Source organism: Hibiscus syriacus, unplaced genomic scaffold, assembly GCF_006381635.1.
Source record: "Hibiscus syriacus cultivar Baekdansim isolate YM2019G1 unplaced genomic scaffold, ASM638163v2 tig00110246_pilon, whole genome shotgun sequence".
Taxonomy (NCBI): Eukaryota; Viridiplantae; Streptophyta; class Magnoliopsida; order Malvales; family Malvaceae; genus Hibiscus; species Hibiscus syriacus.
This window is the reverse complement of record NW_024062644.1, coordinates 1-52,351: the sequence shown is the minus strand read 5'-3', so window position 1 is coordinate 52,351 and position 52,351 is coordinate 1. Positions and strand designations below refer to the sequence as shown.

The following is a 52,351-nucleotide window of genomic DNA, read 5'->3' as shown; positions in this document are numbered from 1 at the left end:
GACTAAATTGCAATATTTGAAAATTTCATGGAAAAAGTGGAAATTCAAATTTATGTTGGTTCATATTTGACTATGGGATATTTTAATGGAAGATATTTCAATGAAAAATGGTAATTATCATGATTCATTAATGGCAATTTTGGGATTTCTCATTAATTGAATTTTAAATTCAATTAAATTAGTTTAAAGCCATGTGTAATATGTGATAAGTACTAGAAAAATCGTCAAAAATTCTGCTCTTCTCCCTCAAGCTGGCCGAAACTCCATAATAGGTAAGGGGAAGTTTTTCATTTTGATTTTTAAAGCTACATGATTGATTTTTGGATTAAGGTATTAGATAGAGAATTAATCCTCTTGAAATTCTCTATCATTTGGTATAAAATTTACTTGGAAATTATTCTTAGATGTTGATATTGATGAATTGGGTGGTTGAAGAACATGTTTGATTTTGAAGATTTGATGGAATATTTTTATGTTATTGAAGTTGTTGAATAATTCTAAAGCATTAGTGATGATTAAAATCAAGTGTATAAGTCTATATGAAATTCGACCATACTAGGGTTTATAGTGGTTGATTGAGTTTTGATTTAATTTGATGTTGTGATGATTGGAATAGCATGAATTTGATGTTAAGAGGTTGAATTCATGCTTGAAATTGAAAGAAAAGTTTACCCTAATTGCTTTAGATAATTCGACCATGGAGAAATAATTAAGGAAAAATGTTGAAAATTTTCCTATGATCTAGAATTGATATTAGATGTGTTCTATCTATTTTGGAGATTTAATTGGATCAATGTGGAAGCTTGAGATAGTTAAAGGACCATTTTGAAAGTTTTGAAAATTATGAGACATTGATGAGAAATTGTGCAATTATGAGTATTCAATGTTAATATTTAATTATTAGATGCTGAATTTTGAGTCAGAATGTTGATTTGGGATTAAAGTGAAAATTTGGTAAAATTCCAAGATGGAATTCAAAAGGTCATGGAAGTTAGGGACTTAGTTGCAAGTTTTTTAAATGTGAAGGTACCATTTGATATGATACTACAATGCTGGAATTTATTATTTAAGTGGTGAATTTCAAGTACAAGTATTTATTTGGGATCAAATTTGCAAGTTTGCTAAAGGTAAGGCTTGAATTCGAAAAGGTCGGGAAAATGTTGGATTAAATTACAAGTTTCCAAATATTTAAGTATTGGATTGAGTGTATTAATTATATACCAGAAATTTTATTAATTAATTTGAAGTGAGCATATTAGTGAAGGACCATTATGAATTAAATGGTAAAGTTAATATGAATTCTAAAAAGAATTCATAAATAGTGTTTTTAATGCAAAGGTTGTGAAAATTGAAGGATTTATGATGGAAATGAACGTTTATGAAATCAAATAGCTATTTTGGAAAGTTTGATGTTATGATGGAATCATGATTTAGTTTTATATTGATTTAGCATCGATTATGTTTTATAGAAATTATTTTATAGAAATCAGATTATGTTAGTATAATACTAAAATATAGTTGAAAATAGTGTTATGTATGTGATGTCGTATAAATTACCATTTAGATCTTGTGGTCCCAGTGACTCGAAAGTTTAAGGCAAAGCATCTGAGTAAAAGAATATCGTATTAAAGGTTTAATAGTGAGGCAAATGTGAGTGTAATTATTTATTTAATTATACTGATTGAGGAAGATTTGCGATAAGTCAACTTCAGATAATATGTTTTAAAAGGAAACGTTTGAATCAGATTATAGAATATTTTCATAATGGTTACCCAAATAATTTATGAATTATTTTGGGTATAAATTACCCAATATATTTTATGTGATATTTTCGGAAAATATATTCGAATGATTTTATAAAATGATTCTAAAGAATGATATTTTAATGATAGAATATTTCTTAAATGCTTATTTGAGGGTTTTATTATTAGTATTTGGGAACTGGACCAGCTTGTTGTACGTGTAGAATTGTAGATGAACGTTGTTGAACTTGAGGATAAAAGTTGCTTTGGTTATTTATATATTTGGTCTATGTTATTTATATATTCTCTCAATTTAGTCTTACTTTTAATAAATTAAAATAAAGTTAGTCATCCAACCGAATGGTGACACGCGTTACTTAATTTATTAAAGGTATGACTAAATTAAGAGAATATGTAAATAACATGGACCAAATGTGTGATTATACCAAAATAATTAACTGCCATGTCACATAATTTGTTAACCGTTAACGGCAAGTGATTTGATTGAGAATAATTAAATAGTTTAGTGGTCTTATTGATAAAATTTAAAGATCGGCGGTAAAAGTAAAATGGCTAAATAATTGAGTTGTCAATAGTATATTTTACCCTTATGTTTAACAGTTGGGGTCTTCAATGTAATTTAGAATAGGGAGGTTGGACGAGATGGATATTGTTGCATAAGGTGCTTAATGCTACTGCTGGGAAACTTAGGCTAAGCAAGAAAAAAAATGCAATTAAATCATTCAACAAAGAGACCAAAGCTCTATCAATCCTCCTAGCTTCGCCGAGCAAGAAGAAAAACAATAATAAAGAATAAAGAGTACGGGTGTTTACTATTTGATTTTAATCGAATTAACCGACGAACTAAATTAGTTCTGTTAATTTGGTCAGCCATCGAATTAGTTCAGTCGGGAACGATTAATACTTTTTTCAATATTCGGTTATCGATTAATTTGGTTCGAAATCGATAATTAACCGAAATTATTAAATATTATATATATATATAAAAATATTTTAAGCTCAAACTCATTAAAAATTAATACTCATTACTTTTTTAATCATACTAAACTCATTAAATTATCAATACCTAATTAATATTTAACTCAAATATAAGATATACATCTATTATATTTAAATTAAACTAATATAAAAATTATAAAAAATCGGTTAATTCAGTTAACCGACCGAAATAAACAAACTTCGTTCGGTTTGATTAATATTTTTAAAAAATCGGTTCAGATAATAGTTAAAGAATTTTTTTTTGATTAATTATAATTGGGTTCGGTCGGTGACCAAACTAATCGTTTACATCCATTACAAACAGAGAATATTATATTGTTTCCTTGATATACATTATATGTAATGTTTTCACCAAATTTTCTATTATAGACAAAAGAGTATATATCCTATAAAATTTTAATGATAAAGTATATCAAAGTCCAAATAATAAATTACATCACTAATAAAATTCTTTAAATATTAAAATATACAATACATGATAAATAGAATTCGTAATATAAAAAAATCAAAATTTTATGAAATTAATAACATTTATTTTATTGTTTTATTTTTAAGGAAATTTTTAAACTAACTTCAAAACTGAAAAGTTGCATTTATCGATAAACTACACGGGTGGACAGTAAACTATTACCCTTTTTATTTTGACCACAAATGTTTTGATTTAATCAATCAAACCACTCAACTATTTAAATATATTAATAAAGCCATTGACCGTTAACTTTTAACGGATGAGGTGATGTGACAGTTAGAAATTTGGTATGATTGCATATTTGGTTCTCAATATTTATACATTCTATCATTTTAGTCATAATTTAATTCAATTAAAATAAATTTAATCTCCAAAACGTGACACAAGTCAATTTAATATAATTACATATTTGGTCTTCAATATTTATACATTTAATCATTTTAGACATAATTTAGTTCAATTAAAATAAATTCAATTTATATTTCTTCCAATAAGATAGTGACACATGTCACACCTTATTAAGTGAGAAAATGAAAGGTTGAATAAAGCAATTAATAGAATTGAACTTTATTCAAGGGGGTGGATAATGCAAACTTGCTGAAACCTAATCCTTTGGAGTAGGCCTTGTTATTGTATATATATATATATATTGGTAGAATATAATTAACTAGATTTTCACACGATTTTAATAACATGATTTAATAAAACTAAAAGAAAATGTTCACATCGTCAACTTAATTAAAGCAACTAACTATATCATCAACTTAGACCTATAATTATTAGCATTATAAAATAGAGATAAAATTATGTCATATTAAAGTAAATAGATCCAATCTCCAATTTAAGATGATAGAGGGACTAAAACAACAATTAGACATTTTAAGATCGTGATTTACTATGCAATCAACGTGTTCGTTTGTTTTTTAATGCAATCAACGATTTTATGATCGCGATTTACTAGTAATAGTAGTCTGTGCAACTGCAGGCTCTGGGATTGCAAAGTTAACTAAACCAATATTAAAATGAAACTAAAGAAATTTAGGTGGTTCTCGTGACCGCTTAGAACTTTGCAATATGGAGGCCTTGGGACATCACAACTAAGGATATCTTCAAGGGACGTGGGAGGCGAAGTCAAGAGTTGGGTCTGGTATGTTAAGTGTGGCTTGTATATTTACAAGCTACAAGTTGGATAAAGTCTAAGTGGTAATTAAAACTGGTATGAATTTAAGTTCAACTTTACAACCATCAAAGAATTTGAATTCGAGTTTACTATCATTAAAGAATTCAAGTTTGATTTTGCTACACAAGTTGACAAGTTGATATAAGTTGACAAGAGGCTTTGATGGATACCAAGTATTTGCAAGTTGCCAACTTGTGTACATGGGAAAATTATCTTGTGGTCTTTAAACTATTACTTTATTTGCAAGGTTGGTCCTTGAAACTTAACTATAACTAGGCCTAAACACTTTCACTTGAAATCATCTCATAAGTTCTCTCTCTCATTACTTTGCAATACTTTGGCAATTCTATGGAATTCCATTTATTGTAATATTTTGTCGATTGTGAAGTTATCGTATGTTGGTGGTGCACGAGGAGTAGATAATATTTTCGTTGAACATCGTAAATTTGGTGTGTTCTCTCCATTATTGTTCTTTATTGGGTTTTTCCATTGTGTTTCAATATTCAATAGTTTGACAGGTTTGTCCGCTGTGCAATTTTGGTAGTTTTGATCTTGACGTTTTAGGTCAATTTTGCAACTACATTCGTGTGAGAAATAACTAGATTTCCCCAACAATTGGTATCAGAGACAAGTTAGCGTTATCTCGGTGGTCTCGTTGCTGAAAATATCAAGTTCATGCTATTGAATATTGTCTGATGGCATTAAAATGACAAAATACGAATCAATAGAGACATCAAGCTCTTCATCCAGACAGATGAGGAGGGTGATGTCAAATGCAAACTTCTCAGTGAAGTTGTTTGATGGATTCGGCATGTGGCAAGGCAAGGTGTTAAACGATTTATTCCAACAAGGTATAGACATTGCCATTGAGGAAGAAAAGCCCACAAATATGGAGGAGAAAGAATGAGGAACAATCAATCATTTGGCATGCAGAACGATTCGATCTTGTCTTTCTAGGAGAAGAAGTAAGGCTACAAAAACGAGACTTATGCAAGTAAATTGTGGAAAGTATTGGAGGAAAAATTCCTCAAGAAAAGCTCTCAGAATCGTCTCCACATGAAGAAAATATTGTTCATATTTGATTATCAAACTGACACCATTATGAATGAACACATCACTGCCTTCAATGAACTAGTGGCAAATTTGTTGGGCATGGATGAAAACTTCAAAGATAAAGATTTGACTTTAATATTGTTGTCATCTTTTCCATATGAATTTGAGCACCTTGAGACAATGTTACTTAATGGTAAAGATCAAGCTACCCTTAAAGATGTAACTGATACATTGTATAGTTATGAGCTCAGTAAAAAAACCAAGAAGGAGAACAAGTACAAAGTAACAGAAGCCATGGTGGCAAGAGGTCGCTAAAAAAATCAAAAGCCAAAGAGGAGAGGGAGATCAAAGTTAAAGTCCAGACTGGGAAAAGATGAATGTGCCTTTTTTCATGAGAAATGTCATTGGAAGAAAGATTGTCCGAAGCTGAATAAGAAAGGAAAAGCTGTTTCAGATGCATATGTTACAGAGCATGATGCCAATGAATCTGACTTATCATTGGTTGCTTCACCATCAGCATTTCATTCAGATAAGTGGATATTATATTCGGATTGCACCTATCATATATCCCATAATCGAGTCGTTCTCCAATTTAGTATAACTAAATATAGGAGTTGTTTATATGGGCAATGACAATGCCTGTAAAACTGTTGGAATAGGTTCAATTCAATTGAAGAATCAACTAGAGTTCTAACTGATGTCCGATACGTGCCCGATTTGAAGAAAAATCTTATCTCATTGGGAGTCTTGGAATCCAAAGGCTCAGTTGTCACTATGAAATATGGAGTTTTGAAAGTCACATGTTGAGCACTTGTGATGTTGAAGGGCACCAAGAAAAATAATTTGTATTACTACCAAGGTAGTACAATTATTGGAGCATTTGCAGCAGCTTCTGGTGGTGACAATTTGGTCAACCCAGTTGTGGCACATGCGATTGGGACATCCTGGGGAGATCCTTGCAAATTCTGGAAAAGCAAGGGTTGTTGAAAGGTGCAAAGGCTTGCAAATTAAATTTTTGTTAGCATTGTGTTATGGGAAAGAAGAAAGAGCAAGTTTAGCACTACAATCTATAATACGAAAGATATTTTAGATTATATTCACTCAGATGTGTGAACATCTTCCAAAACATCATCCTTGGGAGGAAAACATTATTTTGTAACTTTTGTAGATGACTTTTCCATAAGAGCTTAGGTGTATCCGATGAAGTCTAAAGATGAAGTGATCCAAATTTTCCTTAAATGAAAAAATATGATCGAAAACCAGACTAGTAGAAAGATTAAACGACTTTGGACGAACAATGGAGGGGAATATAGAAGTGATCCATTCTTTGGCATTTGCTAGTAGCATGGTATTTTTTGACACTTTACTTTTAAAAATATACCATATCATAATGGGGTGGAAGAGCGTATGAATCAAACATTATTAGAAATAGTTTCATGTATGTTATCTAATGTTGGGTTAGGCAAGCATTTGGGCTGAGGCTGTGACATATGCTGGCCATATCATCAATCGTCTACCGTCATCAGTGATACGAGGAAAAACACTGTTGGAGGTATGGTTTGGAAAACCTGCTACAAATTATGATTCCTTACATGTGTTTGGATTGACAGCTTATTATCATGTGAAGGAATCAAAGCTTGATCCAAGAGCAAACAAAGCTCTGTTTATGGGAATCATCCATGGAGTGAATGGATTCTACCATTGGTATGTAGAAACCAATAAGGTAATTTGTAACAAAGATACCTTTGATGAATCTACCATAGTAAATAAGGTAACAAATAGAGTTGTTCAAATAAATAGTACTCCACAACAGGTGGAGTTTCAGCAGACGATGATCTCAAAAGTTGATGCAACTGATTCTTTAACTCCAATAAAAGAATTAGAAGATGAAGATGTTCAAACCCAAGAACCATTGGAGACACCAGAACCACTTACAGTTACAATTCCAATAAGAGAAATTTTAGACCTGCTCGATTTGCTAATATGGTGGCATAAGCTCTTCTAGTTGTCGATGATGATATTTCTATCACTTATCAAGAAACAATACAAAGATTGAAAAGTGACAAGTTGAAAAGTGTCATGAATGAAGAAATGTAATCTCTCCAAAAAAAACAACACCTGGAATCTAGCACAATTACCGTGTAACACCTACGACCCATATATTTATGCCAATACAGGCTATAGATGTCACATGATTTACTTAAAACATTTCCTAACTCAGAAGTGATTTAAAATTTTTTTCTCCAAATTATAATTAATAATATAAATATTAAATCACATAAAACTATCATATGATATTTAAAACATATGTTAATATCAAATACATCCATTATAAAAGTAATATTGGTTAATACTAACAATGATTAAATAGAGTAAAACAATTTAGTTTAGCCATTACAAACCAGTTCCAAAATAGTTCAACAGAGTAACTAGAACATTCATAAGTACATGCCACTAACTAAATCAAAATAATATCAAAAGATATCTTACTGATATTGTAATATACTCCTCGATGCTTGGTGTTGCTCAGTACTCCTTACTTCTATTCCTGATCTTTACCTACGTGTGAAAATCATCACACGCTAAGTATATACTTAGTGATGCAAGTAAAATAATAAACAGTGCAATACCACTCATGCATGAAATTAAATATCATTTTTTCAATGCACTAAGATCATCTTACCTGTATGTTCAATAATTCACCATAATCAACATGAGAATGATATAAGTATAATCATTTTCACCAATAACTATAGCCCAAATTATTAATCTATGAGAAACCTGGTATATGAGTAAAATATTGCACAATAGTGTTGAGGTCGAGCCTTGCTCACCTAATAATGCACTGTAATGCTAAGGTCGGGTCTTGCCCACCTGACTTGTACTATGCGTCTTCACTAGACACTCTAGTACTACTTAAATTTGCAGCTTCTAGACTATATGGCATGCTATTAATACCATTGAACATCAATAACATATTTGGACATCTAGTCATAAATTAAGTCATCCATGGCAATGTATATCGATATGGTTTTAGCCATGGGCAATTCATACCCGAATTATCATCCATGGCATATCATTACAATATGAGTAACCAATGCTAATAAAAAAAATAAGGTAGACTCATCGCAAGTTTTTCCACTAATGTATAAAACATCCATGTATAATATCATGAATGCATTTGAAACTGTCATTTTCAATGTCAAAATAATTCCTTTTTCTCAATTAATCAATAAGTAAATGTGTAGTATAGAGAAATAAGGGTCGAATCCTTAGGGACTTAGAAAATCACAAATTTATGTTTGATTGGTTTTAAACCAGGCGAAAGATAGTAAAATGGGGGGTTTGGTGAAATGAGATTTAAATAGTAATAAAAACGATTAAATAAATAAAAGCTATTAAAATAAAAATAAGAGAATAAAGGTTGTGAATTAATACTGTAAAAATAGCCTCAAGTCTTGCTTTGACTCAATTTCATTTATATCATCGAATAAGATTTTCCCTCCGGGATTCACGTCGGTTACTTTGTCTACAAGGGAAATCCCCGTGACTCTATCTTGTATACCGAATACCCAAGGCAATCTTTGATTCCAACTTCGGTAATTGATTTTAACAACATCAATTGTCGTAGATCAATTACCGTTTAAGTTTTTGGCGACCGACTCGGATTGTTGCTTCAATAACCGTCAATTCCGATCTCAATTCCCTCTTGGCGAAGCCATCTCACCAAGTGTGTTCCCAGAGAGTCGAATTGCTTTCTATAAGTCGAATCTTCCTACCAAACCTCTTGACCAAAGTCAATCTTTGATTTTAAAAACTCTTTTGATTTTGAAAAATAAGCGCAGAGATTGAGAGAGATATTCCGAATATATTAAGGGCATGTTTCAATTCTCCCGTTGGAATTGAGTCATCGCGTCAGCTCTCGGCTTATGAAAAAATTAGCTAAGCATGACAAAAGTTATACTTAGCATATTGAAAACAAAGCTTGAAAAATAAAACAAAAATGAAAAAGAACTTGAAAAATAAAAAAGGGAAAGCTTTTATAAAAACTAGAAAGAAAAAAAGATTTTAATATGAGTGATGATTTTAGGCTTACCTCAAGTGGGTATTTATAGCCTCTCAAAGCCTAAGGATAAACAAAAAATAAAATAAAATAATCCTAAGATAATTATTTTTTTAATTTAAATTCAAATTTAAACTAGTGTCCTAATGCAACTCTGCTCATCAATCTTCCAGAAGGCGTGCGGAGGAAGTCTTCTAGAAACCGTCGCTGACTGGACCTTCTAGAAACTGCCACGTCACACCGCGTCATTCCCAGAGTCGTGCCCATGTCTCCAGCCATGACCAAATAATAAAAAAATACAGAATACGCCCGTTTTGTCACTAATTCTGGAAAGTAAGGACCTGTACAAAAACAAGTATAACACGACCAATTCAATAGCGATAATTCCATAAAATCGAAGAAATAACGAGCAAAGATTAACGATTCTGAACACTCATCAAATTCCCCCTCACTTATCTCATGCTTTTCCTCAAGTATGATACAATCAAATTTGTCAAAAACACCATTTATCGTTCTTTGTCAAGTCTCAAATTCAAGGAAAGCAAGGTAGAGACCACAATAACTATTCAAGTCAAGAAATCAATCAATTGAACATCATCAATTGGAACAAGTCAAGTGCAATTGTAATATCCATTCATTCATTAATCTCAATGCTCATAACTCAACTCCTTATCAAGATTCACTCAAATCACTCAATGTGTTTGGGGTAAAGAAACGCTCAATGTCAGAATCGACACAATATTACCATAGGCCTGCAAGTAAATCAAATCTCCGCTATTAATGAGAACACGATGCATAAATCAAAGGATCTTTTATTGGTTATAACGGGGCTTAGGTAAAGGTGGGGAAAAGGCTAAATATATGGCTAAATGTTCAAGGCAAGGAACTAACAAATAATAATTTCAACTCCATCAAAACAAGCATTAAGCGCAACAAGATAAAAAAAACAACCTATCAAATAACAAACTTCTTTTCGAAATGCATTGAATTTTTTCTTTGTTGTTGTTTTGTTCTCAATTCTTTTTCACGTCTTTCTTTTCTTCTTTCTTTTTTTTCTTTTTCGAACAACATTTTTTTCGAACTGCTTTTTTCTTTTCTTTTTTTCTCTCTTTTTTTTCTTTTTCGATGGAGCATATAATGGATAATTATTCACTTGCCCTGAAAATGGTAGAAAAGAGTGATAAAATAAAAGGCTCGGGTTTGTAAACATGGTGAAAACAAAGAAGCGGGAATAGGCTCAAAAGTGGTTAATTAAGGGAAAAATGTATAGTTATGCAATTTAGTGGGGAAACGGAATGGTTAATCCTAAGGTTCCCAAATCATTTTTAAGCATCATGTTCATGTGTAATCTCGACAGTATTTAACATACAGGTTCTAGAATATCAATGTCAAATTCGATACACTAAATCCAACAAAATGAGAGAAAAAATGATATGCTCGTAAAGGCTCAAATCTCACCAAATTGTTTTCATGCATTGAGCTAATCACATTGCAACCAACAAAGTCATGGAATATCACAAAAATACCAACTTATCACAATTCATGCTATCCATTATCAAGAACATCCTAACATAAACAATCATGTGTTCCCAAACAAGCATAGCATTCCAAAAATTTTCAACAAGAAAAGACAATCAATGAAATTTCCGACAAATCCAACCAACACATACTAGCATCGAAACATAAAGATAAGCAAAGGGAAATTCAATCCTACACTCTACTCCCCCTCACTTAAAGCGCTTTGCCTCAAAACATAAAACTAAAGTGCAAGAGAAGGGATAGAGTACTCCCCGGATTTCATATCGGTTTTGCTAACGTGTGCCGGTCTCCATAGGAGTGTGCTAACGTACGCCATTCAATGAAACGGTGTGCACGGCTGGGGCATTATTTTTTTCTGCTTTGTTTGACTGTTCACTGCTTAGTAGTCTCCAAAATTAGCACTGTTCGAATCATAATTTCGTAAATCTTCGTCGTTCAAGTTTGAATAAAAAAATCCGTTCCTACAAAATAAAAATAAAAATAAAATAAAATATGCTCGATTGAAATAAAAATAAAAAAATAAAAATGTAATGGAATTAAAAACAATGGGTTGCCTCTCATGAAACGCTTTTGTTTAACGTTGTTAGCTCGATGACCTGATTCAGACTACAGGTTCCGTGACTAACGCTTCCACTTCATTCGCTTTCTCTAACTAAGAAATTTCTTATGAGAAATTCGAAAATTCTCATAAAGATTTCTTCGAATATTTCCCAAATTAAAAATCTTGTCAAAAAGAATGGCCGTCAAAACATCTTTTTTACCAAAAAATTATTTTTTCAAACGATTCCTCAATGGTTTCGACTTAATTTTTGGTGCCTGCAAAAGGGAAGGTAAATCTTTAGTTTTTAAAGGATTTAAGATCAAATATGAATCAACAACTGAAATATTTTTCAACTCCCTTATGTCGTTTTTTTTATCATCCGATTCATTGCATAAATCATCAGCAAAGTTAAATTCATCATCAACAGGTTTAATAACACCAACAAAATTAATACTATTCACATTATCCGGATATCTCATTGCTTTATAAACATCAAATTTTACAATCTCACCGTCGAACTCCATAGTAAGAATACCGCTTCGAACGTCAATTTTTGCATTTGCCGTGCTCAGAAAGGGACGACCGAGGAAGATTTCAGAACCATTGTTGCTACGATCTTTTCTATATCAATCACATAAAAATAAGCTGGGAAAATTAAGTCTTTAACCTCTACTAGAACATTTTCTATGAGTCCTTCAGGATAAATAATTGATTTGTCGGCTAGCTGAAGTGTAACTCTAGTCTCCTTCAAAGGCTTGATGGAAATTAAATTATAGATAGAGAGAGGCATTACATTGATAGAGGCACCTAGATCGCACATAGCTTGCTTGATTTTAACCTCACCAATTTTACAAGGTATTGAAAACATACCTTGGTCTTTATTCATCGGTGGAAGCGGTCGTTGGAAAACTGCTGAGACGTTCGTACCTAAATCCACTTTCTCGACCCCCGTAAGCTTCATTTTAATCATACAAAGATCCTTCAAAAACCTGAAATACCTTGGAACTTTCCGGATAACCTCAAGGAGAGGTATGTTAACTTCCACCTTCCGAAGTACATCTAATATTTCCTTTTCCTCAGTTTTTTATCCTTTTTAACTAACCTCGATAGAAAAGGCAGTGGCACGTCATAGGGAGATGGTGTCGGGTCGTCTATTTGTTCTTCATTATTCTCTCTCTAGGATCTTGAATCATTAGTCTTCTTCTCTTTTTGGGTTGCTTCGTTTGATGAAACAGTGGCGACACTATTGTATCGCTCCGAAGAGTGATGGCGCTGACATTCTCCCTCGTGTTTACTTCAGTTTGAGATGGAAACTTACCTTGTGATTCCAAGTGGCCTACGATTTGAGCTAGCTGACTCATCTGCTTGTCTGTCTCTTGTAAGTGGGCTCCAATACGATTCTGAATTTTTCCTGGGAAAGTGCTAACCTCTCGATAATTGACTCTAATGATGTATTCTGCAGCTGATGTGGTTATGGAGGTGGTCTCATTTGATAGCCTTGATTTGGTTTTGAGTTCTCAGCATAGCTGAAATTCGGATGATCCCCCCATCCTGGGTTGTATGTATTTCCGTAGAGATTATAAGCTCTTTGAAGAGGACCCAAAAAATTCCCGATCGCGTTGACTTGAGTTGTTGTGTCATCTTGAATCAGTGGACAACCGTATGTCGGATGACCAGGTAATGCACATATTCCACATACTCGGTTTTTCCCGTCTTTCCTGTAACAAGAGAGTTTACGACTTCAGTTAGCTTATCTATTTTATTTTCTACGGAAGATGAACTTATCTCATGAACCCTTCGAGAAGGTTCATTATTTGTGCAAAATTGTTGGGAATTTGCAGCCATCGTCGATATTAAGTCCCTAGTCTGAGTAGGATTCATATTCACCAAGGGTCCATCGCTAGCAGCATCGATCATATTCATTTCCAGGGGAGATAATCCTTCATAAAAGTATTAAAGGAGTGTTTGTTCGGTTAACCCATGTTGTGGGCAACTAGAACATAACTTATTAAACCACTCCCAGTAGTCGTAAAGTGACTCTCCATCAAGCTGCTTGATTCCAAGTATTCTCCTTCGTAGTTCACTTACTTTCGCCGCAGGGAAAAACCTGTCAAGAAAAAAACGAGTCATTAGAGCCCATGTAGTTATAAAATTAGGGGAAGATAAAATAACCACTCCTTAGCCGAATCAACTAAGGAAAAAGGAAAAGCTCTAAGTTTGATTTGGTCCTCGGTTACTCCCTGTGGTCTCATGTTGGAGCAGACCATATGAAATTCCTTGAGATGTTTGTGTGGATCTTCGTTTGGCAATGCATGAAATGTAGGGAGGAGATGAATAAGGCCAGTTTTCAACTGGTACGGAGTTTCGCCTTGGGGAAAATCAATGCACAAAGGCACTTGTTCAGTAGGTGCCGCGGCTAACTCCTAGATAGTAGGATCGACCATTGGAATTGGTTATGTATCAATGGATTCTCCTAAATTTGATTCTTCTTCTGGATTTGTTTGTTTTCTCATTCTTTCCCGAAGCGTCTGTGCGTGGAGTCTCCTGGCTTTGGCTTCGATCTCCTGGTCATACTCCACTAATGCGCCCGGATTAGTCCTATCATAAATCAAAAGCAAATAAAAATTAGTAACTTTGGCGAAGTCCCCTGCAACGATGCCAATTTACAAATTTCGTTTTCGATGTCAAAATAATTCTTTTTCTCAATTAATCAATAAGGAAATGCGTAGTATAAAGAAATAAGGGTCGAATCCTCAAAGACTTAGAAAATCAAAATTTATGTTTGATTGGTTTTAAACCAGGCGAAAGACAGTAAAATTGTGGGGTTTGGTGAAATGAGATTTAAATAGTAATAAAAACGATTAAATAAATAAAAGCTATTAAAGTAAAAAATAATAGAATAAAGGTTGTGAATGAATACAATAAAAATAGCCTCAAGCCTTGCTTTGACTCAATTTCCTTTAGATCATCGAATAAGATTTTCCCTCTGGGATTCACGTCGGTTAATTTGTCTACAAGGGCAATCCTCGTGACTCTATCTTGTACACCGAATACCTAAGACAATCTTTGATTCCGGCTTCAGTAATTGATTCTAACAACATCAATTGTCGTAGATCAATTACTATTTAAGTTCGTGGTGACCAACTCGGATTGTTGCTTTAATAACCGTCAATTCCAATCTCAATTCCCTATTGGCGAAGCCATCTCGCCAAGTGTGTTCCCAGGAAGTTGAATTGCTTTCTATAAGCCGATTCTTCCTCCCATACGCTTAATCGCAACAATCTCTTGACCAAAGTCAATCTTTGATTTTGAAAACTCTTTTGATTTTGAAAAATAAGCACAGAGATTGAGAGAGATATTCCGAAGATATTAAGGCATGTTTCAATTCTCCCATTGGAATTGAGTCATCGCGTCAGCTCTCGACTTATGAAAAATTTTGCTAAGCATGACAAAAGTCATACTTACATATTGAAAACAAAGCTTGAAAAATAAAAGAAAAATGAAAAGAACTTGAAAAGTAAAAAGAGAAAGCTTTTATAAAAACTAGAGAGAAAAGAATATTGTAATCTGAGTGATGATTTTAGGCTTACGCCAAGTGGGTATTTATAGCCTCTCAAAGCCTAAGGATAAACAAGAAAATAAAATAATCCTAAGATAATTGTTTTTTTAATTTAAATTCAAACTTAAACTAGTATCCTAATGCAACTATGCTCGTCAATCTTCCAGAAGGCATGCGGAGGAAGTCTTTTAAAAACCATCGCTAACTGGACCTTCTAAAACTACCACGTCACACCGCGTCGTGCCCAGAGTCGTGCCCATGTCTCCAGCCATGGCCAAATAATAAAAAAATACAGAATGTACCGTTTTGTCACTAATTCTGGAAAGTAAGGACTTGCACAAAAACAAGTATAACACGACCAATTCAACATCAATAATTCCACAAAATCGAAAAAATAACGATCAAAGATTAACGATTCTGAACACTCATCAGCATTGTACTCACCTTGACACTTTATAAATATATAGCAAAATATTAGCCCCACTAAGCTTCCAACTTGTTCCTTTTTATAAATGATTAGTTCTGAACACGAAATCAGTCAAGATCCGTACAAAGTCATAAATTATATCGATACATATGTTAGTATTGTACTAACATAAATACATTTCAATAACAAACTCCATAATCATACTTGAAACTTATTCACAGTCAAAATATTTCAACACTTATTAATTCTTTTAGTTTTGTCACCAACTTTTCCAACTTATATAAAATGATCCTTCACCATTTTACCACTTAAAGTTTCAATACCAAAATTTCAGAATTGAAATAATTACCACCCATGTACATTGACAAAGGCATAATTACATTTAAACACTCCAAACTATTCAAATATTGCATATAAATCACTGAACTTTACAAAGTTCCATAATGATCCAATTTTACATCCTAATTCTCATTTCAATTCTGAAACAACAATTTCCAGTATAGTATATAAACTATAGAACAATTACACAACAATCCATGTTTTTTCCAAAATTTTTATTTTGGTCCCCTAACTTTTCAAAAATTACAAATGTTCCCTAATTGTTTTCTAAGACTTGTAGAATACTTCCTACATAATTTCTAGCCCTTACATAATTTTTCCATAATTTTTGTCATCCATTTAAGCCATGGCCGAAAGTTACAAAGTTCCTAACCTAGTTTTTTTTCTCATGATTTTGGTCAATTTTGATTCTATTCAAGCATGAAATCAACCTCCATCCAAACCTTACATCTCTACAATAAAATCCCTAATCAAATTTCATCAAAAAATAAACTTCCCCAACTTAATAGTTTGGATGAATCTTAAGGAAACATTTCTAGGAAGATTGAACATGGTTTAATCATCAAACAAACTTAAAAATGAATCTACAACCTCTAAAACATCAAGATTAATCATCAATTCCATAAACCCTAATATGAACATAAACCTTAGAATTTGGAATCTTTGAAATAAAGCAAGATTAGAAAGCATAAATGGTATCAAAAGATAGCGTTTTTCGCGTAGAACAATTTTCTTTTTCACGACATAACCCAAAATCCAAATGAAATTGCTCAAAAATTGAAAAGAAATTTTCTCTCAGCTTTGGAGGAGTTCATGGCTTGAAGGAGAAAAGATGAACAAGGTTTCATGAAATTTTAGATAAATTTCATGTCAATTTAACTTTAATTTAAGCTTAAATGAATATTTTATTCATTTAATTGGGAAAAGACTAATTGACCCTTAATAAAACTTCATATTTACCATCAAACCAAGACACATCAACCTTATCATCTTTCAAAAGTCAAAGATGAACAAACTATTTCCTACTTTACTATTTTGCCCATGCAACTTTCCAAAAAGTATAATCTTGCCACTTTATTCCAACGATCCAGATTTAACATGGAATTAAATCTTTAAATCCAATGGTTTATATTATTTTCCTTTATTTTAAAATGTTGAAATAATATTTTTAAACCTAATTTATCATCCTTCATTTTTCCCAAAATTTCTATTCGATCTGATTTACCAAATTTTTACCGGACTTTAACACTTTCTAGTTTTTAACACAATTTCCAGATTAAGAATATGATTTCAATAAAACCCCACTTTCAAAAGTAAACTATCCATTTATGGAATAAAAATTCTTTTTGGGAAAATTATTGTTTAGGTCCCTAAACTTTTCTAAATTTTCTACTTTAGCCACTAAACTTTCAAAATTTATATTTTGGTTACTAACCAAAATTTTGGGGTATTACATACTGAAAGGTAAAAGAGAAATTAGATGAAAATAGGTATTTGTAAAGAAAGATGGATCTCTTAGCAAAAAAAAATGTTCACTACAAGGTAAGGTTGGTAGCTAAAGGTTGCGCTCAAAAGGAAGGATTCGACTACAATGAAGTATTTTACCTGTTGTGGAGAATTCCTCCATTAGAATATTGTTTTCCTTGGTAGCACAGTTGAATTTGGAGCTAACTCAACTTAATGTGAAGACGGCTTTCTTGCATAGTGATTTGAAATATGAAACTATATGACTCAACCATAAGATACGTAGATGGTGGTTGTAAGTAAGCTGAACAAATCGCTATATAGATTGAAGCAATCTTCGAGGCAGTGGTACAAGCAATTTGATAGCTTTATGAGGAGGCAAAAGTATAGAAAAAGAAAATACGATCATTGTGTGTATTTGCAAAAGCTACAAGATGGGTCTTTCATTTATCTCCTCTTGTATGTTGATGATATGTTGATCGCTTCGAAAAGTTAAAATGAGATAGAAAAATTAAAGGCTAAGTTGAATCAAGAGTTTGGGATGAAATATTTAGGTGAGGCCAAAAATATTCTCAATATGGAGATAAGAAGAGATAGAGATGGGCAAGCTTTGTTTGACTCAAAAACAGTATCTGAGAAAACTATTATAATGTTTTGGCATGAATGAAAAGGTCAAACATGCAAGTATCCCACTTGCTTATCATTTTAAACTTAGTTCTCAGTTATCTCCTAAAATTAATAAAGAACAAGAATATATGGCTAAAGTTCCATATGCTAATGAGTTGGGAGTTTGATGTATACGATGGTGTGTACGCGTCCTGACATTCACATGTAGTTGGAGTTGAAGGCAGGTACACACATGATCCTAAAAAGGACATTGGCAAGTTATGAAATGGATTCTAAATTATCACCAACAAACTATAGATGTTGGTTAGTTTTTACACAGATGAAGAACTTGGTTAGTTTGTGGTTGGATTTGTTGATTCCAACTATGCTGGTGATTTGGATAAGCGTCGATCAACTAATGGGTATTTTTTTACTCTTTCTAAATCCCTAGTAAGTTGGAAATATATTTTACAATCTACAGTGGCTTTGTCTACTACAAAGGTAGAGTATATGGCAATTTCAAATGTTGTGAAAGAAGCATTTGGCTTAATAGGTTGATGGATGACTTGGGAGTTGTTCAAAGTCACATTAGTCTCTATTGTGACAATCAAAGCGCTATTCACTTAGCAAAAAATCAAGTCTACCATTCAAGGACTAAGCTTATCGATGTGAGGTATCAATTTGTGCATAAGATCTTTGAAGAAGGAAAGATTCTATTTCAGAAGATTGCGACAACGGAAACTCCTACAGATATGATGCCAAGGTGGTAGTAGTAATCAAGTTCAATCATTATTTGAACTTGATTAACAACCTGAGAGATTGAGAACCTTCGGGTGTAAGATGCTTTTGAGAACAATTAGAGGCACTACATAAGGATAGCTTTATCAAATTTTGAGGAGTTGAAGAAGTTGAGTAGGCTTGGAAATATCAAGCCAAGGTAGAGATTTGTTATGTGTGACTTGTATATTTAGAAGCTTCAAGTTGGGTAAAGTTCAAGTGGTAGTCAAAATTGGCATGAATTTAAGTTCAATAACCATCAAAGAATTTGAATTTGAATTTATTACCACTAAAGAATTAAAGTTTGATTTTGCTACACAAATTGACAAGTGGCTTTGATGGACACCAAGTATTTGCAATTTGACCAGTTGGAAAGTTGCCAACTTGTGTACATGGGAAAATTATCTTTTGATCCCTAAACTATTAGATTAATTCAAGGTTGGTCCTTGAAGCTCAACTATAAATAGGCCTAAGCCCTTTTATTTGAAATCATCCCAATAAGTTCTCTCCCATTTGTTGTCTTCATTCTCCCACTTTGTAATACTTTGTAAATTCTATGGAATTCCATTTGTTGTAATATTTTTCGATAGTGAAGTTTCATCTGTTGGTGGTGCTCGAGAATTAGACAATATTTTCGTTAAACCTCGTAAATTTGTTGTGTTCTCTTCATTATTGTTCTTTATTGGGTTTTTCTATTGTGTTTCAATATTCAATAGTTTGAGGGGTTTGTCCGCTGTGCAATTTTGGTAGTTTTGATCATGAAGTTTTAGGTTAATTTTGAAACTACGTTTGTATGAGAAATAACCCGATTTCCCTAACATGGTATGAATCCGAAGAAGGTAATTTGGCAATGCCATCAGCAAGCATATTACTTTGACGTGGGATCCAAGTGATATCAATCAGCCATGCACGTAATCTCAGGTGGTTGATAGCTTGAACGAGGAAGAAAAGTTTTGGATAAGATTTTGCTTTGACAATAAGCTTTATCGCCATCGAACTGTCCGTTTGAATTTGGATCTTTTCAAAGCCATAAGATCAAGTAATGTGAAGGACAATAAACAAATCTCAATGTGTAATGCCAACTGATTTGTGATATCCAACAAGCCATCCACATTCATGGTCACAAATGACACCATTAATGGTGCCAGAGTAGAATAAGGTAGACACTACAACATCAGAGTTAAGGCAAATCCAGCCATGGGGTGGCTTGTTCCAAGTAATTAACAATGTAGAATAAGTTGGTGGGTCTTTAAGTGTAGTTTTACAGGCAGAGAAGTGGCGAGCCCAATTGTTACTGCGAGTAAGAGTAGCTTCAAATGAGTGAGGAATGCTGTTGAAGACCTGGTCGTTGCGACCCTTTCAGATATGCCATACAAGGGATGAGAAAAGGATGCTCCATGGGATATTAATCAGTCCAATAAGTCTAGGGGAAGTAATGGTGTTTTTAATCCAATTCTGGAGGTTTGTGAAGAAGAAAGTCGAGGCAAAAGAAGGCGGGATGAAATTCAAACAGACTTCACTTGCTGAAGGGACAATTCGTAGAGTGTAGAGCGTGGATTCTAGCATGGCAATGCAGTTCGGACAAGAGGGGTCAACGATGAAAAACCTTTTGGATCGCTCAAGGTTTTTCATGAGCTTGCTCCGAATAACAGTCTAAGATGCTCATTTGTTATGTAACACCCATTCCCCGTATCCGTTACCAAATACTATTTGGAGATGTCATATGATACTTATAAAATATTCCTTATTTAAAATCAGTAAAATTTTGTTTCTTAAAAATTCATTCAATTTAACATTAATCACCAAAACTATCTAATCACGTAAAGCCAAAAAGTAATATTTAAAAATATTTTTCGCATTCGATTTCAGGAATCAACATGGCAATTTAATATTGTTTCATGTAAGGAAAACTGCCTAAATAAAAATTCATCTCTATTGTAATAAAATATAACTTCATCAACTATAAAACTAAAATCCATGTTCATAACCATATATTACTTACTAAATTCTATATATATAAACTATTACAAACCCTTTAAATACCATAGAAATATCATAGCATTTTTAATCCATTATATAATATAACCATATTATAATATTACGGATACTTATTATACGTATACATGTCAACTAGAAAATAAAAAACAACAGTAGGATATCATTATTGATGCCGGTAAGTAGTCCGATCAGTGATTCCAAGCTAAGCTCCGTATTCCACTTGATCAATCGAAAGGTTTTATAGTGGATCTTAGTAATGTTGTCATGTATAGGGTCATGATGTCTACTTCTAGGTCAACATGCTAAGTCGTACTGATTGATGTGGTCAGTTGTTGATTAATTTTGATAAATCACGTGGGCTTTGCTAGAGGTCGTCTGTAGGTCGACATGTTAGAATCGATATTTGTTACCATAATAGTCTTTAGTCTGATTCACTTTCAAAAAACATCAATCCTTTTTTAGGAAAGCTTAAAAGAATCGATCTTTTGGCTTACACCGATTAAATAATGATCGATTCCTTTCACAAAATGATAGATCTCTTTCACAAAAGATTGATCTCTTATGTCAAATGTTATATTTGTTTTTTTGTAGATAACAACCTATTGCGTCCTCAACCGCTACTAACGATAGAAAATTATGGAGAATATAAAAATAAACTCAAAGCATCTAAAGAAGAACAAGAAACATCATTGAAAACAAATAACAATATCAAGGAGTCACAGTGTGCATAATTGTTATATTTTTTTCATCATAAAACACTTGTACGCTTAATTATTTATATTGCTCAAGTATTATTTGGGTGAATACTTATTTGTATAAACATATTTGTCTTGTGAGATTTTACTTTTGTTTTCTAATTTTGTAACTCCTCTTTTGGATAATGTGTAATAAAATTATATGTTGTCCTTAAAGGTAAATAAATCTAGTGAATATGAGAAATTTCTAGTGGGGATGTTAAGGTAGTGAATATAAATTTGATTTATAATTCAAATTAATCTAAATCGTTGTGTAAATTTTCTATCTTTTGATTTGATTGCTTACGCCATAAAATTTTTAAAAGTCAATTTATCTTCCTCTTGACATATTTAAATTGATCACTAGAGCTAATATTATCAAATTACATAATTTTTATTTTATTGATTCTTTGAACTTCAAATTTAACAATTTTAGATCTAAAATTTAAGTGTTTAGCATTATTGTAAAAAAATTAAGGGTAAATTACGCATTTAGTATATAAACTATGCATTTCGTATCTAAACTATCAGTTTTAATCCGTTTAGTACATAAACTTTCAATTTTTTCAAAACCATACCTAATGTTTAGTTTTTGTTTCATTTTAGTACCTCACCGTTAAAAACTTAATGCGTTTAGTGCCTAAACTATCGGTTTTAGTCCGTTTTAGTGCCTAAACTTTCAATCTTTTCAAAATTTAATGTTAAATTTTGAACGAGGTACGGTTGTTTGGTCGATAGCATTATTTGATGTGGGATGCATAGTACATGTTGTCATAGTAGGGTCCCTAAGGTGGGAATTGTCCTAAAGTAGCCATAGCGTTGATTGCTCTCCTTGTTCTATTGTATGTTTGAATTATCTTAACGAAAGCCTTCTTTTTTTACTCTTGTGTGAGGGTTGTCATAACTTGTGTCTATCTGCTGTTAAATGACTTAACTTAATAGAGTCCTAAGGGTAGTCTAAAAAATAAGGGGTTCAAGCCGTATTATTTTTTACTAGTTGTCCCAGGGAAAAGAGTAAGTATTGGCTGTTCTGTTGGCATGTCTGAGCTAAGATCGGTTGAGGCGTGTAAAGACGGTTGCGTAGCTTACTTGGTAAAGGACTCCCTATAGTTGTGGAATATGCTTTTTGCCGCTAGTAATTAAGCGTCTTTCCCTGCGCTCAGCTTCCTCTCGTTGTCTAGAGCTTCCCTTCTTTCGCTAATTCTTTATTCACCTCTGAAAGTTGGGCAAGACGTTGTGACTTCACTATGCGACTACTCTTATAAAGCTATAAGAAAAGACAAGATTCATTTCTTAAGTTTTTAACGATGACCACTAAAGTGAAACAAAAACTAAACTTTAAGCATGGTTTTAAAAAAAATTAAAAGTTTAGGTTCTAAAATGGATACTGATAGTTTAAGTATTGAACTTGTAATTTACCTAAAATTTAAGATTTTAATGTAGTTCTATAATGATATCTATCTAATTTCAGTCTGGATAAACTTAGACGCATGTCTTACAAATAATGTTGCTCAAATTCAAGCCACTTAAAGAGAATATGTCACTTTTGTCACTAAGATCGTTTCTTTTAATTTTGTAAAATATGATTTTAACTTGATACTATAAATTTCAAATTTTAAAAAACACGGAAAAATACTTTTAATTAGAAAATCACTCCCTCTATCGCGGTTAAATTTTCATACGTGACTTTCAATGTAGTTTAGAAAAGAAAAAATAATTATAAAACATGCAATGTAAAATGACAATCTAGCCATTGAGGATTTAAATTTTATTTTTGATTAGAAACTAAGGGGTAAAAAAGAGTGATATTTTAACAAATTGAAAAAGGAAACGATAATTTTACTGATAGGGGATTCATGTTTTTATATCGATCATAGTTGAATTTAGTACATCGCCCAAGACAAATTAGTTTCGTTTGCGATGTAGATTGATGAAACTGTGTGGAGATAGCAGGCCCCAAAGGATGTTTCATGCATTGTTTGCCTACTGAAACAGTACAAGTGAAAACCACATGCACCCTCACGATGCAATTATGCTTCATTTACTGTGTTCATGATCGCATGGGGATACTTTAACTTAGAATGCACGCTCCAAGCTCCATCTTCGATATTTAAATAAGCGAGTTATTTCTTGGCCCAGTTTTTATCTTCAATATTAGTATGTCATGGAAGACATTGTAGGATCATCAATATTCTGTTACCAACATTTTCTTTTTCTCGAGGGCTCTTAAATTTTAGCATTATAGTTCAATACGAGTATGGAAGTAAAGCATGGATTAACCCAGGCATATGAGTAAAATGAATGCCTATGACTTGCTTTCTTGTGCATTTGGGAAGAGGATGCAATGGCAGTACACCCTCCATGGAAGCAAATTTCTACCGTTCTTCGGCACTAAATCGGTTCCAAGCCTCCTGGAGATTTCAGATAAAACAAGATCTCACAATTAAGACTTTCTACGAATAAATGAAAGCTACGCAAAGAGAAACAACAAACCTTGAGAAGATCGAAAACTTTCTCGCAAATATACTTTTGCTGTATGGTAGCTCCTCGTTGCTGCAACTTATCAGGATGAACACACAGCGTGGCTTTTCTATATGCTTTCTTTACAGCTGCGGTGGCTATGATATCTGTAAGTGGTATTGGCTGCCAACCACTATCGGGGCCAAGTATCTGCCAGCAATGCGAATATTCGGTTAAACCAATACCTCATAGTTAAAAAACCAAGAACTCCATGACCCCAATATACATGTCAAATATTTAATCCTACAATTCTATGATAACTATGTATTTATGAACACATAGATAACTGTTACTTACATATTGTAACGTTGATAGTAATGCACGTAAATTTCCCTGCTTCCCGCTAGACCACCTTTTGACTTCAGCATCCAGAGTTTCTGCTAACCTCTTCCATATAAATTCCGATCCAAAACTGTTAGACAAGAACTAAAGCTGACCACATTGCAAAAGGGTTTCATACTACATTTGAATGAAACATTACATTTCTTTCAGCTTGTTCTTTCTGAGCAAGAAGATCACGCTCGTTCTTCTCCACAAGTGCTTTGGCCTGAAAACAACCAACCAGAAAAACAAAGGGTGGGATTTTCAATACTTGTCCTAAAATTTAAACAGGTTTTGGGTCCGGATTGAAGAAATAGGGACATTTTCCCGGGGGGGGGGGGAATTGTAGAGGGCATACTGCTCGTTCTGCAGTCCTTTGTTGTCTTTCCATCCTAGCTTTACATCTTTGAGCTGACTCACCAGCAGCAACATCCAGCCCCTCGGAATATTTTGAAGCTTCATGAAGCAAAATAAAGATGATACAATATTTAAGGGATTTTTTTGCCAAAATAAGTAATTACTCAAAAATGTCATTTTTTCTGTACCACATTACCACTATGATTTGAAGAACCAGAATATGCGGAAGATGAAGGACACGGAACTTTGTATCGTGAATCCTGCATGAGATTGTATTAATTATTTCTTTGCAGTTTGGTCATCAGTGCCATTCATAAAATAATAATAATAATAATAATAATAATAATACGTTCCAGAATTAACAGAGAGGAGAAATGCATCACAAATGAAGACACTCACATAAGATCGGAAGCTCTGCTTTGAATGAGAGAACTTTTCTGCCTGGTTTCTGGCTCCAAGGGAAGCCTTTTCGGACAAAGCTTTCTCCAGGGCACGCTTCCGGGCCTCTGCAGTTGCTCTCTCTACTGCAGCACGCTCAGCTTTAAGTTTGGCTTCCATAAATGCCTTATCGTTGACCTCAGCAGAAGGCTTGGCTGCCTCTCCTTGGGTTTCAGCTTTTACCTTACGCTGCGCTTCTATATTTGTTCTTCCAGCGGCAGCCCTCTCACGGACTTCAGCGAAGGCCCTTTCACGAGCTTCACGAATTGCTCTTTCAACAGCTATTCTCTCCTTTTCTTTTTCCCTTTCCCTCTCTTTTGCTTCATCCACTCTTCTTTGTTTTTCCTTCACTAGCTTAACTTCTTCCCAGGAAGCATTTTTGGTTTCACTCTCTTCCTTCATCAGGGTTTCAGGGCAATTCTCCTGTTTGCATTCTGAACTTTGGCCTGCTTCAATCACATGTGCTATTTCTGTGAATTCATGTTTCTCCCCAAACTCACAATGTAACTGGGCATCAACCAATCTTACCTGCCTCAATGTAACTTCTTCTCGGCAAGCATTTTTGGTTTCCCTCTCTTCTTTCACAAGGGTTTCAGGACAATTTTCTTTTTTGCATTCTGTACTAAGGTCTGCTGCAATCTCATGAGCTATTTCTCTGGCTAAATGTTCCTCGCCAAAATTGCAATGTGACTGGGAGTCATCAAATCTTACCTCATCAGAGTGTTCAAGGTTATACTTGTTCTCCTCCTGTTCCAAACAAATTTTACACTCCCCGAGATCTACTGGTTCACAAGCCAGATCAACAAGCTTCTCCATGGTTAAGCTTTTTTCAGATGTCTCGGAATATTGCTCATATTGGTCTTTCTCAAACAATATGTCTGTTGTATCAACATCCATACAGCTTCTGTCAAAATTAAATGCATCTGTTGTATTCTCTGCTTGCTGCTTAATCTCTTCTGGTTTCAAGTTGCTTTCAGCCAAGTCAGACTTATCAAATACCAGATTTTCTTCCAAGTCACTAGCCACTTCATCTGCTTCTAAATCTCTTATAGTTTCTTCACTCTCACTAAAAGCTTTACATCCTTCTGCAGTCCCTCCATTGTCTTCATTAAGAGATAACTCTGGAGTCATTTCACAGCTGTCTACATTAGTAGAGGGTTCTAATGTGTCACCTACGTTGTTAAATTCATTGTCATTGTATGCATTATCAGCTACTTCAACTTCTTCCCAAATGCAGTCTTCAGCATCTTCCCTTGCTTCCGTCATCTCATAGGCTTCTTGATCGGTCTGTGTTAGCATCTCTTCAGTTCCCCTACCCTCATCTGCTACTTCCATTTGATCAGTATCTTCAAGAAAATCTCCGTTCTTTTCAGCCTCCATAAATTCATCATTCCCCAACAAATCACCATTTTCTTCAAGTTTCATCTTTTCTTCCTCGTGATCAGAAGTGTTATCTCTAAGATCATCAAGCATTTCTGATTTCTCCATTTTGTCTGACATCTGCTCATTGTCTTCACTATCGTAAGCATCTTCCTCTTCATTGTTTTCTTCTGGTCCACAAGACACTTTACGTTCCGCAGGCAGTTCAGATATCTCAAAAGCTTCTTCAGATTTCTTTGTGAATTCTTTTTGCACAGAAAATTCTTGTATTAGCATCTCATTGTCTTCCTTCTCGGAAGCATCTTTTAAAGCATAACCATTTTCTTCTGATTCAATCAAACAATTATGTTTCTCCTCCGCATCTACCCTTCCATGAGCAATTGTTAATCTCTCCAAATTGTCAGTATCCTTTAATTCTCCCACTTCAACATTACTCTCCTCTTCTACAGGTTTCTCTAGCTCTTTCAATTTCCTCTCACATTCTTCTAGTTCATTGCACACTTTCTCTTCAGTTTTTTCCCATTGTTCACCGAATCTTAGTTTGGCTTCATCTTCTTTCAGATCACGAAGCTCTACATTGGGCACTGATCTGTGCAGACATTCCTCCTTATCACAAAACTCTCCTGATGTATCAAGTTTCCTCTCCTGCTCAGCAGCTTCCTTAACAACTTCTGGTTTTTCAATGATTTCTTTCTCATCTCCTTCACGCTCATTCATATTCTGGACTACATTTTTCCTTTCTTCCTCTTTTGCTGCTTCCTTTTCTCTTACTTCCTGTATACAATTGGCCTGTGAAAATATGAAATTCTTTGCATGTGTTTCTCCAGCAGATTCCCTTGCCACGAAACCGCTCTCCTCATCTTCTGATTCAGCAGCCACTTGATCAGCTTTAATCACATTTTGCAATTTTACTCCACCTGAAGTTTGCTGAGAAGAAACTATCTTTTCACTAGTCTCATGAGCTTTATCTTCCCTGAAATCATTTTGTTTGACAGTACGTTTTTCCCTCTCTCCCCCCTTACCTGTCGAACTACCATTAAAGCTGGGTTTGACCCGACCCATTTGACCTTTTCTCCTTTCCATTATTTCTTTTGCAACCTTTAACCTAGCTTGAGCTTCCTCTATTGCCTTCTTCAGCGCAGCAGCAGATGAAGCAGCGACTGAATTTTCATCCACTTCATCATCCAAGTAAGGAGGAGAAGAAAAACCAGCATCAATATCCAAAGATTGACTCCTCGGAACCCCAAACTTCAAAGAATCATGATTATTAACAACCTTGTTATACGACATGATTGAAGCCCGTGTCACTTTCGAAGGAGGTATTCTATGGCCAAAATCATAGGAGCCGAATAATAAATCATTATAATCAGACCCATTACTTTTAGTTCGGTCATGCAATTGATCAACGCCTTTTGTAGTCTTTTTACAATCAGATCCATTACTTTTAGATTCGCTATGCAGTTTATCAACACCTTTCAAAGTCTTTTTACCGGCAATACAGGGTTGAACATCAGATGTCGGTTTCTCGCAATGTATGCTATCCCTTTTCCCCTCCCCGAACTTGTTGGTCTCATATGGCTCATTTACAACAGATGAAACCGACTTCTCCCTCGATGGAGCAACTTTTTCATCAACTACACATGCGAAACCTGGAACAGCTACATGTATTGTTGCATTTGTCCCATCTTTGCCTCCAGGGATGCTTTTATTATAGGACATTTTGAACTGTTTCACACCATTACTTGATCCATGGGAGGCTTGATCATTCGACATAACTTGATTCCCCACCGGATTACTCGAAGAGTACGAGAATGACCCTTCTGAAAAGGATGGTGTCTTAGCAGGTCTCCTATAAAATTAATTAACTCAGGCCCAATCTTTCCACACATATATATATTGGAAAAAAAAGTTAATAAATTTAGAACTATAACATTTACGCCTTCAAAGAACAATGTCGAAGAACAAGACATCAGTTCTCAAATCAACTAGGCTCACAACCCATAGTTCAGAAAAAAAGGGTATCTTTTTCTCTTTGGAGAGCCATGAAAAGTATTAGCTTTTGTATAAAAATGCAAACATTTTTCAACACCCAAACACGTTCTAACACCATATTTAACCATCTCAAATAAGCAAAACAAATAGAAAATGAAAAAAAAAATAAGAATAAAAGAGATTACTTTTTATCTCTGGTTGGTTTAGCAACGAATTCTTCTTCATGAGAGACTGCAAAATCGAAGCCCCCAAAACCGCCAAAAATGTTGGAATAATCCAGCTTCGAGCTCGAAACATCGACCGAGAACTTCCTCTGGTTCAGCTCAGGGACATCGAGAAACGGAATCGAAGACCCCGAACCGCCGCGGAATATCTCGGCGTAGTCTTCAACTTTCGATCCGGCCTTACTTTGACCACCAAAAACGCCGTCGTACATGTTATTACCGTTGAAACTGTGGCCATTACTAAGTTTCTTAGTGAAAGCCGCGGCAGCCGAAGCTTTTTGGTATTCCATTGAAGATCTTTTGGGTTTGTTTTCTCTGTTTCACTGCAGAGTACAAGACAGGAAGAGAAGAACAGGGAGACGATAAAATGAAGAGATAATTTTTATTTGAGCGAGAAAATGAGATTATAAAAATGAAAAAAAAAATACTATTAAATGGGGTATATTTGTCAGTGTACGGTCAATTAAATACTATAAGAAAGAGGGAAGGAAGGAGGGAGGGAAAGATGAAAAGGAGTGACCGGGTTTTGCCGGTGAGTGATGGGATAACAGGGGAGGTCACATGTCTGGATGTGCAATCGGCACCAGCTTTATCAGTTGTCGTCTTACAAGAACTAGAATGTCGTGTTTCCAGGCTCCAACCTGTACCAACCAACCTTCAACACCGACACGGTGGTCAATGAGAGGGTAGCTTGAGGGTTTTCTGATGGAGAATGAGGAGGGACTCCATTTAAAAAAAATATTCGAGTTAATCGGTTCAGGCATATTATTTTATTATTTATTTTGTAATTAAATTTATAAAATTTTAAGTCAGTTTATTTGAATATGCTTTTTTGATTTTTTAATGTAAATAATTATTTATAATACTGTAATATTAATTGATTTTATTTAAAATCATATATTATAGACATATATTTTATTTATATATATCTCGCATGAATATTTATTTTTTATAATAGTATTTAATAAATTAACTATTATTTAAAGTTAAATAATATATTTATAATTTTTCAATAAAAAGATTTTTAAAGGTAAAGTATCGGCCTAAATATTAAAAGGATCAAAGAATTGACAAAAATTATAAAACAAATAAAATTAAAAGAATAATGTTTTTCTAAATGAAATCAAGTTTTATTCAGCCCGTAATAAATGGAATTTTACTGTCAAATTGGCAATTTGAGTTTATGGTAAGTTTTGTGAAATTATGATCCATCAATTTGTCATTAATGAAAAATTCAACTCTTTACATAATTTGTAATCTTTTATATAAAAATGTAAAAGTTACGTCTTTTTATACGGAAACCGTTACTTTTTTAAGGAAAAAAGATCGCTATTTTTATTTCAAAAAAGAAAATATTTTAAATCGTAATGAATGTTTATAATATAAATTAAATATATAATTCTGATTTTATAATCGTTAATACAAAAATCAGTAGCTTAAAATTAAACAAATATGGTATTGAAAATGTTAAAAACCTAATAAAAAATTCAAACAAAAGATAGACATGACTGCATCGAAAAACAAACCACAAAAGATAATCAAATTACTAAAAGATCATCAACAAACTGTAAATAAGAATCAAACGACATGAAAAATATCCACAAACATAAATCATATATCTAAATCTAATTCGATGGTCCAAAACATAAAAGATTATCATGATAACAGATAAATATCATCTTGATCAGTCATGACAATGTCAAATCCCAACTCTGAAAAAAATAACATTTTTTAAAATAAAATTTCATTTAATTAATCCAAATTGAGAGCATCCAACATAACAGAGTTTGAATACAAACAGGATGGTCATGGACGAACCACATAGGTGATTTAGAATTCAAAGCCCATTTAACAAGCTCGTGAGCAACACGGTAAGCAAATCCCGGGGGGGAGGGCATATCTTAGCATGTAATTCTCTTCATTCTTTAAAATGGCTCGAGCTTTTTGGAGATTGTAGCCTGCAGTAGAAAAATCTAGATTCGTGATAAGGGTTTTTATTAACCACCGCATAAGAGTCAGATTCCACGTCTACCAAAGACCATCCATTCTCGTGGGCCGTCTCAAACCCATAGCCGAGGGCCAGGCACCAGGGATTCTTCTTGCATGGCCACCTACGACCATTCCATGCTCATTCCTGGCAATAATATCAACAGAGTTTGAGTCCGGAAGGAAAGCACTTGACTCGGTTTACAGAAGGTTTGGTCCATTTACATCCACTCCTTGTAATCCTAACCTGAGTGGGACAATCAGATCCACGTGTTGCCTTAAGAAAGTCGATCCTAGTGAGCCAAACAAAGTCAATCACATCTCTTGCTGGTTGAAGCACACTCGCGTGAATCCATTTGTTACGCATGTTCCAAAGGTTCCATATCAGTAGTAGAAACTTAGAAATCGTGTCGGCTTGAAGGATTGAGGCAGCGTTCTCTAACCATCCTTTACCGGACTGGAACTCTCCGGAGTAGCATCGATGGTCCAGGCGCAAAAGAATGAAGACATCTCTGGCAAAATAGCAATCCTTGAGGGCGTGAAGGGAAGTTTTTTGCTCTCTTCTGCAAAGAGAGTACTGTCATTTTCGATTTCAATAGACCTAAGCTTTGCACCGGTGGGGAGTACATTATGGCAAACTTTCCATGCAAAGATTTTAACCTTGGATAAAGTTTTAACAGTAGCCAGGCAGGTCTAAAATATTGAAGTATCCCTAGTCTTGTGAAGTTCTTTCAGCAGCCAAGAGTAACCCGATTTTTAATTGTAGACCTTTGAGCTATGGTGACTCTATACCAAGCGATCGTCGATCTCATGGATGATGGGATAGCTAAGAATGGCAGTAGCATCCGTTCCGCCAAACACGCTTTCAACCTTGTTTCTGTCCCAATTGGGTTTATCAAGCATCATGAAATCTCTACTACAAACACTCATTTTCATTGGATTTCTTTTTATACAATATAACGTTATACTATATTATATATTACATATTATATAATATGGTATTATATAGCATATATATTGTAATAGTATATAGTATTATATATTAAGTTATATTATTATATAGTATATATTATATAACATTTATATTATTTATATTATATATCATATAATATTTATATAGTATATAATTATACAGTATATTATAGTATATAATTATACAGTATATTATATTATATTATATTATATTATATTATATTATATTATATTATATTATATTATATATTATATTATATTATATTATATTATATTATATTATATTATATTATATTATATTATATTATATTATATTATATTATATTATATTATATTATTATTGCATTTCTATTTTATCTTTAGGTCTAACTCCAAATTAAAGCCTGACCCAGCTTGCCCGGTAGCAGCCCAGCAAGGCCCAAGCCTGTCTTCCTAACCCAGTAGGGGCTAGGGTTACACACTTTAGCAAAGGCGCCGCAAGACTAGCGGCCAGCCAACACGTAATAGACGGTGAAGCAAATCACAGCGAATATCCCGTGATTTTCGACCAACAACGAGAACTAACAAACCGAATCAAAATAGGAGTGGAATCAAAACAACAACCTCCTCAAGCCCGAATAAATAAAAAAACGAGGGAAGCGACCCCCAAGATGATCGAAAACAGCCCCGACGGAGGCTATATAAATACCACACTGAGAAGCCAACAAAACACACGGAAAAACCCAAGCAGTATACCAAGAAAATCAATAGAGAAACCAAGAAAGACAATGAGAAACATTGCATAGTAAAGCAAAAATCCAGCAAAAATAAATTAAAAAATAGCAACGAAAATCACGAAAAAATATCAAAGCTAGTGTCAGTTTTTGGGCTCGGAGGAAGGTCATCGCTGGAAATCGAAGCGTCATCGTTGGGAAAGGTAAAGGCCTAAATTTTAGCGTAGATCTACGCCAACCGGGGGATTTTTTTGGATATTTTGAGGTTGGATTTGGTTTCGGAGAGTTGAGGGAAGATTCGGGGGGTAGTTTTGAGGTTTTGACCACTGGTTGTGGTGGCCGAAGCGGCGGATGACGGTGGCTCTCTAGGTGCCGGTGGGTGGTCGGTTAGGTAGGGATGGAGAGTATTTGAGAGAGTTTTTAGAAGTTTTTTTTTAGAAATGAGTGAAAATGAGTTTTTTTGGTTTTGTTGGGCTATTTATAGAGAGGGACTTAGTGCAATTATGAAATAGTTAAATTCATTTTGATGCGTAATTCATTTTTGTCACATGTTGTAATTTTGCCTTTGAATTCTGGATTAATTCAATTTAATCCTTGTTTATATTTCTTATATTTTGCAAATTGGCACCCTAACCTCTTTTATTTTCCTTGCAGCTCTCATTTAGCAGAAATTTGACCCCTAATCTTTTGATTCTTTTCAATTTAATCCTTTTTTAACATTTGTTTTTTAAAATTTAATACATTTTTATTTTATTTTAATTTATTTTATTGTTTAACATTAATTTTTAGGGCATTTTAATATTGGTCAAAGGTAAGTAATTTAGATCGAATTTTTAAGTTTTAATTTCAATTGTAATTTTCACAATTAAGACAACTGAGAAATCAAATTGGTACCAAAAGGGCAGTACAAGGGTGCTAATCATTCCTTGATTGTAGTCGACTGCAGAATCTGACTAATTTATGGTAAAACATAGATTTGGTAAATGGTAAGTTAAGGTGTCCGATAAGCCTAATTTAAAATGATCGGTGGCGGCTCAATCACATCAAATTAAGTTGGAATCCGATTCTTGGACCACTCAAATGATGTTTAGGACAACTTGGCGACTCTACTGGGACTGTTAAGAGAGTCAGGGAAAAATTGATTTTCGATTGTCTTCCTAAGAGAAAATTGTAAGTTTGGATTCCTTTCGATCCTTGTTATTTACCTTTGATTATTATTTTTCGAATAAATAGTTGTACTGATTTTTTTTAATGATTTCAGCTTTTTTCAAAAAAAAATCATTCACCTCAGGCTCTATTCCCGAGATCCAAACCTTTTTTAAGTGGGGGTGAAAGCAACGTATTCGTGGGAATTTATTCTATGTATAGGCCTAGAAACTTTAGGTTTGGATCTATAGTCATTTTTGGAAAACTGATGGGATTTCTTATAGTCGGTTCAGTGCGACGTATTCACCTTTAGAGAAATTACTTACACAAAAATGGCGAAAAGGCATTCTAAATGATAAATGGGCAAGGTATTTACGCATCTACAGAACAAAGACTGTGTGGAGAGCCCATTGGCTAACTCATAGTGACATTCTTTACCTATGTAGAGATTCAAGAGTAGTTATGTTACTCGGGCTGTGGGAAGGAGTTGGTTATTCTCCACTTTTAACACTTCGATAATATGGGGCACATTAGTTTGTCCAGCCACACATGAGATATATGGATCCTAGTTCACATATCATAAGGATATTTACAAGACTAAAGTCAAATATATAGCCGAGTCATGGAAGAATATGTTTCTTACAGATGTTGTGGCTACCAAAGACATGCTTACTCCAGAATATATGGAATGGAGGAAGTTAAGGAAGAATTACATTGTTCCTATACCAGATCATGAAGACACTCGAACCATTGAAGAACATCTTAAACTAGTTCCCTCTAAGATGGAAATAGCAAAAAAGGAATTTTAAGTTGAAAAAGAGAAATTGAACCAAAGATTGAGAGAGCTAGAAGCTGAAAAGTTCTAGTGGAAGCTGGACGCTGATACTTAAAAGGACCGAACAGACAGATCAGAAAAGGAACAGAAGAAAGTCTGCTTTGAGTTGGAAGATTTGAGAAAAGGGTATCAAGAGCAAGTTTAGAAAAATACTAGTTTGAAAAGATCTTTTAAGTATTGGAAAGATAAAGTCAGCAGCCTGAAAAGGAAATTTGAAGGATAAGATAACAAGGAAGCATTAAAAAACCAATTAAGGACTTCCCAAAGATAGTTATCAGAAAGTCAACACCAGAACAAGCGATTGAAGACCAAGGTAACTAATTTGGAAAGGTCCCTTCAAAGGCAACAGGAACAGGATGGTAAAACTATAGCTGAATTGGAGGTCATCGTGGACAAAGTCAAGAAGCATGGAAATGAGCTTTAAATAGTTCCTTTTGATTGAGGGCTCCAATGGTGTTTCCGTTGGGAACACGCTTAGCAAAGTGTGAATGCTAGGGATGCAGTCATTCAGGATTTCCTAGAGCAGGTAGAAAAAATAGCTCGTCACTTGTATGATTTGACAAGAAAATTTGAGGTAGTTCGACAAGGTATTCAGCCAATGACAGATGAAGAAGAAGACTTGTTAATATATTAGAAGATGTTCAGTGTCTAGAAAATCTAGCTAGAATGTATATTTGAATTGCTTTTGGTCTCTTAGAAATAATAATTTTGTCTCAATAAAGACTATTTATAATAACATACACGTTTTAAATCAATGCCTCGAAATTTCATGCATCTTGCATTTTTACATATTTTTACATTTTCATTTCTTTAAATTAAAATAAACTAACAAAAAAATGTCTCATCAAACAAAGGAACAAACACTGGGCACACCTCATCCTCATAATACCCGTACAAAGAAGAAGAAGATGGAAGCTAAGATTGCTCAACTCGAGGAAAACATGTTGAAATTGCAAAAAGAGCTTGAGGAGAAAATAAGTCATAATCATCAAAGTACACTGAATTCAATCACTATGAACCATGTTTCATTGGTTGATCAGATCGTTACAAGGTTATCTAGCTTGAATAAGGTGACGGCTCCCGGAGCAGGGGCATCTGAAAGGATAACTGTACCACCCACTCTGCAGTTGGTTATCTCACCTGGAATTTTACCAATACTTCAAGGGGACTCCTCTGTTGTAACAGTACAAGCTTCTATAACCAACCCTCAGAATAATCTAGATGATTATCGTATTCTAGATTTTGATGAGGAGAATAAAGTAAAGAAGATGGAGGAGAAGATTAAACATTTAGAAGACCAAATGAAAACGGTTAAAGGAGAGGATAACTATTATGGAGTCAATGCTCTGTAATTAAGTCTAGTCCTGAATTTGATTCTTCATTCCAAGTTCAAAATTCTAGATTTCGAGAAGTTTGATGGGAATAGTTGCCCCTAAGCTCACATTACCATGTTATGTTGAAATATGATAGGATATGTCGGGAATGACCAGCTTCTAATTCATTATTTCCAATAAAGTCTTGCAGGTTCAACCATCCGGTGGTATAATCAGCTGAACTGTTCACACATCAAGACATGGAAAGATCTTGCCAAGTCGTTCCTGAAGCAATACAAGCATGTAAATGACATGAGACTAGATCATGTTATGCTGCAAAGTATGGAGAAAAAACATAATGAAAGTTTCAGGTAGTATACATAGCGATGGAGGGATTTAGCTGTGCAGGTTCATCCACTTCTGGATGAGAAAGAAACAAGGAAACTCTTCATACACACTTTAAAGACTCACTTCTTTGGGCATATGACTGCAATTACATCCGAAAACTTTTCTGATTTGGTCATGGCTGGAGAGATGGTGGAAACAACCATAAAGAAAGGAAAGATAGAATGAGGTGAGTCAAGTAAAAGACATCCCATGAAGAAGAGAGAATGAGAGATCAACAACATCAACGCTTACAACACCAGCAAAAGTGTTACGATCTCTAAATCAACACCAACTATAGTTGTACTGTCAGGTACTTCTAGTCAAGATTTGAGGGAACCAAGGAAGAAAAAATAAAATGAGCATTTTGATCCTATTCCCATGACATATAAGGAGCTTTATCAATAGATTTTTGACACATATGTGGTGTAACCCTATCCAGTGGAACCTTTAAAGCCCCTACCCAAATGGTATGATGAAAACACACATTGTGAGTATCATAGTGGTGTCCCGGGGCATGCTTTTGAGAATTGCCTCGCCTTTAAGAGAATTGTTCAGAGAATGTGCAACAGTAACTGGATTCATTTCAATAATTTAGAATCACCCCATGTTACACAGAACCCTTTTCCTAATCACCATGAAAATGAGGTAAATGCAATTACTGAGGATAAAGGAAAGAAGGTCAAGACTAGAGTTTCTGGAATGAAGTCTCTTCTGGCTTAGGTATGAAGGCAATAGGTAAAGGCAGGGTTTCATGCACTGCATCCTAGCACATCATAATACGAATATGGCAATCATTGTTACTATCATAATAAAGAAGGACATGATGTGCAATAATGTTATGAATTTAAGACTTTGATCCAGCTAATGATGGACAGAAAAGAGTTAGAATTCTAAGAGGTAAGTAGAGACACTCCAGAAGCAGATGTTTTTGTAATTGGAGATTCATCTGACAAAGAATATGGCACGGGCCACCCTTTGATAATCAACCCTAAGGCGAAGATGGTGGATAAGGCACCGATAAAAGTGGTGATAGTAGCACCAAGACCTGTCCCTTATAAAGACAACTAACAAGTGCCTTGGAAGTATGAATACCAAGTGAGCTCTGTAAAAGAAGACATCATTGAAGTGGGGTATTCTACTGGGAAGTGTTACTCCCAAAAATCTAACCTACTCGAGAGGACGCTTGAGCCATTTAAAGGAGATGAACCAATAATTAATAAGTCAATAAAAGAAGAAGCTGTGAAGTTCTTGAAGTTTTTAAAACACAGTGAATACAGCATTGTGGAATAGTTGCATAGCTTGCCAGCTCGCATCTCAATGTTGGCTTTACTACTAAGTTCAGATGTACACAAAGAGGCACTATTGAAGGTTTTGAATCAAACATTTGTGCCAAAGGACGTACCAGTCAATAAGTTGGATCGACTGGTTAATAACATCCAAGTTGATAATCTTATCTTGTTTTCTGATGATGAGATTTTGTTTGGGAAAGAGGCCGGCCAAAGCATTACACATTACCACTCATTGTAAGGGGCATGCTTTACCAAGTGTACTAATCGACAATGGTTATGCCCTTAATGTAAGACCTTTAGTCACCCTTAAAAGGATACCAGTGGATACCTCCCACATGAGAACATGCCAAAGTGTGGTTCGGGCATTTGATGGTATAAAAAAAGAGGTGCTTAGAAAAATTGATGTACTACTAACCATTGGGCCTTCCACTTATAACATAGAATTCCTAGTGATGGACATTATGCCTTCATATAATTACCTTTTAGGAAGTCCATGGATTTATCAAGCAGGGGCAATACCATCAACACTTCACCAGAAGGTCAAGTTCATTATTGAAAGGACTCTTATAATCATTAATGTTGAAGAAGACATAATGGAAAGTGTAACCACTAATGCCCCTTATATTGATATAGATGGGGAAACCCTAGAGTGTTCATTTCACTCACTAGAGTTTGTCAATACCACCTCTGTGGCTAAAGGGGGTAAGATTTACTAACCTAGACTCTCAGAATGCACCAAGATGGAAATCAAGCAGGCTTTGGGGAGAGGTGAAAGGATAGAAAGAGGGTTTAGGAGCTTTATATAAGAAAAAATGAGCCTCATTTTTCCTGTTTCCAATCTGGATCAGTTTGGGCTTGGATATCAGCCTAGACATCAACAAAAAAGGAAGAAAATTCAAAAGTTCCAAGAAAGAATAGGGCAAGATTGACTGGGGAAGAAATTCAATGGGAACTAATAGTTTTTCCACCTCTTCACAATACATTCAGGTATGGTGGTTATGTGTTTGAGGGAGAATCAATGATGGCCTTACCTGATCTGGAGAAAGCTCTGAAAGACTTGAGTATCAATTCCATAACAATGAATGATGCTGAGGATGTTGATAGATCTTGAATCTATCTATTATCAGCGAGGTTCGTGCTGAACAACTGGATTGTTGAAGAACTACCTGTGGTTTTCAAATCTCTTTTAGAGCAATACTCAAACTTTTCCTATTTGCCTATACCCGGGGCAATAGATGATCTTTTGTAAAAGTTCATGAATTGTTTTTATTTATATTTCAATAAAAGATGCAATTTTTTTGGAAAATATTTCTTCCTTTCATTTCTTCTTTCATATACATATATATATATACATATATATACACACACACACACACACACACATATATATATATATATATATATATATATATATATATATATATATATTCCCTCTTTCCTTTTAGGTCTTTGGATGTTAATGATGTGGACAATGATGATTCTGACTCGAAGATCGATTTTGATCAGTTCAAGTGTCTGGGGGAAATTGTTGAATGTGACAATGAAGTAAAATACAACTTACCTTCCGAGTTATTAAGAATGTTGGAAAATGAAGACAAGAAAACATTACCCCACGAAGAGAAAATTGAAGTTTTGAATTTGGGCATTAAAGAATAAAAGAAGGAAGTTAAAATTCACACAACATTTTCTTCTGAAGCAAGGAAAAGTTTGATAGACTTACTTCAGGAGTACAAAGACGAGTTTTCATGGTTGTACCGAGATATGCCTGGATTGGATACGGATTGGTGGTCCACAAACTACCAATCAAGCTGGAAACCAAACTCGTATAGCAAAAGCTAAGGAGGATGAGGCCTGAAATGCTTCTTAAGATAAAAGAAGAAGTCAGGAAGCAGTTCGATAATGGTTTTCTCCACGTAGCCAAGTATCTAGAGTGGGTGGCTAATATAGTGTTTGTGCTAAAGAAAGATGAAAAAGTACGTATGTGTGTTGACTATCAAGACCTCAACAAAGCTAGCCCTAAATATAATTTCCCGTTGTCACACATAAATACTCTGGTGGATAACACATCAGGAAATTCTTTCTTTTCGTTCATGGATGATTTTTCAGGATACAACCAGATAAATATGCATCTCGACGTCATGAAAAAACTATATTTGTCACAATGGTGGGAACATTTTACTATAAGGTGATGCCCTTTGGACTAAAGAATATTGGCGTAACATACCAAAGAGCCATGGTGACCTTGTTCCATGACATGATGCATAAGAAGATTGAAGTATATGTTGATGATATGATTGTCAAAGCTTAAACTAAAAATGAAAATATCGAGAATCTGAGGAAACTCTTCTAATGATTGAGAAAATTTCAATTGAAGTTGAATCCGAACAAATGCATCTTCGGAGTAACGTCTAGAAAGCGTTGGGTTTTGTTGTTAGTAGGAAAGGTATTGAGGTTGATCCAGACAAGGTCAAAGTCATCGAAAATCTACCTTCCTTACGTACATAAAAGGAAGTTTGAGGTTTTTTGGGTATACTAAATTACATTGCTTGGTTCATATCTAAATTGATAGATAAATATGATATGGTTTTCCATCTTCTTCGAAAGAATAACTTTGGGACATGGGATGATGACTGTCATATCACATTCGAGAAAATAAAGGAGTATTTGTATCTTACTTCTGTTTTAATGTCTCTCACCCCAGGAAAACCTTTGTTTCTATATCTGTCCATCTTTAAGAATTCGATGGGATGTGTCTTGGGACAGCGTGATGAGACTGGAAGAAATGAAAGATTCATTTACTACCTTAGCAAAAAGTTTATTGATTTCGAGGCCAGATATCCACTAATTGAAAAAGTTTAATGCGCTCTAGTGTGAGCTACACGAAGACTCAGGCAATACATGATGTACCACACCACTTGGTTAATTTCTAAATTGGATCCACTAAAATTCATGATGGGCGTACCTACTTTTTCTAGAAGATTAGTCTGATGGCAAATGTTTTTATCAAAATTTGACATTGAGTACATGAATCAAAATGCTATAAAGGAAAGTGCCTTATCAGACCTCCTAACAAGCAAAGCTTCCAAAATTTATGAACCATTGAACTTTGATTTCCCATATGAAGATTTGATAGCCATATCTTTAAAAGAGTTTAGTACTTCCACATGTGATTCCTGGAATATGTACTTTGATGGTGTATCTAACGCGTTGGGGCACGATATTGGGGCCATATTGATCTCACCCACAAGAAACCATTACATGTTCACTAACAGATTAAATTTTGATTATACCAACAACATGGCAGAGTATAAAGCTTGTGTTTTGGGGATTCGAGCTGCTATTGGATAGAACATAAAGACTTTAAGGGTGAATGGGGATTATACCTTAGTGATTTATCAGCTTTGAGGAGAATATGAAACAAAAGATACTAAACTGGTGGAGTACAGAAAGCTCATTTTGGATATACTTAAAGAATTTTAGGAAGTATCTTTCTATTATGTGTCTAGAGAAGAGAATCAGATGGCATATGCCTTAGCTACCTTGGCAGTAATATTCAAGGCTGATGGGGAATCAATATGATGCCAATCGACATGCAATCATATGAGTACCCAACCTATTCTTATCACATCGAAGAAGGAAAAGATGAAAACCCATGGTATCATGACATCCTGCAGTACATCAAAAATCAAAGCTATCCAGAAGAAGCTACTAAAAATAATAAAGAATAATTAGAATAATGCAACAATATATGTTTTTCATGGAGAAGTCTTATACAAAAAAAAATTATGATAAAGTCTTATTAAGATGTGTAGATGCAGAAGAAGAAAAGATGATCTTGGAAGAAGTGCATGACGGAGTGTGTGGAACACATGCAAATGGGTATATGATGGTAAGACAAGTCATGAGATGCGGATACTTTTGGTCTACATTGGAGAGTGACTGCACCAATCATGCCAGAAGATGTCATAAGTGCCAAGTATATGTTGATAAAATGAATGTCCCACTCGTCCTTTTTATGTGATGATGATTTCATGGCCTTTTTCTATGTGGGGCATGGATGTTATCGGACAAATCCATTCAAAAGCTTCAAACGGTCATCAATGTATCCTTGTGGCAATCGACTACTTTACCAAATGGGTGGAAGATGCATCATATGCTAATGGCACTCAGTCCACTATTTGTAAATTCTTGAAAAAGGAGATCATATGTCGGTATGGTTTAACAGAAAGGATCACTACCGATAATGCAACCAATTTAAACAATAGAACGATGGATGTTACATGTGAACAATTCAACATAAAGCTTCCCAACTCTACTGCTTACCAACCAAAGATGAATGGAGCTGTAAAGGCAACAAATAAGAATATCAAGAAGATAGTGGAGAAAATGACCTAGACGTATAAAGACTGGCACAAAAAGTTACTTTTTGCATTATTTACTTATCGAATTTGGTGCGGACTTTCACTAGGGCAACCCCATTTTCATTAGCTTATGAGAAGAAGGTTGTATTGCCCATTGAGGTGGAAATCCCATCACTCTGAGTTTTTCAGAAGTAAATCTGGATGATGCGGAATGGGCACAAACTCAATATGACCAATTGAACTTAATAGAGGAAAAGATGTTGAAAGCCATTCAACATGGTCGACTCTACCAAAAACGAATAATTCGAGCACACAATAAGGTGCTCCAAAAAGTATTCCATGAAGAAGATCTCACGCTAAAGAAGATTTGGATAATTCAAAAAGACTTCAGAGGAAAATTAATACTGAATTGGGAAGGGCCTTATATCGTGAAAAAGGTCTTCTCTGGAGGAGCACTAATCTTGACTGAAATGGATGTGCCAGAACTACCCAATCTAATTAAATATGATGCAGTCAAAAGATATTTCACTTAGGGTAAAAATCCAAAAGGGTGCCCTAAGTCGAATATTCAAAAAAAAAGGAAAATGTTTAGAGTGAAAACCTGAAAGGGTGCTCTAAATTGAAATAATAATAATAAAAGGCGGGTCCAAGATGAAACCCCGCAAAGGGCATCTTGAAACCAATGGAGGATCCAAATTGAAAACCTGAAATGGTGGCTTGGGTAATAATCCAGTATTCGCGTACGGAGAGGTCCTAGATCAAGGCAATAAAGCATCACGACATTCAAATCTTTGGAGACTTAATAATTTGGGAGGAACTTTGCACTCTTTCAAACATTGTCACAACCTTCGAAGTCACCTTGACAAAAGCTACACTCCAAGTTATCTAACAGTGTGCCAGTTTAAAGGCGTCCACATTATCTGGATCTAAGGGCACATATTTTTCTTTTTGAATACCTTCTTTTTGTAGAATGTTTGCCATGTTTTTAATTTTTATTCCTCATAAATAAATATGGACATTTTTCTGAAAGAAGTCAATTTCTTAGCATCTTAGATTGAATTTAAATAAAAATGATTTATTCACTGAAAAAGATCATTGCGTATTATTGTACAAAGATTTTTTGAAAAGTGTATGTGTTTGGAAGTTGATATAAGTTTTTGCACAATACTCAAAAGAATGACACTGATACTAGTTCAAAACTCACCGAGGAGTAGAAAAGGCATTGATTAGAGATCAAGATTAGAAACAAGACTTCTTTCTGAAACAGAAATTTCCAAGAATGTACCAGTTCAGAATCCGATAAGGATCAGAAAATCAAGAACCAAGAATCGGAGAATCGGGATTAGAAAGAATCAAGAAACCAAAACTGACAGAAAGAGATCGGGACTTCTCTCTATAACATAGTTGTATGTATATTTTAAGCATACATAAGGACATCACATCTATAACATTTCACACTTATGTAAAATTTTGCATATTTTTTTAGAGTCAATTTCAACTTCCAAATGAAGGATATTGAACTCGAAGAACTCTCAAGATTAAAAACATTACAGCTAATCCCAGCTTGATTTCAACTTCACAATGAAGGATATCCATCTCAGAAGAACATTCGAGATCGACTAAACTTCACGAAGAAGGATTCACCCACGATTTCAACTTCACAACGAAGGATATCGTGCCCAAGACATTCAAGACTTACTCAATTTCACGGCGAATGAGTCATCTACAACATTTTTCAACTCAATGACGAAGAACTATTTCTCAACTAAGGTCGTCTAGTCAAATTTCAACTTTACGATGAAGGACTTTGGACTACAAGAAGACCCAATATTAACTACAATTTTTCTTGATTCAACGGCAAGGAGTTACAACCTAACCCAGGTATCGAGCTAGATTTCAACTTCACAGCAAAGTATATCATGCTCGAAACATCCAAGATTGACTCGACTTCACAACGAAGGGGTCAACCATGATTTCAACTTCAAGATGATGGATATCGTGCCCAAGACACTCTAAATCGACTCAACTTCACTACGAAGGAGTTATCCGCAGTATAGCTCAGCTCAACAGAAATGAGATATTTTTGAAATCTTCAATTTGAATTTCAAGAAGATCCAGAATCAACTGCAAAGTGGCTCAACTCGAAAACAAGGAGCCATATTCCAATGCAGATTTCGAGCGTAATTTTAACTTCATGATAAATGATATTATGCTCAAGCCATCCAAAATCAACTCAACTTCACAACAAAGGAGTCATATGCAAAATAGTTCAATTTAACGATAAATTCAAGTCTACAAGTCGAATTTCAACTTCACAACGAATGATATTAGACTAAAAGAAGACCCAAGATCAACCACTATTTCAACTTCAAGACGAAGGATATCGTGCTCAAGTCATCCAAGATCGACTCAATTTCTCAAAGAAGTTATCCATAATTTAGCTCAACAACAAGGAGCTATTTTATAATCAAATTTCAACTTCACGATGGAGGATATTGGAATCATAGACCCCTTCATACCAAACGAATTTTTTTCCTTTTTTATCTTTGCCCTATTTTGTTATACGATAAATGAGAAAAGAGGAACATCTGTAGACACTCATTTTCATCCGGATTTCTTTTTATACAATATATTGTTATACTATATTATATATTATATAGTATGGTATTATATAACATATATATTGTAATAGTATATAGTATATAGTATTATATATTATGTTATTATTATATAGTATATATTATATAACATTTATATTATTCATATTATATATCATATATATATAGTATATTATACAGTATATTATTATATATTATAGTACTATATTATATTATATATTATATGTTATTATATTATAGTATATATATATAGTATATATATTATTATATTATAGTATAGTATATTTATATAGTACATATATTATATATTATTTATAGTATTATTTATTATTATATATTTATATTATATTATATTATGTTATATTATTAATAATATTAACTTTTGGTTTATCTTTATGTCCAGGTCCAAATTAAATCTAAGTCCAGAATAAGGTTCAGAGTGAAGTCCAACCTAAAAGCAAACCTGACCCAGCGTGCCGGTAGAAGCCCAGCAAGGCCTTAGCCTGTCTGCCTGACCCAATAGGGGATAGGGTTACACACTTAGCAAATACGCCATAAGGTTGAAGGCCAACTAACACGTAACAGCCGGTGAAGCAAATCACAGCGAATATGTCCCATGATTTTTGGCCAACAATGAAAAGTAACAAACCGAAGCAAAATCAGAGTGTAATCAAAACAACAACCTCTTCAAGCCCGAATAAATCGGAAAATGGGGGAAACGACCCCCAAAATTATCGAAAACAGCCCCGACGGGGGACTATATAAATATCACACCGAGAAACCAACAGAACACACGGAAAAACCCAAGAAGTATACCAAGAAAATCAACAGATAAACCAAGCAAGATAAAGAGAAACATCGCACAGTAAAGCAAAAAATTCAGAAAAAAAACATTCTAAAATAGCAACAAAAATCACAAAAAATATCAAAGCTAGTGTCGATTTTTGGTCTCGGAATAAGGACATCATTGGAACTCGAAGCGTCATCGTCGGAAAAGTTAAAGGCCTAAACTTTTAGCGTAGATTTATGCCAATCGGGGGATTGTTTTTGGATATTTTGAAGTTGGATTTGGTTTGGAGAGTTGAGAGGAAGATTTGGGGGTAGTTTGAGTTTTTCAGCCACCGGTGGCTCTCTAGATGTCGGTGGGTGGTCGACTAGGTCGGGAGGGAGAGTATTTGAGAGAGTTTTTAGAATTCTTTTTGGAGAAATTAGTGAAAAAGAGTTTTTTAGGTTTGTTGGGCTATTTATAGGGAGGGCCTTAGTGTAATTATAAAATAGTTAAATTATTTCCACAGTCACTGCAGTTTTGATGCGTAATTCATTTTGGTCACCTGTTGTAATTTTGCCTTTGAATTCTGAATTAATTCAATTTAATCCCTGTTTATATTTCTTATATTTTTCAAATTGACCCCCTAACCTTTTTTTATTTTTCATTACAACTCTCATTTAGCATAAATTTAACCCCTAATCTTTTGATTCTTTTCAATTTAATCATTCTTTAACATTTAATTTTTAAAAGATTTAATATTTTTATTTTATTTTATTGTTTAACATTAATTTATTTTTAGGGGATTTTTAAATTGGTCAAAGATAAGTAATTCGGATCGAATTTTTAAGTTTTAATTTCAATTGTAATTTTCGTAATTAAGACAATCGGGAAATCAAATTGGTTTCCAAAAGGGCAGTACGAGGGTGCTAATCCTTCCTTAACTGTAATCGACTCCCGAATCTGATTAATTTCTGGTAAAACATGATCTGATAAATGATAAGTTAATATGCCTGATCAACCTAATTAAAATGACCAGTGGTGGCTCCATCACATCAAATTAAGTCGGAACTCGATTCCGGGACCACCTTGAGGACGATTACGACATATAAGTTCAACAAGACCAACCACATAAGATGAATCGAAAGAGACGGGTTGGTCCCCTTTGTGATACATGCATAGGCATGTGACTTTTCAAGCCAATCTTTTAATGAAAATTTGACTTCATCATTTCTTTAGTTTTAGAAATACATTCCAAATGATCGATAAGTTCATCATTTCGGATGTAGATTCCAGATATGATATTGCTTGTTATGTTCGCGTTGTTATTATTCTTTCGAAGCGTTTGGCCGTAAGTTCTACAAGCTCTTGCTTCAATCTCCAAGTCAATTTCTACAAGATTTCTTAGATTGCTCCTAGTCATAAAATCAAAACAGTTTAATCCGTAAATTGCCGAAAAAGTTCCCGATAATGGCACCAATTTTGATAGGCATTGTTTTACTTATCAAAAATAGTAAATAAATCCTCTTTAAATTGAATAAGTGTAGTATAGAAAGAGTGTCGATCCATAGGGAAAATACAAAATTTCTGCACAAATAGATTTCGAGTTTAGATCCATAAGCAGTAATTAAAAGTAAAAATAAGAAGGGGTAAGCATGATTTAGATACGATGAAGAAAGTAAATAAGGCTAAGGTAAAAGTAAGTCTAAAAATAGAGTAAACAGTAAATAAAAAGAGAAATAAAATAAAGTTTAGAATCAAAAATAAGGAAAATCGCTTCAAGCTAGCTTGTCTCAATTCCACCGATCATTGAAATGGATTTTGGTCCAGGATCATGTCAGTTACAGTTACAAGGCCCAACCATTGTAGCTTGCCCTTCTTATGCAACCAATCTCAAATTTATCTTCGAAAGATGATTCTTGAGTGGATTAACCTCAACTATTGTCGTTAAATAATCAAATTAAAAAACTGGAAAGGCTAGATTAGATATTGTCTCGTCGAGAATCAATTTCGATCTTATTTTTCCTTAGCGGACCGCCACTAAGCGTGTTCACAAGAAGTTGAATGGCCACATGCCGATCCTTCTTCCCAACGGTATATTTAAAAACGTTCATACCAACATCGACTTTTTTATTGAAAGCATTTAAAAATTTCCTAAAAATAATTGGAAAATAAAGAAAGTAAGAAAGGAAAAAATAAACTTCAATTGAAAAATAAAATGCAAAGCTAAGTAATTGATAGCTCTGCCAAGCCTTGCCCATGCAAGGGTATTTACAGGCTTCTAATTTCCTAAAAATAAAGAGAATTCAAAATGAAAATCCTAAATAATCTTAAGTGATAATAACAATTGAAATGTTTTAAATTCAATTCAAAGAAATTGAAATTCCTAAAATCTCTCCCCAGAATTTTCCTAACTGAACTTGCTTTCAGAATCTTCCAGATACTATCATGAAATCTCCACATCGTGCCCAGTGTCATGCGCATGTCTTCAGGCACGACCAGAGAATAAATAAAAAAATTGTAAAATGCACTCTTACTATCAATTCCAGTAAAAAAGTCACTGCACAGAAAATAAACGAAATGAACTCAAATCAGTAGTGAAAATTTCATAAAGCAAGAGAATTAGCATTTAAAAGTTGTCAATTTCAAGCACCCATCAGAAAGACGTTTTATTTTCAACAAACAACAAGCCTCATTTAAGTACTTTCTACGGCTCGAATTGGGTGACGAGAAGATCAATACAGGACATTGTATCAAGTTGGTTGATTCTTTAGTCTGATGGAAATTAAGAAACAAAACACCAATTTCGATCGTCACCCGAGGTGGAGTATAGAGGAATGGCATCGACGATGGCTGAGATTATATGGACAAGGGGTTACTTGAAGAGTTGAGTGTCGAGCAGCATGAACTAGTAATGCTTTACTATGATCATGGTTTTCAAACCGGATCGGTTAGCGAACCGGCCATGCTACCGGTTCACTGGTTCAACCGGTCCGACCGGTCGGAAGAACGGACGACGTCATAATTATTTAAAAAATTAAATAAAATACTAAAAATATTTAATAAAAAATAATTTTTTATATCACAAGTCATATTCAAAGCAAGTCATAACATATATAAGTTAAAAACCATAAAATCAAGTGAAACAAAATGATTCAAATTAACTACAACATAATATTTAAGGTAAAACATATTAAATAATAAATATAATTATATAACTATAATTAAAAAATAATTGGGGCTAAAAATCATAACAAAACGATATTGTTTTGTTTATTTTTTAAAAAAAACAATCCCACATGACTAAGAAACATAGAAGAGCATCCCAAAAGTCTAACGAGTAAAAATATGATAACAAAACAATCCCACATGGCTAAGAAACATAGAAGAGCATCACAACTAACTTCTATAAATAATAGAGGTAATTTGACATTCAAAATTATAGAGCCTTTTGGTGAGCATTGAGTGAACTATTCTTTCACTTCAATCAAGCTCGAATTTTAGGCTTCAATCGAGCTTCTAAATTTTTTTGAGTTCAAGCCTTTTGAGTTCAAGTTTCAATATTATATTTTGAGTTGAGTTGAACTTGATAATTTTAGCTCGTGAGTTTGAGTTGAGTTGAACTTACTTTTAAAGTTTTCAAGTTCGAGTCGAGCTCAGCAATACTCGAGTTCGACTTGGCTTGTTTAACAAACGACGTCGTTTGGTTTAATTTTTTTTTAAAAAAACAAAATTGGCAGTTTTTTTCCGATTTTCAACCGGTCCTGTTCGAACGGTTCAGCGGTTCTGGCCGGTCACTAGAAGCGGTTCAACCAGTGTAGATTGAACGGACTAGGCAACGGTTCCCGGTTGAACCGGCCGGTCCGTTCCGGTTTTCAAAAACATTAACTATGATAGCCAAACTGCTTTACAAACAGTAGCCAATCTAATTTATCATGGTTGAAGAAATATATAGAGATAGACGGACACTTTGTGCGGAAAAGATTTAGAAAGAAGTTGTATGTACTCAACATGAGCTATTAAGGATCAGCTAGTAGACGTTTTGACAAAAGGATTGGGTACAAATCAACATGAATACTTAATGTGCAAGTTGGAAATGAAAGATAAATATCATTCTCAAACTTGAGAGAGGGTGTAAAGGGTTAGTTAGCTAGTGTTAGGAGATATGGTTAGCTGTGTGTTAGGTGGTAATGGACAGCTAAATGGTTTAATTATTGTATAAAAGAGTGTTAATCTTTATAATATAGAGATGAAAAATAATAAATGTGATTCATTTTTCCAGAATCATTTTGTTTCCCTCCTTGTTCGTTTCTAAATCATTATTGGAATTTGGTTTTCATCTAATTGTTGATAATTATAGTTTTGGTAGAACTCAAATCCAAAAGAGTACTCGAATTATAAATTTAAATATTACAAGATAAATATATAACTAATATGACATTGACATTAATTAAAAATAAAAACATAAAAATAGTGGATTTGTTTACATTGCCAATTCAATAAACTTAAATTCTATTTCTTCAAAAAGAAAACTTAGTTGATGTCATCACCGCCAAAGTAATCTTAAAGTTATCATTATCCTACAATCATTTGATGACTATGAAAATATGGTGATAGAACAAGGGTAAACTATAAGAGTGACACTCAACTATTATCCCATTTCATTTTGACCATCGATATTTCAATTCGTCAATTAGACCACCCCACTATTTAAATGATTCAATCAAACCACTGCTATTAAAATTAACAAAGATGATGATGTGTCATTTAAAGTTTTGGTATAATACAATTTGGTCCATGTTACTTACACAAAATTATAATTTGATCCTAATTTTTTGTGACATGTGTCAGTCTATAATTGGATGATTAAATTTATTGTAATTTATTTACTTCATTAAATTTATTTTTCTTGAATTAAATTTATTTTTCTTGAATTAGAGATGACACGTGTCACTCTTATTATAAGAAATCAATTAAAGAAGGTGTTGGCGTTAAAAAGACTTGAACTAGGGGTGCATAGATAACATGCATATGAGCAACCACTAAGGTAAGGGTATTGACTATAAAGGATTTTATATTTTATAAATTGAAATTACAAGTGATAGGTATATATAAGATTACAAAATCCTACAAAGGTAAGAAAATTCAAATGTATATACAAGGTAAGATTATACCAGGTATAATTGATTGATTATAATTTGTAACTTGACTTGATAGATTAGATTGAATAATCTAATCTAATTTTTATCTTTGATACACCCCGCAAGATAGAGGATCCATCGAAACATCAATCTTGAACCGAAAAATGAAGGAAAGAGATTATGTCCAAGCGGTTTGGTGAGAGTATTCACAATTGAGCTTTAGAGGAGATATGTTGAACTAGAAGTGAACCCGTAGCAACTAAGACTCGAACAAAGAAGTAATCAAGGCAAGATGATTTATCCGTGAATGAAAGATGAATTCTTACAAACATATTGGCACTAAGATTGTCACAAAAAAGATATGGTGGTTTGTTAATGCTACACCAATTTCTAAAAGTAGATGCTAAACCCAAAGTATTCAGCTGTTGTTTTGCTACATCACGATATTTAGCTTCTGTAGAAGAACGAGAGATTGTTTTCTGACGAGCCGACTTTCATGAGATTAGATTAGAATCAAGATAAATACCATAACCAGTAGTAGATTTGTCGTCCGTAAAGATCCACTCAAGTCCTCATTGGCAAAGGCATTGAGATATAGCGAAGACGCTGAGCGAAAAAGAATGCCATGACCTAATGTACCTTTGAGATAATGCATGATACGTTTAACTTTTGTCCAATGTACAAGTATAGGGTTATGCACGTATTGCGAGAGATGATTAACATCAAAGGTAATATCTAGATGAGTAATTGTGAGATACTGAAGAAGATCAAGTAACTGTCAATAACTCGAGGCGTTTAGCGACAAAGAGGCTTAGGTAGAGGTAATTTTTCAGAAATGACATAGGTTTTGAAATTTCCTTAGCATTTTCCATATGAAATTGTGTCAAGATATCTAAGTGTATTGTGCATAAGATAGAAACAAACAGTCAGAGTGGAAATGGCTCAATGCCAAGAAAGTGATTGAGCAACCATATTCTTCAAAGCAAACTTTGTAGACAATAAGCTAGTGAAAAGAGCAAAGGAGTCATTACATTACCAGTAATAATAATATCATCCACATTTACTAGAAGATACAAGATGACTTCTTTTGTATTGTAAATAAAGAATGTTGCATCAACATTTGATTTTTAAAGCCAAACCGAAAAAGAAATTGAGAAAGCTCAATGAACCATGCCCTTGGTGCCTGTTTCAATCCATACAAGGTGAGGAGTCGTAACCGTTTTTCGCCCGAAGGGAAAAGACCGATATCGACTGGGGGTTTCTCTTTGAAAATCGTTTCAAAAGGTGAGGAGTCGCCACCAATCATTTAAGGTGAGATTGGAACACCATAAAAACCGGGGTGATTTTAATAAAATATTTTTATTTTAATAAAATACCGAGTTTTTGAGGTCTGCAAAATCCAGAAATCAGGTACGGGAGTCGGTTACGCGTGGGGAAGGATTAGCACCCCACAAGCGCCCAAAAATTGGTACCTAGTTGATTACCCTATATTTAAAATCGGAAATTTGAGTCGATCTTTATTTAATTAAAAATCATTAAGGATGTAGAGTTTGAAAAGGGTATTCGTTTATTGAGACCGATAGCATTCGCCCCCAGCGTAAATGCGGGAGATCAGCTATTTGTCTAATAACCGAACATTGCCTCATTTTTAGAAACATGATGTGGTTTAAAAAGGATGTTGACTTATTTGGGGAATTACAGTAGTCACCCCCTGAGCACGATCGCGGAGGATACTATTAATTCCTAAATAAGTGAACAGTGCCTTAGATTTGTAAAAACAACGCAATCAAATAAAATTTTATTTGTCCTAATTAAACTAAAAGTAAATCAAGGCCTTTTCTAACTTAAAATGTCAAATGATGAAAATAAGGAACATCGGGGCTCAAATCTAAATGTAAGTTCTAGTATTAATACTTAATGTTATATATTTAAAATAGATTAAATATTCAGTATTAGAAAGTTTCTTTCGATAATTATAAAATGATCGAATATTACTTAGTCAATTTATTTCAAATCGAGTTAAGTGATATTAATGAAGATATCTTATAAGATTTATTATGACTAAAATAAATTAAATAAAA

At 34.0% G+C, this 52,351-nt stretch overlaps 1 protein-coding gene across 1 annotated transcript; it reads right to left on the bottom strand.

Annotated features, from left to right (window-relative positions):
• Positions 1–23,738: 23,738 nt before the first annotated feature.
• On the bottom strand, positions 23,739–29,096 carry LOC120114758 (auxilin-like protein 1). Its single transcript, XM_039135552.1, has 8 exons — positions 28,705–29,096; positions 25,109–28,376; positions 24,906–24,969; positions 24,711–24,808; positions 24,513–24,578; positions 24,329–24,418; positions 24,005–24,181; positions 23,739–23,922 (listed from the first exon to the last, which is right to left on the bottom strand). The coding sequence occupies exons 1-8, from the start codon at positions 29,031–29,033 to the stop codon at positions 23,887–23,889; spliced, it is 4,128 nt and encodes a 1,375-aa protein (XP_038991483.1). The 5' UTR covers positions 29,034–29,096; the 3' UTR covers positions 23,739–23,886.
• Between the last annotated feature and the right edge of the window lie 23,255 nt (positions 29,097–52,351).

Bases quoted from the DNA above. Each gene is read 5' to 3' on its own strand.
- LOC120114758 (XM_039135552.1), bottom strand. From the start codon at position 29,033: ATGGAATACCAAAAAGCTTCGGCTGCCGCGGCTTTCACTAAGAAACTT. The intron at 24,809-24,905 runs GTAATGTGGTAC...TGCTTCATGAAG, and splicing joins TGGTTCTTCAAATCATAGTG to CTTCAAAATATTCCGAGGGG. The intron at 24,579-24,710 runs GTATGCCCTCTA...GGTTGTTTTCAG, and splicing joins AAAGGACTGCAGAACGAGCA to GCCAAAGCACTTGTGGAGAA.